This window comes from Lacerta agilis, chromosome 3, assembly GCF_009819535.1.
Source record: "Lacerta agilis isolate rLacAgi1 chromosome 3, rLacAgi1.pri, whole genome shotgun sequence".
NCBI classification, from domain to species: Eukaryota; Metazoa; Chordata; class Lepidosauria; order Squamata; family Lacertidae; genus Lacerta; species Lacerta agilis.
In genome coordinates, this window is record NC_046314.1 from 48,072,644 (window position 1) to 48,133,591 (window position 60,948).

The window sequence follows — 60,948 nt, forward strand, 5'->3', positions numbered from 1 at the left end:
GTGTGCATGCACACTTCTTCAGATACTCAGAATACTTGTTGAAGAGTAACAGATACTGCAGCCTCGTTCAGGCAGGCTTAAAATGATCATCAGGTTACAAAGACATACTTTGAGTAATGGAGCTTAGACATCCAGATGTTTTACACTGTGCAAAGAGGAAGTGCCCAGCCAGGTGAAGAGATTTTATGTATGTATGTATAGTCCCTCCCCCTAACAAGGCACTGTGGGAGTGTCTCTCTGAGTCCTCTCTAGGAAATTTACAGCCCTCTGAGCTTCAGTGCCTATCCAGCAAACATGCATTGTTGGTTTGACTGTATTGTAAATATCTCACAGCTACTGCTGATCCAAGCAAGGAATTGTGGACTCGAGGGAAATTCTACATATGCTGCTGAAAGGGAACATGGACCTGCAGTTACCATTTTCAATAGCACCATGGATTGTGGGGTAACATTCGGTTTGGTCTGAATTCCATGCAGCTCAAAGAGCACATAAGCTTACCAATAGGTCTGCGGATCCATTCTAATCATTCTGATGGATTCTAATCAACCAAAACTTTAACCACCAATTATAATCCTGAATTGTTTGTTTCTCATTCCCTCTGTTTTTGGTTCAAGTCTTTATTTGCTTGCACAGGGCACAGTCCGACAATGGCTGCACTCCTTTATCTCAGGTCGGGGACAGAGGGTGGCACTAGGGAAGCAGTTGTCGCTGCAGCACACCTTGGTGTGTGGACTGTAGAGTAGTCCTGCAGGGTGCAATCTTTCCCCGATGCTTTTCAGTATCTTTATGCGCCCCCTTGCCCAGATTGTCTGGAGTTTTGGGCTGGGTTTTCATCAATATGCTGATGACACTCAGCTTTATCTGTTGATGGACGGCCGCCCTGACGCTGACCAGATGCTTGGAAGCTGTGGCTGGATGGCTGCGTGGGACTGGTTGAAGTTAAATCCTTTGAAGACAGGTGTCCTCTGGCTGTGTCAGGATGACATGGGGTTGGAGGGCCAATTCCCATCTCTTGTGGGGGCTCAATTAGTGCCAGTGCCTTCTGTCAAGAGCTTGGGTGTAACCTTCGACGCCTCCCTTTCCATGGAGGCACAGGTTGCAGCCACAGCAAAGGTGGCATTTTTCCATCTCTGCCGTATCAAGCAGTTGGTCCCTTACCTTTCTCATCCTGATCTGGCCACAGTGATCCATGCGACAGTCACCTCCAGGCTTGATTATTGTAACTCGCTCTACGCAGGGCTGCCTTTGAAGCTAACCCAGAAACTCCAGCGGGTGCAGAATGCCGTGGCGAGGCTCCTTACGGGGTCCTTGCCACGGGACCACATTCAACCAGTGCTTTACCAGCTGCACTGGCTCCCAGTGGAGTACAGGGTCAGGTTTAAGGTGCTGGTTTTGATCTTTAAAGCCCTATGTGGCCCAGGACCCTTGTACCTACGGGACCGCCCCTCCTGGTATGCCCCGCGGAGGACCTTAAGGTCCACAAATAACAACATTTTGGAGGTCCTGAGCTGCAAGGTGGTTAGATTGGTCTCAACTAGGGCCAGGGCCTTTTCAGTACTGGCCCCGACTTGGTGGAACACTCTGTCACAAGAGACCAGGGCCCTGCAGGATTTGACATCTTTCCGGAGGGCCTGCAAGACGGAGCTGTTCCGCCTGGCCTTTGGTTTGGACTCAGTCTGACCCTTATGTTTCCCTCCCCTTATGGTTTTGATTTATGGGCTACTACTAAAATGAGGCTGCATTTTAAATTGTATTTTAACCCGTATTTTAATTAACTGTTTTTTCTTTTTCTTTTACATTTTATTGTAATTTTATTGGTGTTAGCTGCCCTAAGCCCGGTTCTGGCTTGGGAGGGCGGGGTATAAATAAAAAAATATTTTATTATTATTATTATTTCACAAATGTGGCCAATATGGAACCACACACACACACATGCAAAAGAGTAAACCCAAACTCCACATAAGTACCAAAAATCTGTAGGAAAGAACCATAATTGTGGAAAGGGGTAGGGGGAGTCAAAACAGTCCAATGGTGACTCAGTGTGCATGGAATCCACCCGTGGATGTTTGATAGATGAACGTTGCTGCATGTCAGCCAGGGTGGCCTCAACTCTGTAGACAGGGATTTGCCAGCTAGCTGGCAGAGGGCACATCTCTATCTGCATATTGCCGGGTCCAGCCCAATAAGTGGTGTTCCTCTACCTACGCATCAGACTGTTGGTTTGTGGACTCAGATGACACAGTGCGGTTCCATAAGGCTTCATACACCTGAATCAGGATCCCTCCCAATAACCTGGGGCTGCTGCTCCAGCTGCACCTTTTGCTTTGTTAGGGCGTTGATTCTGGTGGTCCCATATCAAAGGTGACCACAACAAGGCCATGCAGTCTGGAGAAGATTGCTCCAGCAACTGCCTGAAACAAAACATAACCTGCGGTCTCACCTATGCAGTTGATCCTCCTCTTTCTTTAAAAGAAAGAAAGAAATCATTTCCTCTTTTAAGCAAAGGGATTATTTACTGCAAATCCGAAAGCAATAAATACACCATGACCAATTCCGCAAAGAGGCTCACAGCCAAAGGATCTCCCCTCCTCGTTATGTCGTTAGAGAACTGTAGCCGATTTAATTAAACGTGCTGACTGCTGATCCGCAGCAAGATCTGCGGCGCCTGGGGTAAAAACATCCCCTTGACATGCACGCGAAACAATGCCGCCAACCCTTTACATCCCCCCATCGACTGATGGGATTGAACGGGAGGGTCTCTCTCCAGACTCCCCGCCTCCTTTCCGCGCGGACACCCCCCCTATCGAAGCGATGTAAAGCCCCCCAAAGCAGCCCCCTTCCCTGGGAGAGGTTAATAAGCTCTTGTTCTACTGACAGAGCCTCTGATTGGGTTTAAAGTTCGAGTTTAGTAATCTCTTAAAGATCAGGGGCTCGGATAATGGCTCTCTTTGACTAGGTCTTTTTTATCGTTTGGGGGCTGAGAGGATGGGGGGGCAACTTAGGACGAGCCGGTGTGTGTGTGTGTGTGTGTGTGTGTGTGTGTGTAAAAGAGGGGCTGCTCTGCAGATTTGGGTAAGAGCCCCCCATCCTCTGAGCAGAACGGTCCACTTAGGTCTCCTGTGGAATCAAGCGGCAGAATTGGGACCACAGCTTCCACTTAGTGTCTGAGGGCATCCTGCAGAATTGCTTGATCCCGGGGTCCCAAATAAGGAGCTTCCTTTAAGAGGCTGGTGTTAGTTCAATGAAGTTTTCTGAAATCGTGGTGGCGCTGGGGTTACCTGCTAGGAAAGGTTTGTGTTCTGGAATAAGAATTCATTGTGTATCTTACGATGGATTGTTAAATCTACTGTTTTAACCATTCGCTCTGGTTGCATTATAATAAGCCTATGGCGTTCAAAAGATAAAAATCGAGGGATAAATATCCAAGTTTGCATAAAGTAGCCTACATTAAAAAAAACTTTCTCATTCAAATGAAATAAATCTTAAGCACAGTGGTTTGCAGAAATGGGATAAGATCTGTTGCCCGTTGCTGTTCAGTTCTTCCGTGATAAGATGTCGAGTCTTGAATGAATAAACTCTTCCACCTGGAATCTCAGAGATGGCTACCATTAGAACTCAGCCATAGCAGGAGATGTGGGCTCGGGGAGGGACGCGCGATTAAGGCCACCTTTTTAGAGCGAAGACTTCGCGTTTCGGATTGGCTGCTTGCTTGTTCGAGGTTGGGATGAGATGGGGAACTTTCATCAGATCATACGGACTAGTCCAGGCATAGGCAAACTCCGACCCTCCAGATGTTTGGGACTACAATTCCCACCATCCCTGACCACTGGTCCTGTTAGCTAGGGATGATGAGAATTGTAGTCCCAAACATCTGGAGGGCCGGAATTTGCCTCTGCCTGGACTAGTCACTTGGGGAGATTTTGCCTGCTGCTGTGTCCTGATGGATCAGTTCACCATTTGCTGGGTCGGTCGCTTGAAGGAAAGAAGCATTTCTAGCGTGTGGGAGAATCCTTTGTTCGATTACTGCTGCGACTTGATAGCTTGCGACTTGATAGCTGTGGCAGACTAATTCGTAAAGTGGGGGGGGGGGGAGCGCATTGCTTGCGGTTCGGAATTTCTCCAAGAGGACATATGTAGACTGGAAGATCTTTGGACAGGCAGCATCCCTATCATTCTAAGCCAGCCTCCTTCAACCTGTTGCCCCTCAGCCCACATGATCCGGACTCCAACTCCCATCAGCCCCAGCCAGCACGGCCAATGGTCAGAGATCTTACGGGAGTTGTCGTCGAGCAACATCCGGAGAGCACCAGCTAGAAAGGGGATGCTGTGCTAGGCAAACCAGATCACAGTCGTGGGAGCGGGACGTGCTCACATAACCGTGCTTCAGTCTTGGGAGCCAGCTATGCACACATAGGTATATAGACAAATGCCCAGACACACCTGCATGCACTTCTGCTTTGGACGCCTGCCCCTGAAGAACAGCTGGGGAAGCGCATTGGCTGGGGGGGGGGGCGCACTTGCTTTTGGCATAGGAAAGGTCCCCTGCTCAACCCGTGGGATCTCCGGGGAGTCCTGGGAGAGACTCCCTGGCGTTGGCAAAATCGAGCTACACGTACAAATGGCCTGATTCAGTTTTCCATGTTCCTTAGGAATCCTGCGTAACCTGGTGGATCGCAGTTTGAAGTACTTCGAGGGCGGGCAGATGATCCAATCACAGCCCTGACTAAAGGGAGATCATTATTTTTCAAGTGTTCCCATCGCTCGCCAGTCCTTACAACAGCCTTAACCTGTAGGCCGACAGCATCAGCGGCACCCACGTGGATGCGCAGCAAACGCTGAAGACGAAGCAGGAGCTGCCTTGGCGTTGGGGCCCAGGGCGAACTGCAGGCCCAGCTTCTTATAAACTTGCTTCACCACCGGGAGGGGACTTTCCCGCCCAAAAACTCAGGACGAGGAGGAACCGCAGGACCACCGCCACCTGAGCCTAATCATCCAGGCTTCAGAAGCTGGTGTGGGGCCCGATCCACCATGCACGTTTCTGCAGCAAAAAAAGGGGGGGAAGAGCCACTTCTGTTTCCTACAATGGCTTTCTTCAAGGAAGTGCGCGTAGGATGGAAGCGTGGAAGAAGTCTTGGGATCGGGAGCAAAATGGCATGGGAGGGCGGGAGAGTTAGAAGCAATCTTTTCCCCCCATCGCCGCTTCCCTTGCTCCGCCCAACCTGGGCGAAGAGACTGGAGCCTCGCGCACAGGCCATCTCTCGCCCCCTGGACTCTGGAGAGCGCCCCCGCCTGGCCGGGAGGGACGCTTTCCTTGGAGAAAGTCGAGGGAGGCTGGTTGACCAGGCTCTCCATTAACAAGTCAACCACGCCGCTGAGGAGGGAAATCGGATTATAGGAGAAAAGATCCCCTTTTAAAATAAATAAATAAATATTTATTTATTTATTGTTTGTTTGTTTGTTTGTTTTTACGTTTTTGCATCCAAGGCTGGTAAGAAGCAAATGAGAGAGAGAGAGAGAAAGAGAGAGAGAGAGAGAGAGAGAGAGAGAGAGAGAGAGAGAGAGAGAGAGAGAGAGAGAGAGAGAGAGAGAGAGAGAGAGAAACGCTCCGGAATCGGCTTTTCCAAACTCCTGTGCAGAAGCCGCTGGGAGGTTCATTAATAGCATTAGAATTTAACACCCCCCTCGCTCCCTCCCACCCCCTCCCTAGACCCAGCTGACGTCACGCACATCGCCAAGAACTGGATTGCTGTGAAGGTGGTTGAGGGGGGGGGAGATGGAGGAAGAGGAGGGACGGAGGCGAGAGGAGCCCCCTCCCCCTCCCCGCGGGCTGCCTGTCAGCGCTCCCGGGGGATATGATAGGCGCCTCAGGCTGGAGGCTCAAAGCACAAAGTCAGCCCGTGTGGTGAACTTCTGGAAACCTTTCACTTTTTTCTCTCTCCGCTCGGTGCCATTCACTTTCTGAGAACCAGACCCTGCCTCTTCTGACGTTGCCCCCCCCCATCACCACCGCCACCCCCGGTTCCTTTTTATTATTTGCCCGCCTCTGATCTCTGCCTCGGCGCCCTGAGCCGCGCAGCACAGCTCCTACGTCCTCCTCTCGCCGTGTGGCTCTTAATGCCAGCCCCCCTTCTTCTCGACCGCGCCGCCGTCGCCCCCTTCCTCAAACCCTCCGGAGGGACGACGACAACTTCTCCTCCTCCTCCTGAAAAGCCACCGGCGTCTCCTTTCCCTTGGAAAAGAAGCGGCGAGCGATTGAGCAAAGCCAAACTCTCTCTACCCCCCCCTCCCGCGCCCCGCGCCCCGTCAACTCCTCCCGCCAAAAAAAGAAAAGTTTCCTCTCCCTCTACTAGGCAGGACCGTCCTCTGAGGAAGCGGAGAAAGTGATTTAGGAAGGCGGGAGGCGAGGAGGGAGGAGGAGATGCGTCGCTTTCGCCCGCGGGAGTAGCCCTGAGGCAGCTGCCCCCAGGAAGCCAAGCGCCGCGGCCGGAGGAAGACCCTCGGGCGGAGGAGAAGCCGCAGCGCCCGGTCGCCGCCGCCGGAAAAACCCGAGCCGGAGCCGCCGCCCCGAGGGACTCCGCCATGAGCAAGCCGGCGGGATCCACAAGTGGGTAACGCGCAGCGGGGGGCGCCCGCAGGGGGGGGCGGGGGGCGAGTGCCTTCGCAGCCCCTGGGTCAGGCTGGGTCCCTTTCAGGGGGCGGCGGAGGGTGTCCTCTCGCTCCGAGTCTGGATCTTTCGCAAAGCGCGCTTCCCGGGAGCAAACCCACGCGGAGGGGCTTTCCTCGCAAGGCAGTCTGCGGAGGATCGTGTTGCGTGGCTTTGGGATTTTGGAGGTTGTTTTTTTCTCCCGGATGGGGATTCGGGCCTGTAATGAACTTCAGGTCCCCCTTTCTGATCGCGGGGAGGGGGGCAAAGATGGGGCGCTCGTAGGTCGCGATCAAGTCAAACAGTTGCGCACGCGGGTCTCTTTCCCACGGCGGAGATCGCGATGCCGATCGACCTGCGCAACTTCCTTCTGCTGCTCTTAATCCGTTTTAAAAAGAGAAGGGAGAGCAGCCCGAAACTTCTGAGTTGAATGCCAAGGAGGAGGAGGGAGGGAGCCGTTCTCTGGAAAGAGGATTTGACGGGAATACTTTGCACACCATTTCCAGCCTTACCGAATAATCCTGCGAAAGGGAGAAGCAGAAACAACTTAAAAGTCACATTTCCCTTAATCCTAAATCCGGGTACACCTCATAACGGAGGGATTTCTTTCTTTAAGTCTGATTGACCGCTCGGGCTAGGAGTTGGCTTCAGACTCCAGAAATCCAAGAAGGGACTTTTGGGGGTGGGTGTCCCCCCCTCTTTTTGTCGTAATATGCATAATAGGGTCAGTAACGTACACGATCTAGTTTGATGTAAGGGCGACTGGTGGACCAGGTCGTTTTAGGACGAGAGCGTGGGGCCACGGTGACATTTTTTTTAGCAACATCAAAAATGCCTTTGGAGAAAGAGAAGCACGTGCATGTAGAAATGCCACCCCCCCCCCCGAATCGTCTCCCCTTATTTCCTTTTCAAACTTCTTCTTCCTCCTCTTCTAGCGCGCGTGTTGGTTGCTGTAACTGCAGCAGACTAACTTTATTCCGAATTATTTGGCATCGCTCGATATTGACTCGCCTTCGAAACTTTTTCCCACAGAGCAAAGTATATAAAAGAGGATGTTATTCTCTCTCTCTCTCTCTCTCTCTCTCTCTCTCTCTCTCTGTGTGTGTGTGTGTGTGTGCGTGTGTGTACACACCACCATTATCACGGCAAAAAGAGAAAGTAAAGTTTTTCTTTCTGTATTTGAGGATCACCAAAATATAGTTTGGGGCTGGGAGCGGGGAGGTTAGCGGGATGGATCTGGTAGCAAAATCCCTTTGGATCGATCTAGAGCAAACGTCTCCCGTCTGTTTTCCCGCAATCCTTGGAGGGGTCAGGGGACGGGACATCCGCGTTGCTTCTGCCAGGGGACGTGCAGACTGTTATCTAAAGAGAGGTAGAAATTATTCTCGGGCCAACTTTGTGAAATTATGGAGCCTATGAATAATTTACTCCGGAGTAGTTCTGCTTTCAATGGAGCTTCCTCCAGGTCACCGTGCATTTAGTCGCCAGGATCCAGTGGGAGTATGTTCAAAGTTGGTGCAGCTTTTTGCCGCAGCTCCCTGAGCTTGGCCTTGTTGTTCCGCTAGTCCCTGGGGTTGAACCAAACTGCCCCGGGGAGATGGGGCTCCCCAAGTGTCCCCGTTACCTCCCCTCCTTGGGGCTCTGTCGCCTCTTACACTGAGGGCCATCACAGGTTCTTTCGGATAAAGAAATAAAGAATGTGGTGTAAACCAGGAAGGTGTGTTTGTTTGTGTGTGTGTGTGTGTGTGAGAGAGAGAGAGAGAGAGAGAGAGAGAGAGAGAGAGAGAGAGAGAGAGAGAGAGAGAGAGAGAGAGAGAGAAATGTGTTGGGACACATTTTCTTTCTTTTCTTTTAAACTAAATGCGATTTCTGTGACCTGGGAATGAGATCCCTAGAGTGGGGTCGGGATGTTACTTGGAAGTAAGTTTCCTTAATTTCAAGGAGGCCAGACGTACTTCTCCTGCCCCGTCTCCCGCGGCTGCAGCCCGCCCGGGATAGCTTAAAAACAGAATTAACTTGGCATAACGGAATAAACGCCGCTGGAAGATTAGCTCAGGAGGAACTCCGTCCCGGCCAGTTTCCGTTTGCTTGCATCTTAACTTGCCATTGATCCACCTTACGGCTCCATAAATGATCCAAACGCAACGTTTTTGGAACTAGGAGAGTTTTATTACGTGTTCAGCGAGTTCTTTCCTCCAACGAAAAAACAAAAAAAGCACGGACTGTTCACATTCCTAACTGATATCAATAAACAAAAACCAAGGGCCGTTGGTTTGAATGACATTGGGTCTGGCACGACAGCCTTGATTTTAGGTGATTGGTCTCAATCTGCTGTTTGGGGGGATTCAAATGGATTAAAAAATAATAATCAACCCAGAGACTTTAGGCTGCTCGGCTCTATTTGGATCCTCCCCTGTTTATGAGTTAGAGAACATTTTCTAATTCGGGGTATGCGCAAACTTGGTTATTTATTCTGCAGGATAGAAGCTCTGGCTTCTCACGCCATTTCCCCCCTGGCGGACCCCTCCCCACTGATCCCTCTGGCCTTCACTCCCCCGCAGGATCTCGGCCCTGCCTTGAGGAGTACCGGGGCGAACTTCTGTGCCCCTTGGAGGGAGGGCGCCCCGCGCCAGGCCTTCGGGCAGCCCGTCTAGTCCCGAGCCGTGGGGCAGAAGCGGCCGCGTCTCCTCCGGCCTTTGGCGCTGGCTCCGCTTTCCCTTCCGCCAGGCTGGAGTGATGTCAGATGTGATCTCTCTGCTTGGGTGGTAACAAGACCCCGTCGAGGAGTCCTCGCAAAGCAGCCTAACTTCTTTCAACAGCCTCTGATGGTAATTACAGTAATCGAAGCTGCCATATATCTTTAAGCAATTACGAGGCGCGCACACACACAAAAAGTGCCCCCGCCCCGGACGCCCCGTCGAGGGATGTTCCAAACGGTTTCCCAGCGCCGCCCGAGCCGCGTTTGTCTTTCCCGTTAGACTTCTGGGGCCTTTAAACAGGGGTTAATCAGTTATCTGGTGACCTCGTGTCAAGTTAACGGGGTCCCTCGTTCGCCTGGCATCCTTCGGAATTTTATTCTCAGCACAGGAGCCATGGTTGCTGGAGGTGGGGGGGGGCAAATTAATGGGCTGAGAGACCGACACCCACCCTCTCTAAATGTCATTAAAATGGTGGAGGGGGTAAGCGGAGGGCAGTGAGCCAAAGTTTGGAGCAGAAGAGGACGGTGGCGAAGGCGAGAAAATAGGCACTGCCGAAGTTGAGACCCGCAGAGTTTCAATGGCAAGAGTTTTTAAGCTTCTCCTTTTGGAATTCGTAGGATTTAAACGCGCTGGATTGTGGCTGGATTGCTGCCCCCCCCCCCCGCAATTATAGTAGGCTATTCTGTTGCCTATTTCGGTGTGCAATGTTTAAGCTAGTAATGGAAGGAGAATAAGGAAATTATAGAGACAGCGAATCTAATATTCAGCTTATCCTATCTCCTGTCTGAAGTGTGTGCCTGGTTGCCAAATAAGCAGGCATATTCAACGGGCACCAATACAATATAAGCACTTAAAATAGAGCAGAAACAAGAGGTCAGGTATAGCTAGCTACGTTGGGCGTCGGAGAGAGGAGAAACTATAGAAGAACAGAGCAGAATCAATCCAGAATCTGGACTGGGCGAGCGGATCCGGAGGTGTTTAGAGGAATCCTCCCGGGCATTAATTAAGGCCATTAGTTTTTCCGCAGGCCGCGGGAAGAAATTCCGTGGGGGGGGGGGTGTTTAATATAAACAAACTTAATGCAAATAAGGAATATACAATGTGGTGGAATACGTGGGGGTCCCAGTGAAATTAAAAGTTAAACCGCGGCTGAATTGGCTTGTCAAAATTGCATGCCTGTTCGGGGACGCTAAAACAGTTGTGCGTGTTCCGTTATTCTGTATTCGCCGCTGGAATATTTTGCCACCCTCAATTTTCCTAGGCACTTTTACTCTGGATTACGATAACAGAGCGGCTTACTCCCAAGTAAACGAGCAAAGTTTTACCATCTTAACACTGTGTGTGCGCGTGTGTGTGTAAAAATACACGTAGAAATAAATCCCTTTGAACTTAGAATAACTTTCTGCTTCAGAGGAAATATTATTAGAAACCGGCTACAAGTATGTAATTGCACTTATCCTGCATTCAGCCCCTGAGGAGTAAATTGGGCTGCTTCGAAGTAAGAGCTATACATTTTAAAAATATTTAAATTTAGGAATTTAAATGTTTTTTATTTATTTATTCTAGATATACAACTAGGGGCTTTAATGGTTATACTTCAGGTACTCCTAAAAGAGCTATTTCAGATTTTCTAAAATAGTTATGACTCACAGGGTCATAACTATTTTCCTATCTTATTTCCCCCTTTCTTTTTCTTATTTTTTAAACAAACTCCTAGAACCAAGGTGCTACGATTTGGGGAATGGTATCTCCAGAAATACTGGGAAGTAAACTGGTTATTTACTTTACACTTAATATGATGTTTACCGCCCTCTAAATATATTTACGACTAGATCCTCTGTTGGCTCAGAAGGAAATCCAATGGATTTCAACGCGACCGGAAGCCTGGTTAGACTATTTCAAGCCAGCGGCTCGCAGTAACAGGGACGGCTTGGGGTCGGACGCGTTGGGGCAACAGAACCACCAAAAGGATGCCCCCGTTCTGAAGAAATGTCACGCCCTCAAACTCGATCCTTTGAGGCTTTTTACTCGAAAGTGGAAGTGAGAGCTGGACCATAAAGAAGGCTGATCTCCGAAGAATTGATGCTTTTGAATTATGGTGCTGGAGGGAGACTCTTGAGAGTCCCGTGGACTACAAGAAGATCAAACCTATCCATTCTGAAGGAAATCAGCCCTGATTGCTCACTGGAAGGACAGATCCCGAAGCTGAGGCTCCAATACTTTGGCCACCTCATGAGAAGAGAAGACTCCCTAGAAAAGACCCTGATGTTGGGAAAGATGGAGGGCACAAGGAGAAGGGAACGGCAGAGGACGAGATGGTTGGACAGTGTTCTCGAAGCTACCAACATGAGTCTGACCAAACTGCGGGAGGCAGTGAAAGATAGGCGTGCCTGGCGTGCTCTGGTCCACGGGGTCAGACAGGACTAAACGACTAAACAACAACAAGCTCAAGGATCCTCCCCCGTGCAGGGGGATCTCATCCTCGGTGGCACCTCCCGCCAGCACTTCGACGTGAAGTCCTTTTATCTACGTGGGCCTTTGAAATCGGTTTGTGGGGCAGAGACAGAAAGAGATGGGAAAGAGCGAGGCTGAGATCCGCTTCCTCTGTGCAAGCGCAAAAAAAGCGAGGAGCGGGGGCAGAAGCCCAGAAGGCGAGTTTTGGATTGGCATAAGGAGTTGCGCGTTTTGTCCGATTAAGGAGCGGTGACATCCAACGCCAGGAGATGGCAACGTGGCATGTCCGATTTCCTTGCTTTTCCCCCTCTTTGAGAGTGGAAAGTCCAGCAGTGGCTGCCTGAAGGACGTGCGGGAGGGGGGGGGGGCTGAGAGCGAGCGAGCGAGAGGGCCGGCCAAGAGCGGTGTGAGAGGCAGGGGAGGGGCTGGAGGAGGCGGTGGGGGGGAGTCGAGTGCTCTCCCCTGTGGCCATTGTCTGCAATGCGAATTCCCATGCTACTCTTTTTGACGGGTCACTGGTGACCCAATAGGCAGGTGGCAAGGAGGGCGTGTAATTACACAGCTCCAGAAGCCAAGCTTGGCTCACCCGGCTCTCCTGGAGATCGCTTACCTTCCCGCTCCCCCCCCCCAAACCACCACCCACACTCACACAGCAGCCAAACTTCACTTTTTATCTCGAGGGGGAGGGCTGAAGATTCCTGAGCGTTGTCCTTTCCCCGGACCTGTTGTGACTGATTTCCCCCCCCTTCTTTCCCTCCTCCTCCTTGGAAGGATCCCTCCTCTCTCCCTCGCGCCCCCCTCTCTCCGCTTCCCAGCGCGCCCCACCACCTAATCCCCCTTCCTCCCGCCGGCCCCGCATATAGCAGCTGTCGGGTTTCATTTGGAGGAGAAGCGGGCCGCGGCTGGCAGTTTGCGCTGATTGGAGGCAGTCAAACGAGTTCTCCATAGGGGGAAATCTTTAAGTTAACACGTTATCTAATGTCCCTATTGTCTGCCGGGGAGGCATTGTTTCAGGGCCCCGCCCCAAGCCCAGAAGCCAGGTCTCAGAGCAGCGCTCTTGCCGGCCTCGCTTCTCCAGAAAGCGGAAGAATCTGCTCGGAATTCCGCCCCCCCCCCCACGACGCCATTCGGGCAACCAGCCATCACACACACACACGGGGGGGGGGGGTAAAGGCTGGAAGCTCCGTCTCCTTTTCCGAATATTCCTCTTGATCTCTGCCTGCTCAGCTGCAAAAAGATGGTGTCTTGCACCTAAATCTTTCAAGTCCCTTCGACTTCATTGCACCCCCCATCTTAAGCGTTTACAGCTTTCAGGCTGCCCTCCCTGCAAACATACGCCTGCCCACTCACAAGGGTGCCCCAATGAGTTCAATGAGACTTACTGCCAGGTAAGTGGGGACTGGATTGCAGCCTAACTTGGAAGCAAGCCCTCTGCAGTGCTAAGGCCACACACCTCTGCTCTACACCTGGGAAGTAAGCCACCTTGAACAGAGGAAGTCTTTCCTTTGGGTTGCAAATGTATGGGACCCGGCACGAATCCGATCGCGTTGTAAGGCTCCAGTCCTCCTCACTTTTTACAATACCATTATTATTTTATTCTAACAAATACATTTCCTCCAGAGCATGGGCGTAGCCATAGGAGTGAAGGGGGGACAGCTGCCCCCACCAAATCAAGTAAGCAAGTAAGCAAGCAAGCAAGTAAGTAAGTAATACTTAACTAACTGACCAATTGCGTCGCAGATAATTCGGGCCTGCCCCCTCTAAAATAAGTCCAGGCTACGCCCATGCTCCAGAGCAACCTTCTTAGGCGCAACGCAATCCTTCGAATGCCTTCGCTGTTTGCAGAGTGTATTAGCTCCCAGTACAGTCTCCGTGGTCTCCGTGCAGTCTCCGTGGTTCCTCCAGTTGTGGCGGGGGTGGAAGGGGCTGCAGCTTCAGAGATGGAACTGCAGCTGGGACATTCCAAACTTTTCCTCCAGAACTACCCGTTGACCTTTGAAGTGCTGCTCTCACTTTTTAATAGCCCGATCCTAAGCGCCTCAAGTTCCAGCGGCTGTAACGTAGCTTCCGGAGATGCTGCTCGCCCACAATCGCAGGCCGACAGCTACACATGACCCCAAAGCATAGCTGTCAACTGTTCCCTTTTCTTGCAAGGAATCCTATTCAGAATAAGGGAATTTCCCTTTTAAAAAAGGGGAAAGTTGACAGCTATGTCCCAAAGGCATATGCAAGGAGGGCTTGGGGTCCTCGAAACGCCCCGGATGAAACGATGGTGGACTGAGATGATCTACCAGTAGATGCTGGTGCTTGCAGTTATCAGCTTTGAGCCTATTCCCTTTAGCCAGGTGAGGACGCGCTTACTTGAGAGTAAGGACCGTTGGCATTAATAGGACTTTCTGGCTGAGAAAGTTTAAGAGAGAAGAGAACTGGGGTGTATTATTAGGTGAGTGGTTCTTCTGCGACACAGAACATTAAGGCATAACCCACCTAATGCGAAGTTCCCGTTTCCTTAGTCTGGGTCTGTAAAGCACCCGCTGCGCACCAGAGGATGGCGCACCGCAATCCTAAAGGTATTTACTTAGCAGTTTCCCACAGAGTATGACTGGACTTTGCGCTAGTCATCGGACAAGCCTCTGCCTGCTTTCTCCTAAGCAAAACCCATTCGTTCCCGTAGGACTTAACACCTGACAGGTTTTGGTTTGAGCCTCATGTCTTTTGGAATGTACCCTTAATCGAAATAAAACCTGGTTGGTTTTAAGAGCTGTTCCACAGTGGCTGCCTCCGAGAAGGTGGTAGATTCTCCTTCTTTACCAGGTTTCAGTAAGAGCAGATTGGACACTCGATGCTCTTTCAGGTTCCCGCCACTCAGGATTATATATTATATCATTACTTCCAACCAGAGCTAAAAGAAGGCGGCTAGTGCTTGGAATTGCTCCAAGCAAGTTTACTTGGAAGAAAATCCCCTGCGCGTCAATCTTGCTTCTGAGTAAACTTGGATAGACTGAACTATAAATTTGTTTAGTGTAGCAGCGGCGTGTTTTGGTTAAGGGCTGGGGAGGCACCAGTTCAAATCCCCACTCAGCCATGAAGCTTCATGTGCGACCTTCTGCTAATCACTATCTTTCAGACTAACCCACCTCGCAGGGTTGTTGTTAGAAAAATGGAATGGGGAAAGAAACTATGCACACTGAGCTCCTGGAAGTTAAGGCAGCAGATAAATGTAAGACATAAATTAAATCCATGCTTGTTTGAACAAGGAATGAGCCAGTGGAACTCTTTCCTAGTCACTTGGGGATCCTGTACACATTTGCCCGGAAGTTCTGCTGAAATCACTATTGCTTCGTTCCCAGCGAACGTGCAGAGGCCGGGGGTGCAGGAGAGCTTAGGGTAGCAACACTAAGGAAACACAAGCTTCTGTTTCCAGAGGGGAAGTGAGGACTTAATGGTCTTGTAGGGGGTGGTTGTCTTGAGATAGGCAAAGGCTTCTTACTTCACTTCCTCCACAATGTGATATGCCAACCCTGCTGCGTTTGAGGGTCCTCCTGCTGAATGAGACTCTGGACGTCTATCCCAAAATCCTGCCTGAGTGTAGCCTACTGCCGTCTAATTCCCGCCCCCTCCAGCCAGAATTTCTGTTGCTACTCCTGTAACATGGCAGGAGAGGACTTGCAGATGCTGGCCTCCTGATCAAAGCAAATGTAGCCAGAAAGAAGTCCTTGAAAAGCTGGGTGCCGTCTGCAGACAGTGGTGCAACAATTTAACATTGTACCCTGGACTTACCGGTAATGTTGTTTTTTTAAGAGGAGCATGTGTATTACTTTAGTTGTGAAGCCCACAATTAACACTGATCTTCTCACCACTACCATCACCTCCTGGCCATTTCATGTTTTACAATTGCTTCTACAATCCTAATATGTAGGACGACTTTATTTTATTTACCGGTCACTTTCTTTTTTACCAAAGTAACTCTAAGTTACTTACAATATAAAACAAACAAATACATTAAAGTCAGGTTAAAATTAAACAAAAAAAATCTAAAAGACAATTCTATTTTTAAATAGGTGGATTGAAACATCCCACTCAACCATGGAAGCCATGATAACGAAAAGCCAAAGACCTAAATGTCCCGTCCTGTCCCCCGTGCCGAAAAGCATTTTAGTAATCTAACCTAGAAGTTACCAACGTGTAGTCAACAGAAATCAGAAGTTTGCTGGGCCACCAGCCAAAGCTGATAGAAGGCACTCTGTGACCCTGAAGCCACTTGAGCCTCAAGTGACAATGATGGAACCCGAAGTAACCCCATCAAGAGCAGGCCCCCTCCCATCCTTCCAGTCTGGGGAACCATTCACTACCAGTGCCTCAGTCTTATCTGGATCCAGTTTATTGGCTCTTATCCAGTCCATTGCGATTAAAAAAATGGAAAATAAAAAATAACTGCATGTGCATTTAAACTCACTTTAAATCACATCACCACCATGACCATTGGAATAAAATGGAATAAAATGTGTCTGCCACCCTGATGCTAAGTTCATTCACTTGGGAACAAGTAACGTTTTCTTGCAGAAAAGGGCAGTACTGTAGGCTATATTTCTAAATGAAATTGGAATCAGTAACCATGCCCATGCGTCCTGCAACTCCCTGACTATAAGTTTTAAAAAGAAGAAGGAATACGGATGCCAGTCCTGTTTGATGTGCCCCCTCTCCATTCATCTGTCAATCCTTGAGTAAGTAGAGAGAGCCAGTGTGGTGAAGTGGTTAGAGCAGGCTTCCTCAACCTCCATATGTTTTGAGACTACAATTCCCATCATCCCTGACCACTGGTCCTTCTAGCTAGGGATCATGGGAGTTGTAGGCCAAAACATCTGGAGGGTCGAGGTTGAGGAAGCCTGGGTTAGAGTGTCAGCCAAGGTCCAGGGAGACAGCTGGTAGAGCATGAGACACTTAATCTCAGGATCTTGGGTTCGAGCCCCACTTTAGGCAAAAGATTCCTGCAGGGTGGTTGTGAGGATGAAACGGGGAGGGGGGGAAACCACGTAAGCCGCCTTGAGCTCTTTGGATGTTAGTGGGGTATAAATGTCCTCGCCCTCCTTCTCATCATCCCTGTCATCATCAGAGGACTTGCCTGGACTTCGGCCTGAGGTCGAGCTGCGTCACTGGTCGCTGGGGAGGCCCCCGTTATCCTGGCTGTGATGCCCATCACGGACTTAACCATGCCAGAGGGCTGACCTTCTTTTCTCTCTCTTTCTCTCGCCTTTGCCCTCAGGCCGGATTTTAGACATCCCGTGCAAAGTGTGTGGGGACCGCAGCTCCGGCAAGCACTACGGCGTCTATGCCTGCGACGGCTGCTCCGGGTTTTTCAAGCGAAGCATCCGAAGGAACCGCACTTACGTCTGCAAATCTGGGAACCAGGTATTCACCCCCAGCCACCTTCCACTCCACCCACTTGCCCTCCGGGGCCAAAGCCATTCCTCGCTTTTCTGGGCGGGCGCAAACAGGGGAGGAGCTCACGTCGCGATCTCCACCCCACCCCCGTCCAGTGGGGCGGGAGGTCGAGAGGGCGGAGTGAAGCCGGCTACGGAGGCCGAGGAGTCTCGGGTGGCTGGAAGAGGAACAGCGAAGGCACCATCACGTGGAGTAGACTAAAGCGGAAGGGGGTCGGGAGGTCGGCTGCGGAAAGAAGGAGCTTCTCTATAAGCCGCCTGGAGTCCCTGTCAGGGGAAAAGGCGGCGTCCAAATAATAGACCACTTCAGAATCCAGGCACAGGTCGGAACGCTCCCCAATAGTAAAAGAAAAGAACTCCCTGCAAATAGAAATCTAGTATAGCAGGCTGGATTGGAACATTTCTCCCCATTTTCTACTTGCAGGAAATTTTGCTTTTTTTCAGAGGGGCTTTTCAAAGCAGGGCATCCAGCCTGTAGGATATTCGACCAACTTTAGGACCCCGTTTCCACCATCTAGTTCTGCTGCAACTGCAGACCAGGCCAGAGAGAGAGACTTTGCTCTCCCTGAACGTTGCGTTGGGTGTTTTCCATCGCTGCTGCCGAGTCCCTTGTTCCTGAGCGTGCTTGGAAGATTCCTGGTAAACCATGGGATTCCCAACCACCAAGTTTAGGGTGGGGCTGCCAAACACAGTTGGAACCAAACTTAATTAAAACTCCCTTTGCAAGAAACCAAACAGGATTTTTTGAGCATTTAAATGGCATAGTTGCAACTTTGGTGGGGTTTTTTTTTTGGGGGGGGGGTGTTTTTAAAAGAAAATCTCAGAAACATCCATATTTTGATCTCTCTTTCTCTCTCTACCCCCCGCCTTTCCCCCCTCCACAAAAGTTAAACAGCCCTCGAACAAAGGAGAAGGATTCTTACAAAATGAATGGAAGGATTAGCAGGGAGCTCGGGTGCTCGAGAACAATCCAAAACTCATTGTAAAACAAGCTACTTTAAATACTGAGCATTTCTTCATTGCCTACACTCACAGGCCAGTGATCATTTCAGCCTCTAACAGTCATACTCACATGCCCATTATTCCCTGAGAAATTCGAGCAGAACCAGTGATTGATTCCAAAGTAACCGATTACTGCTGTTGGACAGCAGCATGTGTACCAGGAAAGGAGTCCTGCTGGAAACCAAAGGGGACTTGCTTCTGAGTAGACATGCATGGGATCCGGGTGCAGATCTTTTACAAAACAACTCTTTTCCTCTGCATGCTTTGGCCGCGGGGTGCGGGGAGAAGCCCTCAAAAGAGAGTCAGATTTGCTTCTGAGTAGAAAGGTGCTGAAGATTGGGCTGCAAGCCACCACCCTCTCGGTGCAAAGCTAAAGCAATGCTGGCAGTTCACTCTCGCTCACACCCTGGCAGGCAGCTCTCCCCTGCCTTTAACCGAGGTGTGGCAAATGGAGGTTTAAATGGGTGCAGCTCGCTTCGGATTGTGGCGCAGCGGTTGCATGTATAGATGAATTCCGGCCAAAATCCACCGGACCTTGATTGGCCAGGAGATTGGAGGGAGCGTAGCTCAGCGGCAGAACATCTGCCTCGCCCATGGAAAATCCCAGGGGCAATCCCTGGTGTCTTCAGGTAGGGAAGGTCCTGCCTGAAACTAGAGAGCAGCTGCCAGGCACTCTGGACAAAACTAGACGAATCTGTGGTCTGGCACAGTAATGCAACTGCCTCTGTTCCTATGGCTGTTCTCTTGGGTTGCAATAGGAGTGAGCCTTGTTTTGAGCCAAGTAATGAAGGGATTCCAGTATAGCAGGGGTGGGGAAGCTCAGCTGGGGTGCTCCAGATGATGTTCAGTCTCAGCCAGTATAGCCATTACTCGGGGATGGTAGGCATTATGGTCCAGGATCATCTGGATGGCCACAGGTTACCCATTCCTGAAACAGAGTGCAGTAGAGGGAGTGATGCTTCGGAGGGCATTTAATAAAGGAAAACAGTTTCTTTTGGTGATCGTTAACGAGAACATCATCGTCTCCAACTGCCTTGCTCAAATAAGCTGAGGGATGCACGAAAGTGGGTTCAGCTTTGATTGTTGGATTAATGTTCTCAGGCTAATACATCTGATAATACAGCGGGCAGCTTCGCCTTTCTGGTCCATTGCTCGATTTTGAAAGGGAATGGGGGACTGAGAAATCCGAGGGCACAATCTAGCGAAAGTGAAGCGCCATCGATTTCAGTGGGGAAGTAAAGCGCATGTCTACTGAGGAGTAAGTCCCACTGAGTACCCTTGGCCTTTCTCCTAACTAAATAGGTATAATGATTGCAGCTCCCATCTCTCCTACTTAAAGGAGACTTAGCGGCACTTAGCTTTGTTTGGATCCTGCCCCAAATTCATACCAGCTCCCTTGAGCCTGAACCTTCATATTTCAAACACCCACCCACAGCTCAGCAGGTGATGTATTCTGCACACCAAATCCTAATCATAGTGTCCACGCAATCCTATAGGACTGCACCCTCAGTCTATAAAGTCTATTTAGGTTCAGTTGAGGTCTGGACGCCTAGGGCTCAACTAAAACTAAATATCTAGGGAAATTTCTGGAAAGAAAGATGTCCGGGATTAAAAAAAAAATCCTGGCAGCTACGTTGTTTGACACTGAAGTCCTGCTCTTTACCTTAGGTGGTTAGGTGGAAATCAGTGGGACCATTTATTTATGACTCTGCGGGGAAAGCAAGGGGCAAGAAACCGAGGAATACGCGAGAGGAAGAAGATACTTTCTAGGGCGGCAGGTGGGGTGGGAAGCTGGAGGATCGCGATCAGTCAAAGGCTCAAAGTGCCAGGGAGCTGTCCCGGGTGCTGAAGTCCATACAGCATAGAGATTTTAGAACGCCCCTTTAATACTTACTCTTCCCCAGGGAATTTTCATAGACCCCTGGGAGGGCATCATTCTTCTTTTTCTAGCAATAATCCAGCACAGGTTCTAAAAGAAGTGAGAGTGGCAGAAGGGAGAAAGGGTCTACACATCTTAGTAGGATCCCCAGACACCTTCCTGTTTCAGAATTTCCTTATTGAGACCCACGTTTTGTCCCCCTTTTCAGAAATATGTCTCTGTTTTTTAGGGAGGCTGCCCAGTGGACAAGACGCATAGGAATCAATGCAGGGCATGTCGGCTGAAGAAATGCTTGGAAGTCAACATGAATAAAGACGGTACTAGTGCATTCTTCTACCACCACCACCCCCGCAAAAAACAAAAACAAAACACCACCAGAGAGAAATGGACAGCAAACACATCAAGGGCTTGTGAAAACGATTGTCCAGAGAATGGATCTGTCCTTAGGGTTCCTATCAATATTGACAGCCTCCCAAAATTCTCTTCCTGTGACCCCTCCTCAGTAACTATCTTTTCACTTTACAAAGTTAAACCTCTTAATCTGCCTATATTTTTGGCTTGCAAGTAACTTTCCACAATCAGACCCTTTTGAAATACAACTACTGACTAGGAAAATTATTGCTATCCTAAATGACACTTTAAAGGCTGCAATCCTATGCAATCTTGCCTGGGAGAGAGAATCACTGAACTCAGTGAGACTTATTTCCAAGCAGACATGCATGGAAAGATTGCAAGCAAATAAAAAATGAAGAGCTCCCAGGTATGTCAGTAGGACCATATATCAGGAAATGGACCCAAGAACCTCAAACAAAAGCTGTTAAATATGTACACTGATAGGGTTCCAGAATTCTGAACAGTCATCCTCCCAGCAGGGCAGAATTTCAACTTATCCTGGCTGATAAAGCAAATCCAGCTGCCCCATCAAGCAAGTGATTGCCACTCACAGGGTATGTGTGTGCAACTGCAGGTTTGCATTCGATGCTCCTACCTGCAGTCCAAAGATCTACCTTTCCCATGTGCATATTGGTTATAGATGCTGCTGCACATAGGAGAGCCAACATCTTAATCAGTGATAGGGAGCCTTTGGATCTCCAGATGTTATTGGACTAGAAATCCTATCAGCCCTGACAGCTGGCCATTCTACTGGGAGCTGAAGCCCAAAGATATTTGGAAGGTCTCGGGTTTCCCATCCCTGATGAAAGTGAGTGGGTGTAGATTGGCAGGGACAATATGCACCTGTACATCTGGAGGAGCATCATCTGACTGATATTGCATTATTGCTGCATTAGTGTTGATCAGTTTTGGGGTACCTTTGGCCTTCTAGATGTTGCAGAATTACAGCTCCCATCATCCCTGGCCATTGGCCATGCTTCCTGGGGCTGATGCAAGTTGCAGTTCAGCAAGCTGTGGACAGCCGAATGTTCCCCACTGCTGGTAGATGAAAGTACATATCTTCATTTCCATGAAGTTGTCCTGGTAATCAAACACATCTTTTCTCCACTGTCTAAAATGGGGCTAGGATGCTTTACTTTTCCCTGTGTCAGACAATTAATTTGAATTACAGCTACAAAAATAAGAGATTCTCTGCTGCGCATATCAAAGTTACAATAATCAATATATATTTGAATAATAACTACCCGAAAAGGAAAGCTGTCCATTTTCTTTGGTGATATTACTATTGTGGTTGTGGCTGTCTATATAGGAATTATGTTCATTTTCCTTTGAAGACTAGTGAGGGTGCTTAATTTGTCACTTATTCAGTCTTGTAAGCAGCAAGTGTTTGTCTCTTTATGCTTTTTATGTTCCATGTGATCACTGAATATTTGAATCCTCCCTTAGTCATAATTTAAAATAGTTCCATATCACTGGGGATTTGATGCTGAATATTTGATCAGTTAGTTCAGATTACTAGATGAAATTCAGCTCCTACCCTAAAACAAACTCTTTATTCCTGCTGCCCCCTCATTCCTCATCTTTCATTCTCTAAAGACCCCTTGTCTAACAAATTATTTCTTTCCCTCAACATAGAATTGCTGTATGAGTTTCCTTCCTAGCCAAATTAATGTTTCTCTTTCCTCATAGAAGTTATGCCATGTATTCAATTGTTCTTTAATAATAATAATAATAATAATAATAATAATAATAATAATAATAATTTATTATTTGTACCCTGACCATCTGGCTGGGTTTCCCCAGCCACTCTGGGCAGCTTCCAACAAAGATTAAAATACATTAAAATGTCACACATTAAAAACTTCCCTAAACAGGGCTGCCTTCAGATGTCTTCTAAATGTCAGGTATTAGAACATATATGAGCATGTCATGACATCACAGCAAGTCAACAAATAGTGAAGTGGTGCTTGAATATAGCAAACAACCACCAGAGTTTAGCCTCTTTATATATGATTAGAGATGTATCGCACAGCAAGTTAATCCCATTAGAAGTTTTCAAAAATATCCCCCCCCCAAATTCCAAGTAGCACGCTAATGCAGGTTTTTATTCTCAGCTGTTCAACATGAAAGGGGACCAAGAACGTCCACAATAAGGAAACAAGTCGCTCTGTATTTCAGAGGACATAAGGAGGATAATGGAGCCACGCCACATTTCCCCTCTGCAGCTCTACCTGCCCCAGCTTTCTTCACTGCTGTTACTCAGCTGGAACCTCACAATCTAGAACTGGCTGCAGTTTCTACAACATCTGAAAGGCAGACCTTGGTGGGTCTGGCTCAACCAACTCCAAAGGTCAGCTCCTTCTTCTTCTTGATTCAGGGGAAATGCAGCATTATCCTGAGAGACTTTAGAAAAAGAAACCAGACTTTGTGATATTGGTATGGAATGAGGCCTCCTCAATCTGTTCTCACTTCATTTGGCTTGTGCAGCAATTAACTTCCTGATAAATTAATGATGCTGTGTTTGTGAAAGCAAGACTTTTGCACAATGCATTGGAGTAAAAATGAAGGAAGTTTCAGTGGTGTTTATTTCCTCGGAAGCCTCTTCAGGATGGCAGCCTAAATCAATAGTAAATTAATTAATGTATGTCTTAAAATATTATGTGTTCCAAATTGCCAGATAGTTCCAAAGTCATCAGAATGCCTTTAGGATGGAGCACAGATGGGTGGTATTCATTCTTACCACTTATTCATTGACTGTATTTAATAAAAAGTATTTATATGCCATCCTCTCACGAAAAATCAGGGTGGTGTACAGCAATGTAAAAACCTTCAAAAGCAATATGAACCCATCATTAAAATCGTTAAACCATACGATTGTCATGCTCAATTTCCACCCATTAATGTATGGAGGAATAGTTTCACATGCTGGCACTGCTGCAAACTTGTTGCTAGGGGCTCCAGTCCAAGCATAGGCCATGGAATTCAAGGTACCACTATTACAAACGTTCCAACTGTGCAAGCATATCAGCTTGCAAGATAGAATCCCACCACTGCCCCCCTGTGTGCTATTCTGGGGGTTTTCCTGACCCCGCGGGAACCAATTTCCTGGGGCACCTGGAGGAGGAGAGGGGGGAAGTCCCACCCTCTTGCCAAGTTAAATCAACATCCCTCACTAACTGAGTCAGGACTGAGAACCAAGATAGATGAGATGCCAATTAGGGTTTTTTTTTGGGGGGGGGGGACATAAAAGGGGAGGGCAATCTGTAATGGGACCAAGGGCAGGGTCTAGAGGGGCTTAAATCTTTTGCCTCTTGCTGTAGTCCCAATCTGAATCAGCCCCCAACACTATTAGCTGGGATTTTAGAAAATTATTTGCTGCCTGCCATGTGAGCATTTCAAGGTGCTACATATCACAAAACATTTCAAGATGTTGTATATCATAACATATACAATTACATTTAGAATCAAGTTCAATCAAGCTGTCAGTGGAATACTTAAAATTCATCAGATAGCAAAGGCCGTGGTGAACAAAAAGGCTTTACCTTGCAGTGAGTGCCTTATTTCTGAGAGAGACATTTATTCTCTTGCATTTTTATTCCACCTCTCTTCTTGTCATGGAATGCAAGTGGTTGTCAGGTGCTCACCAATCCAGGCACCCATGAGACCCAGATCTGCTTAGCTTCACCAAGGTGGTGTGCCTTCATGGGCAGCATTATAAGACATCTGGCAAACCTGAATTACCTTGCTTTGAGAAACGGAGTTTTACAAATATGTCAGGGATATCCCAGTTTTATTCTGACGAGTTTTAGACTGTTACAATATTGACAGTCGAATCCAAATATTGGAAGTACTCACATAATACTTATTGCTGAAGTATAAGCTTAGTGGTGGCTACAGATATTTCCCTCAAACACCGTAATGTTTTTTTTTCTGTAATCCATAACTGCCCATTTTTGCCCAAATTCATCTCTGAGGTCTGGACTACATATGCAGCAGAATAAGAGAAGGGGTGCATTTTTGAATGCTTCACCACATAAGAAAAAAAAATCCCCTTGCAAGAGGAAAATGAGCACATCAGGGACAAAAAATCCAGCATGGTCCATCCTCTGACTGTGCTAGTTTTTTACTTACAGGGAGAATGTTATGTCAGGAAGCATTTTAAAACACCCTTCACCTATAGTCTGGAATGGTAAAGTATATTCTACTAAAACTTCATTCTGTTGCACGTGTAGATTTAGTCTGAGCATCAACCTTCCTAAATACAGGATCCACTTACTGACTATGCATGAAGCGTGAAAGGCAGGATGTGGTGCCTTTTAAGCACATATTCAATTCTTCAGTTTGACTTTTAATTGTGTATTGCCTTGATACCTGTCCAAACCAAACAAAATATTTACCACTCACCCTACCAAAATTGAGTATCTATGTAAATCAGCTTGGGGGGGGGCATATCTTAAGGTAGTTGGTTAAGCCAGTGGTTCCTAAAATCTCCCCCTACCATTTTTCTTCTTTCTTTTGTTTTGCTGATACCCTCCTTTGTAAGACCCAGATTCAATAATCAAGTACTTAATTAAATAACCAGCTATTTGTCAAACATAAGCTCATGCCTATTACCTTCTGAAATATTTTTTATGCAACCTTTGACTTTTAGTACCCGCACGAAGTCAGTGGCACTCCCATGTATCTCTACGAAGTGGCTACTGAATCTGTTTGTGAGTCTGCGGCAAGGCTTCTCTTCATGAGCATCAAATGGGCTAAAAGTGTCCCTGCTTTTTCTACCCTATCATTACAAGATCAGGTAAGATTTACTGTATTTTTCGCTCCACAGGGCGCACCGGACCATAGGGCGCACCTTGTTTTTAGAGGAGGAAATCATTTTTCTGGTTTTCCTCCTCTAAAAGCCCTGTTTTTTTGAGGATCAGCTAAAAGTGTTGCAGCTTTTTTGCAAAGGGAAAAGCCCTGGTTTTTTTGAGGATCAGCTAAAAGTTTTGCAGCTTTTTTTGCAAAGGGAAAAGCAAAAATTTTGCTGATCAGCTGCTGAGCGGGGTCCTTTCAACACCCCCTTTTCTCTTTGTAAAATAAAAAGCATGATCCTCTTTTGGCCCCTGGGCAATTTAGCTCCAGGGACCACCATTCGCTCCATAAGACGCGCAGATATTTCCACTTACTTTTTAGGAGGAAAAAAGTGTGTCTTATGGAGCGAAAAATATGGTATATATAATGGGGGGGGCAGGAAATGACAACATTTCTCTTAAGCCGATTGCTCAGCATTGATTTAGACCATGTGATTATCAGTGCTGTTGTTAGCCAAGTGAAGGATTAAAACATATACTTCATCCAGTATATATCCAGTATAATTTAAAAGGTTCCTTTCCAGTTGCCTTCTATCATAGTATGAGTCTTGGCTTACTTAATTATATAAGATGAGCCTGCTGGATCAGGCCAGTGGCCCATCTAGTCCACCATCCTGTTCTCACAGTGGCCAACTGGATGTCTGTGAGACACCGGCAAGCAGAACCTAAGCAGAATAGCACCATCCACTGTTGCTGCTGCTGCTGCAGTCTCCAGCAAGCAGTATTCAGAAGCATAATGCCTCTGACAGTGGAGGCTGAGCAAAACCACTTGACAGCCTTCACCTTCATGAATTGCTTGAGTCACCTGCAGTTTATTGCAGAGCAAAACCCCTTCTGCAGAGCACCTGCTCTTTCTTTGTAGCACACCATGTGCTGCAGTGAGTTGCTTGGTTGGAGTTTGTGGTTAATATTCCTGGCTTTTAGTAGGGAATTAGACTGGATTTATTTGTAAAGGGTTAGGCGGGTACAACATTCAGAACAATGGGGGGTGGAATAGTCAAAGTCATAGCATAATTGAAAACAAAGGCAATCATTATCATGAAAGGTTACCAAACACAGTTGTAAGTCCCTGCCAATGTCACTTGTCTATTCTCTACAGGTTTTTTTTTGGGGGGGGGCAAGTCTTGGTAAGCCTCCATGGAAGGTGAAAGAGATCCACAATAGTGGGGGCCATCAAAGAGAAAGACTTGCTTAGAGTTGCCAGACGTCTGGAACTTCCTGGACATATACAGAATCAGCAGCAGTGTCTGGGTGAAAAATGGTAAAATGTCCAGGAAAATCTGGACGTACAGCAGCCCATGTTGGCAGCTCCAAAATGGCATTTTATTTTATTTTATTTTTTGCAGTTTTGCCAAAACTAAAAAAAAAAAGCTCAACAACTTTTCTGTCCAGATTTTCACTGAAATATGGCAACCCTCGTCTTGCTTCGTGTCTTAGTTCAGGGGTGTTCAGCCCAGGCAGATGTGTTGCTTTTAAAAATCTTCAACAAAGCCATAAGAGTTAATCAAACTGATGCTTGCAGTTTATTGATGTTAGCACATTCCATCGTCACCCCAAAACCAACTTGGTTGGCAGAAACTCCCACATGATCCCTTGCAGGAATGTGTGGTGCCTCCAGCAGACTGACAACTCAATGGGGATTGCATGAAGGTGTCATTTTTATTTATTTTTTTGAGATGATTCCTCCAGGTGGGGGTATGCAGGACTGCTGAAATTTGCATACTAAAGGTATCTGGAAATGCAGAAACCATGTTAGCAACATATATGCCTCCACATGGAGCTAACATTTAATACAACTGGCTTCCGCATGTGATCTGTTGGAGCAAGAGTTCAGTGGTGCCCTGTGCGCTCAAGGCAGACTATATGTGTTGGAGCCCCATAGCATCTGAACTGTGGTGGTGTTACACTCATGCACTGTTGAGATCAGTGGGACTCTAGTCAGTCATGTGCCTCCCTTCTCCCACTGATGTCAACAGAACTTAGGCAAAACTTTACTTGCATCAGGGCTTCAGGTACATTGATTCAGATTGGTATAGGAATGGACTATGTTTCTCAAAGCCAGTGGTTCCCAGTTGGTGGTCCAAGGACCCAAGGGGGACCATGTAACCCACCCAGGGGGGTCCGTGGCACCATTCACACAACAAAAACTACCACAGAGATATCAAAACTTCCATGGCTTGGCTTTTGAAAAACAGGGGGTCTGCAGTACTTAAGATAATTTATATTTTTTTTGATAGCCACATTCCCCCCCCCCCCAAAAAAAACTGACTTGTTTTAGACTATGTCAACTTAAATTGGGTGTGAGCAATAAGCACATTAGCAATCCTAACCATGCCTGGACGACAGAGGACAAGATAGTTGGACAGTGTTCTCGAAGCTACCAACATGAGTTTGACCAAACTGTGGGAGGCAGTGGAAGACAGGAGTGCCTGGCGTACTCTGGTCCATGGGGTCACGAAGAGTCGGACACGACTAAACAACTAAACAACAACCATGCCTACTCCCATTGAATTAAAATAGTGCTTACCTTAAAGCAAGCAATCATCTCTCTGCTTCTTCCTGCCTTATGGAAAAGACTACATATTCCCCTAATTAAATTAGCTGCAACACCCCATCCTTCACATTCTTCCTTCCAGTGCAAATGCCCTGCCACCAGCATGGGTGACTTCTAATTAAGGCAAGGCTTCGTTGGGGGAAACCCAGCCAGATGGGCAGCGTACAAATACATTATTATTATTATTATTATTATTATTATTATTATTATTCGTTTGGTTTACCACAAAAAATTCTCCAAAGAACTTACCAATTAAACTGAGACCTAGAAAAGTAATGGGGGAAGAAACTTTCCCAGAAATGGGAGTCCCATCAATATACTGTACAAGGAATGGCTTAGTGCAGATTAAAGTGATCACTGAACGGATCTCTGTAAAATAGGCCTATTATCCATGTCAGGAATCAGATTATCCTGTCATTTTAAATGAACTGGCTGCATATCTAACATTCAAAATTAAAGGCAAGTTGCATGAATAGTTACATGAAATTAATCCCTCTTTTAAAGCCCAAGGATTTCATTAACTGCACCATTATCCTCTCTGGGCTTTATAGACCAGACTGTGAGTTGCAGTTTCGGCTCACCCAAAATTCTGAACTGTGGATTTTTGTTTAGACATTTTTCTTTTGCTGTCCTCCCACTTACATCAAATGCAAGTCATAGTTCCAATAATCACAGTCAGTAATGAAGGAGACAGAAAACAAAGAATATGATCTTTATACTTAAATTATTCTGTTGTTTATAACTTAGTCATTTGCACCTTAACTTCGAGAACAGCAAAGACTTTACCTGCCTACTGTACGCCTCCTATTATTGTAGATGCTGCACTCAGTTATGGGGGAAGATGTTGTGGCATCTTCAGTGCCAAAGTAAGATTCAGTTGCCTGTCCAATTGGATTCTGTATGTGGAACAGGAATGCAGTGTCTGTCTTGTCCTTTGCCCAGAGAGCAAAATATTTTGGGCCAGCAGAGTGGCTAGTCCTCAAAATATTGGAGACTGACTTTGTCAATATGGGAAGGTTGTCAAACTTTGAGTCTCAAAGGGCTATCAGGAATCTCCAAGTTGGATAGCAAGGTCACCTCTGAATAATCTTGCCTCCCCAAGGCTGGGAAACTTGTGAGTTTTGGCCTTCTCCTGACCAGTGGAGAATGGGGTGGGGCTTCATACACAGCTGAGCAGCTTTGTAGCAGGTTAGCCAACATTACCACCACCTGCTGGCTGAATACCATCATTATCCATACCACCCATTATCCATGTGGTTGTCAGTGAAACCATAGTAGAGTTGCCATATTTCAAAAAGTGAAAATGTGGACACAAAAGTAAAGTTACCAGATTATTTTCAGTGAATCTGGGGACACTTTTCAACTTCCTACTAAATAGATGGATTTGGTCAGGGGACTGATTTGTAAATCCGGGGATTGTCCCCGGGAAACGGTGACATCTGTTAACCTTACACAAAAGTTGTTGTGTGTCGGCATGGGCTGCCATATGACTGGACTTTCCTGGACATTTCAGCAATTTCCCGACCGGATGCTGCTTAAGGGGGGCTGAATACCGGCTATGTCCAGGAAATTATACAACAGGGAGAACAGCGCCAAGGGATGCAGGAGGCCCAGTTAATTACAATGTCTTCTGGTCCCTTTTGTCCAATATTTGAAAAGCTTTGTGTGCATCTATACTGACAAATGACTTGCGTAACCCCAGCACTACCTGTGCAGTCCACGCAACTGATTTAGCCCAATGGTCCAGGCCTGTCCTGGAGAGAGGAGAAGGTACCTGGAACCACATGCGGCTACCTAAACAAACCCAAGGAGAAATGATTGTAATAAAACTTGTATGGCAGTCATTTGCTTCCCTAACCAGATCAATTTATTACATTACATTACATTACAACTTCTTTGGGACAAATGACAACAAGAAGGTTGCAAAAACAAAGAGGATGCTTGGTTGTGGATGTCAAATTCAATCTGGAAAATAGGTGTTGTCGTCGTCGTCGTCTTCCCCCCCCCCCCCAAAAAAAAATTTCAGTGGTAGGAAAAGGAAACTAGCCTGGGTGGGCAATGTTCATTTTATATAAAGAGTAGCGCTTTTGTGCAACTTTCACATGTGGAGCGCAAGAAGTGCTTCATGTATTGTTGGTTTTATGCAGTACCTTACAGCTGAAGCCATTCAGGCAGCACCCAAGCATTAAATATGTGGTACTTTATAATATCCATAGATGCTCTTAATCAAGATGAGAAAGCGAAAACTAAAATGTTCCCGGCAGGAGTGGGGATGGGAGAAAACAGCGCAGGCATTTTAAAGCCATTTCTAAAACAACAGAAATTTACATAGTGAAATTGTTTATCAATCTATAAATTATACACCATGTTATATCGTACCTCTATTGTATGACAGCTGATGCTTTTGGAAGACGCTTGGAGGGAACTGTTTGTTCTAGGAATAGCACAATGGGCCATTCCAGTTGATGCTAACACTCTACTGGCTGTATCTGGTAAGAATTGCACAATTTAATGACTTTGTTATAGAAATTACCATAAAAATACATTACTGAAAAAAAGGACAACATGTAAAGAATAACAAATCCCTTCTGAACAATAGAGTATACCTGTCATTTATAAATCTATATTTAAATGCAAATAATGTTGTTTTGTTGCATTCATGACTGCTTGCATTGTCATTTAAATGCAAATTACTGTGTTTGTTATCATCCAACAGAAGATTTCATACTAACTTTCCTACATTATAGTTAGTTTTGTGTTGAAGTGGATCTCAATGTAACAATGGAATAGCTATTGATACATGTGATTTTTAATTTTTTTTTTGCAGAAATCAATCCATAAAATACATTCAGATGACCTATTAGTGTATTTATTTCACATGTTTGTGTTCCAGGAATGAATGGAGACAACACAGATTCTCAAAAGCTGAATAAGATTATCTCAGAAATACAGGCTTTACAAGAGGTTGTGGCTAGATTTAGACAGCTTCGGTTAGATGCTACAGAATTTGCCTGTCTCAAATGCATCGTCACTTTTAAAGCTGGTAAGGGGAATATAAAAATAGCCTTTTTGGCATCTATCAGTAGGCTGTGCAGTGGCCCAGTATCCTACCTCCAATAGCACATTACAATGAACATCATAGATTAATGATGTGGGCTGAAGTGCAGAGCCACTTCTCAACTGGGACACCCAGAAAATTCCAATTTAAAATGAGTACCAATCCTTGTTCCTTGACATGGGCTCTTTTAAAATTCCATGGAACACAGGGGGCTTTTTCAGGAAAGCAATTGTGTCCTCAGTTAATGAAGAATTTAGCACGGGGGTAGGCAACCTAAGGCCCGGGGCTGGATGCGGCCCAATTGCCTTCTCAATCTGGCCTGCAGATGGTCCAGGAATCAATGTGTTTTTAGATGAGTATAATGTGTCCTTTTATTAAAAATGCATCTCTGGGTTATTTGTGGGGCCTGCCTGGTGTTTTTACATGAGTAGAATGTGTGCTTTTATTTAAAATTAATATCTGGGTTATTTGTGGTGCATAGGAATTCGTTCATTCCCCCCCCCCCAAAAAAAATATAGTCCGGCCCACCACATGGTCTGAGGGACGGTAGACTGGCCCACGGCTGAAAAAGGTTGCTGACCCCTGATTTAGCATATTGGTATCTTGATGAGTCTGAGCAATTTTGTATTGCAGAGACTACTGGGGGCAGACTTATAAACCCCTCAATAGCTTGGGTCCATCATATTTAAGAATCATGTCTCCCTTTTCATCCTATTGTGAACTTTATGATTGACCAAGACTGGCCATCTAAATGCTGCCTTCCACACACCATATTTGGTGAGCATAAGCATTCGAAGATATATTCCAGTATATTCTCAGGCCTTTAATGTCTACCAAGGCCCAAGCCTGAGTATCTTGTCAAAGGAAGTCCACAAGGTTTTTATTTGGTTGGCCATTGGAGGCTGAAATGAAAACAAGTAACAGTTTCTCTCATCTGTTTATTGCTGCTAATTGAAAATGTGACACTGCTTTACACTTATTAAAATTTGCGGGAGCTTTCCGGGTGGGACACATGTTGTCAAACTGAAATTGTAGAATGCCATAAGCAGTGAAATGGAATCACCAAGATGTGCCTTCATGCTTGTAGGTGGTGCTATGGAGTTAAGTGGTGAAGTGTAACATTAGTTGGCATCGAGTTAATATTGACTGTTCTGATTAATAAGTGAAGAGTGGTCAATCTGCTTTTCAGTACCTACGCATAGCGGTTCTGAACTCAGAAGTTTTAGAAATGCTGCCGCCATAGCAGCTCTTCAAGATGAAGCTCAGCTCACCCTGAACAGCTACATTCATACTAGGTGAGGACACTAGATTTGAATACATTTTCCCCCCAAGCTCTTAATTTGCTGTACCTGCAGTAAGTTTATTCAACCCAGGCAAATAATTCAGATGAAAGGGGGGGAAGAAATAAAGGGCATAATGTTTAATACCTGATGATAAACAAAATGAATTTAAAACAGCAGCACAGAAAGCTTCTCTCTCTTCACAATCAGATTACAGCCGTACCTTGGATCTCAAACGCCTTGTAAGTCAAACGTTTTGGCTCCTGAACGCCACAAACCTGGAAGTGACTGTTCCGGTTTGCGAACTATTTTTGAAAGCCAAATGTCCGACGGGGCTTCCGCAGCTTCTGATTCGCTGCAGGGGCTTCCTGCAGCCAATCCGAAGCAGCACTTTGGTTTCCGAACGTTTTAGAAGTCAGACAGACTTCTGGAACGGATTCTGTTCGACTTGCAATGTACAACTGTATTAGCATTTTTAAGACACGTTGCTTCTGTGAAGTGGCTTTTAATCTGTTGTGTAGATGAGAGATGGCTTTAGCCTGGAATTTCAATCTTGTTGAGTTTTGGAATGCTTTCATGGGTGAAAATTTATATTTTTAGAATTTTAACTGATTTTTTGTGGTGGGGGGGGGAGCATGTTACATCATCAAAGTGTAGAATCAAGCTACAGTTCTGCAAGTAACCAATCCCACTGATTTCAAATGGGAGGACCTCATGGCTGTGCAGAGATCTGAGCCAGTCCAGCATTCACTCCATCCACTATACCCAGCAGTGGGCAGCAGATAAATTGGAATCTACTGGAAGATCTCTAGGATTTGTAGTAGGTTGGCAAGGGTTTCCAATTCCCAATTGTCTGATGATATCAACAGCAAAAAACCTTCCTCTCATTAGGCTGCTGAATCAAAGAAAGGGGACAGAATACCGGAATGGCATTATGGGAAGAAAACTGGTGAGCAGTTCTAGTACTGCAAATTTCTGGGCTGATCGTGTGTTCAGAGGTGCCCATAACTGTAATTCTAATGTGCATCTATCCTATGAGTGACTATTGTGTACATTACTCTGACTGAGGTTCTAGTAAAAAAAAAAAAAAAAAAAAAGTTCTACAAGCCTGAAGTCTGTCCACCTTTGCACTTTACCACATTCAGATTACAAAGTATACTATTTTGTTGGCATTTTGATTGTTGGCTTTCCCGAAGGCAATCAACAGCATAAAAAATATGAGTATTATTTATATCCATAGCATTAACTCTCATGCTTGCCTTCCAGGTACCCCACACAGCCCTGTCGCTTTGGGAAACTCTTGTTGCTTTTGCCAGCTTTACGTTCGATTAGTCCCTCCACAATAGAAGAAGTATTTTTCAAAAAAACCATTGGGAATGTGCCAATCACAAGACTGCTTTCAGATATGTACAAATCCAGTGACATCTAGACTGACCTGGGGGGGCGGGGCAAATGAGAATGATCAGGGTCACCATTTCTGAAGAACTTCTCGATCAATGGAGAGCAAGCCTCAGCTAACAAACTCTACAAGAAGCTGGAGCCTGGAAACGTTTTAACCTAGTGACAAAATATACCCAATAGATATGGTTTTGCGGCCTTGAACAGAGCAACTTTAAGTCCTTGGGGGTGCGGGTGGAGAAATACTGTGCTCCATGGAAAAACCTGCTGTAGAATGAACTTGGCTGCTGCTTCTCCTAGTGGAGCCAATTCACTTGTCATTCATAGTTAAAAAAGGCTGTGCTAGTCTGCCATTTAGTTGGCAGATGTGACAAGGTAAAGAAGAAGGTCCTTTAGGGTTGTTGTTTCTTCATACTTTGAAAAATGGGGTAACCAAACATTGTTCTGTCGTCATGTGTCATGAGGTGGCCTTCAAAAATGGTTTGTTTTTTTAAGTAGCTTGTTTAAGTGAATGCTTTTTATGAGAGGTAACACTGAATACCAGGTTATAGAAACATTTGCTTCATCTGTAACGTAATAATAAAAGTGGCCTTCATCATGGATTTTTAAGACGTACGCTGGCAAATACCTTTTGAATTCAATAGGCTATGCCTCCTTGTTAAAAACAACGCAGGGGTGGACTTCACGTCTAAGTCTGGCCAACATTTCAGTTTGGATTACCATCTCAGACAGAAGAGCTTTAAATAAAAAGTTGTTTTTCTTTTCTTTTTTTAAAAAAAATGCATGTTAAGCGAAGACTAAACAGCAAAACCAAATAAAAGAAAAAGGAGAGGATTGATACAGCAAACTGATAGCTGTCCCACTGGCATAGTGCTGAAACCAAAGGCAACGGTGGTCAAACTCTTTGTCAATGAGATGCGCAAAAAAGGTACCTGACTTATAATATAAACAGTTTTGAACCGTCTCACAATGGAAGAAAAGGATGGTTGATCAATACAAACCTAATACTCTAGCAGCTTTTTAGAAAAGTCCAGGTTCTAATAAAAGCCTCTCTCTCACACCACTCCTCACAAAACACACATATTATGAGCTGCTTAATTTGATGAGAATACACTTATGGAAATGTAGGGGGAATTAAAAGATAACTGCTGTACTTTTCAAGTTTTTATTTGTTTTAGGAACTAGCACTGAGAAAGGAGAACCAGCACTTGAAGTATCATAGAATGAGTAAAACTTCTCTTGTACAAAAATGGATTAACTGATTTGTGAAGTTAAGGTTGTACTCATTGTATTTACAAAGAATAAAAAATATATTAAGTTTAAAATAGTGTGGCCTTTGATTAAACACTACTCCCCCACTGATGGTGCAATTTCCAAGAAACAGGTAAAAAAAAAATAATGGGGTGAGTATACCGCTATGTTTTATTTAAAAGTGAACAGGTGTGGAGTACTTTGGCTCCCTGATGTTGCTGAACCACAGATCCCATCAGTCCCAGTTAGCAACTGCCAGGGATGAAGGGAGTTGCAGTTCAGCAACATCTAGAGGGCCAAAGGTTACCTACAGTTGCAGTAGTCCTAATGAGCAATTGCTTGCACAAAGGGGCAACACAAGTCCCAAGGAGCTCTGCCTTTGGTCCTATCCCTCAGCCACACAGCTCCATCCCACATGCTCATGGCAACTGTGTGCAGCCTGCTACAGAAGGGTAGGCTCCCAGTACAATTTAGGACCTTATCAAACAAGGTTGTAGATGGTACAGGAGGCTTACAGCAGCACCTCTCTGCTTAATGTTGCCCCTCCATGCTAAATGTGCCTGAACACAAATATCCCCTTAGAAGGTGAATAAGCAGTTACTAAGTTTCTCAAGTACAGTATATTTCAAAAAGCTGCCTACAGCACCATTCTAACACCACTGGAATAGTTCCTTCAGAAGTTCTTACTCTGCTCCACTAAGGGTAATTTATATAGCTGCCCACCAATAAGCATTACTTGAGCATCTCACATAGAAAATAGTAAATATGTAACTGTGATGAAAGTTACTTGGGCCTCAGCTAGAGCTGCAGAGGAGTATGTACAAGAGAAGATTTAAAAGTATCTAGAAAAACCATCTTAGCGCATGCTGCTGAAGTAAACTGGCATGCAAGAGACAGTATTATATACATAGTGTAGACAGTAATGAACCTGGAAGGCAAAGCTATTCATGGTAGTCATGCTTTTTTTAAAAAAAGTGTGCTTATTCTGACAACTTTGGAGAAAAATCCCTTGTGGGGTCCTGCATTGACTTTATGCTCTTCTTGAGCTGTCCTATTGTCTACGGCAAACAGAACCTTTGGGAGCAAATGCCCTCAAGGAATATGGAAAGTTTTAGCAGTAAACCAGTGCTAGTCCCCATCTGGAATGGCACATGTTCTAGAGTGAAGCTCTGCTGCTGCTTTTTCATCAGAATTAAAGGAATGGTCGTGTATTAATCCTTTTAAAAATGTGAAGGGTTACTCTTCTGATTCCAACCTTACATGGGTTGCCTTCCTCCATGGCACACTTGACAGCTGTTAAAACGGACACATCTGAGAGCTTTTAAAATTTGGTTCACCACGTTGACAGAACCTACAGATTGGCTCCTTATGCGGTTAGATCAGGGGTCAGCAAACTTTTTCAGCAGGGGGCCGGTCCACTGTCCCTCAGACCTTGTGGAGGGCCAGACTATATTTTGAAAAAAATATATGAACAAATTCCTATGCCCCACAAATAACCCAGAGATGCATTTTAAATAAAAGGACACATTCTACTCGTGTAAAAACACACTGATTCCCGGACCGTCCGCAGGCCGGATTAAGAAGGCGATTGGGCCAAATCTGGCCCCCGGGCCTTAGTTTTGGGACCCCTGGGTTAGATCCTAGGACATGGGAGTGTTGCAAAGGGATAGCTATGATAAGATCAAGGACATCATTGACATACTAATGGATGCAATTAATCGTTCAGATGCAGAAAACTCACATAGACTTCAGAGCTATAGATTCTAGCTTACACTGAGTACTGTTACCCAGAGTAAGAGGAAGGAGTACTATAATTTTGATTCAGTACTCCATAAGCTGTAACTGCAGCGCCATATGGAGAAAACCAACAATCCTATCCCTGTTAACTCAGGAGTCCCAAAGATTTATGTAGGACTTGCCCCGCAGCAATAACACATAGGACTGTCACTTACAATGGGAGTTTTAGTATTTCAAGCTGAATGAAGTCAAGTAATTTCAGAACCATTTACTTAAGTGGAAGGTACAGGCAGCATAAAACACTGTGCAGTGGGACATTTATCCAGGGAGATAAGCCAGCCCAAGGTATAGAGAGAAGGACTATTTTTTCCCATCATAGCAGGAAGAACATGCTAAGTGCATTTTTACTTTTTATTTCAAAACAACTTTTAGACAAATGTTCTTAGTATACAAATCTGTTTTCTTTTTACACAATATAAAGAAATGCTCCCTCATTGCTTCTCAGTACAAAGGCTGCCCCCCACCCCGCCCCTCGCAAGCTTAAAGATACAACTACAGAAGTGCTTATTTTATACAAGGGGGTATTGAATACAATGCACCATGTTAGTCACCAAATTGCAGGTTGAATACTAGTTGTTGTACAGAAATATTCTAGTGTTTAAAATCAAAGAAAAGTGAACGTGCGACACCATAAACAGTGCAAGTTCGAGTAAGGCTGAGTCAGTAACCACCACAAGGGTCATTGCAAAAGGAAGAAGGGAAGAGTTTCAAAATACTGAGATTTTTAAAAGCCATTTAATCAACAGTCTGACAGCAGGTTTACCTAGAGTTCTTTAATGCCATAAAGATCAATGCAAAGAACACGCAGTGCTGTTAGTATATTGAAGGCTTCTGGTGCCAGTTTGTTTGCAGCATGCTAAAAACCTTAAACTACATATCTTAGACGAAGTATGTCACCACTAACATTTATGCCAGTTAAAGTGTTGTGCAGCATTCAAGCATGTCTTATTTTGGAGGGCGTGTAGGTTTTGTCTATTACTTCATCCTGCAAGAACATATGAAGACAGCGTTCATTCTGCGCCAAGGGGTGGCCAGCAACTCTAGAATTTGAGAATAAAAAAAGTTAAGACTTCCAGTTTTAAAAATCACTCTCCCACCCCAAACTTTCAGGAAGATTTGCAATTTAGACTTGCTTTTAAATACCCCACAACAACAAAAATCAAACTCTTCCCTATCTTAAGTGGCATTTAAACAACTCCACCAATGGCTAATGGGCTACCACCCACCCACCGGCACACTTAAGACTTGCAAACTGAGCTTTCCCCCTTGCTTTCAGAAATAGCAAAGACATGCCAACTGTTACCAGAATTAGCATCCCACCAGCATGATTGCTATCAGAGAGATCATACTGCAGCAAGTCATCATCCCTGACAAAAGTTAAGGGGGGTGGGATCTGTGGCAGGACTCTAACGTACCCTCCCCCACCATCAAGGAGAATAGAGCAAACAACATATTAGCCATTTGGAATTTTGAGCACATCCTATATGCAAAGACTCAGCAGCAAACCTACTTTCCCAAGGAACAGCTGCCAAGATAAAGACAGCCTTAGAAGGTATCCAAAAATCGGGGGCTGTAGTCAGTTGTGTAACTAATTTTTTTTCTTTCACATCTCCTCCACCTCCCACTCAGCCTGCAGTATTCAGTAGGACCTGACTTTGGAGAGGGAAAGATTGCTTACAAAAACTGCCACTGCCCTCCTGCAGCCACTGGATACCATCTGAGATGTTGAGAGCTCATGGATGATATAAGCCAGCTATGAAAAGATCACTGGCCCATCTTGCCTAGCACTGTTAATTGCTTTCAGACTCTGCGCTGTCAAGTCAGACAACCTTTCCCAAGTCCTGCTACCCAAATTCCCTTCGCTAGAGACAGGCCACATTCCCACAGCAGTTTATTCCATTTTCCCAACGTTGTCCTTCTAATTTCCATGTTATATTGGAGCTTTCCACAAGATAAATGCCACATCCAAAAAGGTATGTCAAAGTTTAGTGCCAATTCCTGTGTCATTTGCAAACAAGGTTTCCCCCTGAAAACTTCAACTATATTTCATTCTATTTCTGGAAGTGGCTTTGACATTCTGTGAAAGCTCAAATATAATGTGGAAATTAAGAGTTAGGGAAACGTCAGGAAAACAGAATCAACAGCCGTGTGACTGCAGCCACTGCCTAATCCGATGTCATAAAGACAAATTTCATGCCATTGAGCTGCAATTATGAAGCTATTAGGACAAATACTAAAATGACAATGAGAAGCATTGTCCTATTCCTATTTTATATGCAAATAAAGTCCATGCACAATTAAAGGTGACCATCATGTCCAAATAAGTTATTACCAAATGAACTGGACTTTCAGAACTGTTTTTGATTTGATAACGTTCATCTTCTCATTTGATTTTTTAGAGGGAGGATGACCAGTATTTGTTCCAAGAAGCAAAATGGGATGGGGATCTATGGGACCAATCCTGGTCACCCTCCCTCTAATAAGTCAAAGCAGAACTGGGCAGTTGTAGGCCAAGCCTTCTTCCAGCAAAATAAAATAGTTTACACTTCATATCCAGATGCCTTAAAATAAGCAAGTTTCAGAAAGCAGGATGGAGAAGCACATGAAAAATGCATCTGTTATATCCCCCTCCAATTTCAGGATTGGAAAGCCTATAGGCAACTGCCAAGGAGGCAAAACTACCATGCAACTCCAGTCACTGTCCCCTCTGACCCTAATATGAAAGCCAAGGCTTAACTGTTCCAATAAGCAAATCTGAAGAGATGGCCACCCTAGCCAAGGCTATGTGGAAAAACCATTTTGCCACATTACGAACATCAGCTTCTCAGGCTGCGTAGTCAGATTGTAACCTAACTGTTCCAGCTGATGAATCACAGCCCCTCCCCCACCTCCCCCCAGCCTTATTTGTATGATTCTATCTTTACATGCTGTAATTTTAGCAATTTGCATAAATTAAGCAAAACTGAAACAAAACCCAGGTCACGACAAATACTTCAATCATTGCAGCAAATGTTAAAGCATTTGTACACTGTTCAGCTTGGATGCTTATAGCGCTGAGATGCTAGTTCAACCCTGAAAGTACTTCAGGAGCATTTAAAAAGGTGAACTGAGCTTTGCGTGGTATGAGAGCAACTGCACTGCTAAACCCACCAGAGCCAATGACAGATGTAAGCATGTATAATGTGGTTGCCTTTACACAACTGACATTTCTACACAACTCAAAAAATAGAATAGTGCACTTACTTGTTTATGAATTGTTCAAGCCCTTGCTTCCTTTCCTCTATAAAAGAGTCATCAAATATCCCATCATCTCCTCTAAAAGGCAATTGGCGGAAAAAAGCTTTTCCAGGCAAGGGAGGCACTACAACCTGAAAGACAGTTGTGATCTGAATTACTAACAGACTGCTTATTTTATGTACAGAGCATCTAGTTTTTAATACAGTGCCTAAAAATGGTTTTAGAAGTACATGGGCTGTACTCTTTCCTTAGACATGGCACTCAAGATGGGTGGCTGATTTAATATGGGATGCACAGAAGTGCCAAGCTTAAACACAGCTGCAAGGATTCAGAACGGCCTGTGCTCGGGTCACAGTAAATTCCAGAACTGAGTTTGCAATCCTTACCACCACCGCTGTCACCACATTACTTAACTGCCCAGGGCAACCTTTTTCAGTGCCACAACACGTTTGTATCCAAGAAAATGTTTTGCCTTACCTTACTCTCTCTTTCTAGTTCACTTCGAAGCCATTCAAAGTCACTGTATCTTCGCCTGACACAAGACTCCTTCAATTTGAAAATAGGAAGGTTTGTCTAAAGAAAAGGAAAGAGGGGGGGAATGTCCCATCACCGTTCATCAACAATAGAGTACACAGGCTTGATTAAGTTGAGACTTCCTTCCTTCCTAACACTGCATTCAGGATGTATTGCTCATACGCTACAAGCCCAAGTGCCAAACTTAACATCACTGTGAGGGCTAAGTATAGAGATTTTACTATTTTAGCTCTAATTGTTGTCCACAAAAGGTAAGCATCTGTCCTACCCCTTCTGGATGATAAGTACTTATCTCCAGGCTAATGCTGCCATTGCAACACTGCCTATCCTAATCATAAGAAAGTTCATACTAACAACTAATCACAGCCTCACTCTAGAACATATTCTGAACACTTTTCTGCACAAAGTTTCATTTCATTTCAGGGAGCTTGTAGACTTCACTCCTTAAGCACCCATCATTCCCTCTGTCCACTTCTTGGTTAGGTCATCCAGCATGACAAAGGAAGCTTGCTCCAAACTGGGCCCAAATCCAGATTTTATAGCTTGTTGGATTCTACACTTATGTCCTCTTTGATGTACAGAGCAACACTGTCAATAATAATAATAAAGTGTAGGAAAAGGCATATTATTAAAAACTTACATCCTGTACTTGGTTGGAAAGCCCTAGAACAAGTTACAACAAATGCATACATAACACAAAAGCAAAAGCTTCTCACTACACAGGCATGTGTTACTGTTTTAAAAAGCCAGCATGAGAAAACAGGTCTTCAGGCAGCACCAAAACGATGTTGGCACCAGCCTAACCTCCAGCCAGGAACATATTGTTAAGAAAACCCTCAGATGGACAATTGATCCCTCATTTTCCCTTTAGGCTGGGCTCTCCGCCCCCAGCAGATCTCATTTCATGGGCTAGATGTTGGAAGAGAGGTGTTCCTGAAGTAAACTGGGCCCCAAGCCATTTGGGTATTATTTAACAAAAGTTGTACCCTAAAAATTAAAAAGAAATCTAAACAGAACTAGTCCAAACATCTCCACAATGCAACCATGTGTCAGAACAAAAACCTTGACTCTGGTTCAGTGGTAGATTAGCAACCACTGAAATTCATTAAGAGTCCCTGCTGTATGGGACATGGCATAGTTGCACACGTTTGCAAGGATGACGACTAGTGCAACAGGATTTCCCCTTCCTGCCCCCCCCCAATCTGCTGTGGAGGGGTGGGGTGGGGTGGGGGAACCCAGAACAGATTTGGGAGGATGCAGGGGGAAGAGGAGAGGAGACAACATCCCATTATGCAAGGAGAATGCTTGCCTTAGCACTATGTTGAATACAACCCATGAGCTCTTTGTATTAAACCTTCTCTCCCCCCCCCATCCCCAACCCAAAACTGGCTTAGGAGGTCAAGAGAACCCTTGGGAAAGTGTGGGGGAGGGGAGAAGGGAGATCGCTCTGTACGGCAATCCAAAATGCTTACCCTGACTAAACGATCACCTTAGTGTGACGCTGAAATCCTCCCACTGTGCTCCATCATGTACAGCAACATCTGTATGTACATGGTGTGAAACTCAACCCAAGCGGAATTAGGAAGGCACTTGCATTTTCCCAGGTAAGCACAACACTGTTCATTGTGTTAATGTCTTAAGGTATATTTTTTCTCTTAACGAGTTCCTTTATGCTAAAAAGTCATGCTTGCATTGAAAGATGCTGGCTTTTGTAAAGGCATTTTTGTCCCAGGCAGGGAACACCACTATACAGTTTCCCCAGAGCTCAGGAGTAAAGATTCCCAGAATAAAAACAGTGGATTATTGCTCTCTGATTTCACCTTTTGGCTTCTTAGCAGAGTTCCAAATTAAGTCATTGTAAGTGTGTAAGGCCTGTAGAGTTTTAGTGTTTTCTGCAGGTGAGATTTTCACCTTTAACATTCCATTTGCTCAAGTTACTTAATCCTTCTTGTTAACTGCTCTTTTATTCAGTGTTAAGATAAAGCAGTGAAAGGAGTGCCTCGGAAATTCTTATTTCTTGGTACAGGAGCCTATAAAAGTTAATCTCCAAGCAATATATAAGGCTTAGAAGTACAGTGTTAGGTAAAATGAGCTGACCCAATATAGGTACCCCTCCATTTTTCCTCCTTTGAACTTCTGACACAATCATGATTTAGACTCCCAACACATTTAGCTGTTTCACTCTTGCCAAGTCGTTTCCTGTTAAGATATAAGCTACCTCAAGACAGCTGCTTAGATAACTGCAAAGGAGTGTGAGACTTTCTGCCACACTGGTTAACACTTCAGTTGCATGCTTCTAGTAGTCTGCAGCTACTTTAAAACTGCGTATTGAATATGTGAGAGGGAGAAATGCCTTGAAATATAGAACTGAGCGGCTAAAAAAGCTATTCATGATTCTTGCAGGATATCTGCAAGACGGCAAATGAGATATTCTACATCACTGGTATTCAACTGGTGGGTTGGGACCTATATGGTTGCAATGGCAGTGCTAACTTCATACAAATATGGTGGCAGTGGTGAGAATTAAGAAATGGCTCCCCATATACATGTTTGGGTTAAAGGCGGATCCCAGGTCTGAAGACTACTTATCTATTCCAATGAGATATGCATGAGTGATAAGGGCTGCACTGTTCCAAGCTTGAAGTCGGTAAGTTGCTCTGAGATAGCAGCAATTCATTCCAGCAGACCACCTGCTAAAACTACATCAGAGCCTCAAGGACAGAGAAGGTGTAACTTTATATGTGTCTGCAAGGCTGGATTACACTTGGATCCATCCCAAATAATGAAAGGGAACACAAAGGTCCCAGTTTGAACCAAATGAATTGTATGCTTTTACAATGTAATATAGGGTCAATGGTGCAGTTTAGGTGCTGACCTCCCAAACCTATTTTGTTGTAACTCAGTTTTTTAAAATAAAACAAACACCTATTTATATTGACATTTAGTTACAAAAATATATCCAACCCTTCTTCCAGAGAACTCAAGATGATTTAACCTGTGGCCTTTCAGGTGCTGTTTAACCACAATTTCCATCCTCCTTTGCCACTGGTGATGCTGCTGGGGCTAGTGGGAACTGGGAATTGTAATCTCCCAAAAAGCCATAGGTTCCCCGTGATCCCCTGCTTTACCTTCATAACCAGCTCCATGGTTTCAGCAGGGGATTAATACTAAGGTGTGTGCCCAAAGATCTCACAGAAGATGCAGTTTTGACTAGAAGATGATACCATGTAGGGAATTCTAGGTATACGGAGCAACAACATGCAACAAGTTGTGTAAAGAAGTGGCAGGTCTTGGTGAGTTGACTCCAGCAGAACTTGAAGGGAGAAGTTTCCCCTCCTCATACTTTTCACACCTTAAAGATTCTAGTCATTTTTTCAAAAAAGGTCATACCGCCTCAGACACTTTGGTAGGATGGTGCTCTATTAAGTGTAATAACTAAATTTAAGGAAAGGCATGGCATGGGCCGAGTGACAGGTAAGTTCTGTGGACAACGTTTGTTCTTAAGGCACTCATTGCAGAGGACCTACTTTGAGACACCGTTGCAAGTATGAACATTGGCAAGTCAAATGTTTTTGCCAAGAGGCCTAAAATATCACTATGCGAGCAAAATGAGTATACCATCAATTAAAGACTATTGATTATGGAACCACAGTGTGGGGACTTATAGGGATGTTACAGCATTTTGGTTGCAATGCCAAAGAAAATAAATTTGAAAAGCCTGTTTCATTATGTCGAAAAGCTTCTAACCTTACTGTTTTTCTACAATAAAGATTTTAAAAGGGAAATGTTCTCATTCTGGCCAGCCATTTCTAATTAAATCTATAACACACCTGCAAGTAAAGACTCCCTGAAGAGTGTCTGGACAAAGCCATCCTGTAACTAACACCAATTTTGATGCCACCTTCATAGCAGCTAGCCTTCCTACAACTCAGTTGCCAACAGGAAGGTGTGTGTGCTTCTAAAAGCAAGCAGATGCTCCAATAAACTTTCTATAGTTAGCTATCAGGCAGAAGTGAATGATGTAAAACCAGCATACCTGAGACTCTCTTGCATGTGCCACCTACACGTTATGAAGGAGTTTAGAAGTTACAATGTTCTTCTACTGCCTCCTTCTGGCAGATTCTCTCTGGTTAACATTATTTGGGTACCTGGTGAACCTTTCTTAAGTCTTAAGTCTTTCTTAAGAGATGCAATAGTTGTTTAAAAGATTTAAATTTAGGAGAAAGCCCAAGCATTTTTGTAAGCCACTCATCCGTCCTGACTAACAGGTGGGGCAATATCTTTCAACAAATAAATAAAAAAATGTGCCTACATGTGGGCCATCACATAATCCCCCCCAAGTAGAATTTCCATCTGGAAAAGCCAGTCCGCCCCCCACACTGATCTTCATTTATACACTTTTACTTGTATCAGTTATGCATGTTGGAAAAATACCACCACCACTGACCAGCATCATCGCTTCCCAACATGTTTAAGTGGCAAGATTCCTTTTTCAAATACTATGCAAAGATGTTACAATATATAAAACCAGATTCAAAACTGACCTTCCTTTTAAGTGCATGGCGAGCACTGGAGGACGGAGTGAAATTATCTAGATGAGTTGAGAGTTCTCTTGTGCTACTCTCTTCATGAGTCAACAACCCTTAACACACCATCAATGGTAGTTCCATTTTAAAAATGGAAGGTATATTAATCAGTCCCTCCCAAACCTGAGTTTTTTTTCCATCTTGCATTACTTGCCATAAGATGCATGCAAGTGGGAAAGTCAAAAAGGTGTACAGCAACAAGAAGTCCTTTAATAGGTTTTGAGATATTAAACCGAAGGGAGGTTCTAAAAAAAGGCCCTTTTTCTAAAAGATAACTAGAGTAAGTGCTAACTGATCGTAGCCTATACAAACACTGCACTAGAAAGATCAAGTGCTCGTAGATTGGGCTTTGATACAAGATGCCATTCTGAATTATTAGAAGCAAAAGGGTATTCAGCACAAATGTGTGGTATTTCCACTGACTGATCAGCAATGCTACCAGATACTTATGATAGAAAAATAACCTTGAATCACAAATGTGTGCTGCCAAACCCATGATTACAGGGACAGAAGAGACGTTTGTAAGAGAATTGGTAGAATTCTTGGAATTAGTGCTGCCAGGTCCTAGCCTCTCTAGAGGCATTACAAAAAGGAAGTTCAAACTGCCCACAGCAGTACTTCAGGGCAAATCCTGTATAACATTCCTACTACAGGGCAGCTTGCAGAGTTTCCGTAAACTTTGACCACTGGGTACCAATTCTGTCAGCTATTCAACTAAATTGTACATGTTTTATTTATGTGGAGGCAGCCTCTGGAGGGTGTTCATGTCGCCTATCACGCCAATATGTTAGATTGGGCAGTTATTTGGACATTTGCCACAGTGATAATACAAGCCTTAGTCATTAAAAAAGAAATAAGGCTCACGCAGGGGGATTTTAAATTCTTGACATTAACCACAGTTTAGAACACGGTACATATCAGAATCCCAGAGGGCCACACATATTGTTAACAAGGACTACGGCGTATTTTTGGAGAGAGTAAAGTAGCCTTGCAGGCTGAAAGCCTGCTATAACCAAGGGTCTAATGTGACAGACATTCAGTATCACGTTGGTCAAGGTCACGATTGTTCAGAATGGTGCAAAATTACAAGAAACAAGTGTAAGCAGAGCTACAAAGGCTTCATCAAGTTCAGGAAGGTTGAATTTATGCCTTTGCAATTGCCTACAGAAAAGAGATTTCTCTCCTCCCTGGGCTACCCTCTCCCATGTTTCTTAATTTGAATTATTTCTTACCTGCCCTTAAGTGATCCCAGAGTGGAGTACATCAAAGCAATTTAAAATCCAACAATGGCAACCATCAGCACAATGTCACGATAAAGCAAAGAGCAGATAAACATTGGTAAATGGCAGCTAATACCGCATTTCAAAATTCAGGCTATTGGGAGAAATCTGCAGCAGGAACAATACCAGAAATCTTAAGCACTCACAATGTAAGTGGCCTGACTCTCAAATCCTAGTAGATACCGGTAACTAGGGACAGATTAACTCCATGAAGTGTGGGGCACCAACAGAATGTTCTGCCAACTGTCAAGGGCAATCCAGCCTCTTATGATGTAGGTTGCATCTGCAAGGAGATTCCTTACTGCAAGTCAGCAATCAGATGAAGATATCTGAAGGTGTATCTAACGTAGGTTCTTTAAAGCTTTTGAGAAGCTATCTGGCCTAACAGATAGCTAGTTGAATTCTTGCAAATATTATATTTTATATACTCCCGGAAACCAACAACCTACTGGGCTACTGCATTCTATATCAACTGAAATTTCCTTACTGCATCCAGGGGTTCCCAAACTGTGGTCTGTAGATCTTCAGTGGTCTGTGAGTTTCATTCAAGTTGCCTGTGCTGTATCCGTAAAAATACAATGAAAAACCATGCAGCATCCAGCACAGTACATTACAATTGCTACAATAGGCCGGAAAAGCATTAAGCGGTCCTCCAGGACCCTCTGCAATTTTTCAAGTGGTCCTTGGGGAAAAGTTTGGAAATTACTGCTCCAGTAAAAAGGTCACCATGGCAGTTGGCACAACAGAATCAGCAAATAAAATTCTTAAGCAATAGCCTCTGAGAATCCAGGAGGCACAAACTGCATCCCCTTTAAAACGCAGGTCAACAGTTTAGGAGTGAAATCTCTTCTCAAACAGACAGTTCAACCCCTTTTGTCCATCAAAAGAAACTCCTTCATACATGGATTGTTTTTGCTTATTTCCCCTCCATCCAACCATCATAGGCCTCAGGTGGTCGGTCATTCAAGGACTACATACTTGATTAAGATGGAAATGAGTAACAGCTGGGCATCATTAAGATACCAATGATAATCCACTCAGAATATATATTTCAGAAATCCTTCACCAGAAGTGTAATGTGAAAGTTATGGAATGAGAGGCTGAATGGAACTTTTACAGAATGTTGCATGAAGGCTCCCTGGGATCTGCAGGCGAAGTATGAGCAGAACCACTACAAAGCAATGTTCCCTACTCAGAACCCCAGGTGGATCAGGGGGCTACCAGGGCCAATGGTATCAAACATGGCTAAGCAGTCTGGGAAAACAAAAATTATTACATTCCTCCCCCTACATCTCTCCTGGGGTAAGCTGCATGAAAGTTGCAAGAGAATCAGAACGAGCATCTTGCCCACAACCTTGAGTGTCAGTAATTGACACTTACCCAATAAAAACCAATCAGAAGAGAATCTTAACACCTCTTCTGTATTGACTTCAGTGTCAGAACAGATGCAAACTTTTTTGTCTGCAAAACTGTCTGTGACCTGCTAGACACATGTAATGATACCTGCATATGGAGAAATTCTCAAAAGCTTTAGTGGCCCTGCAGATGTTGAAACGTCACCACTCAGCTCTAGGCACCGTAGCTCAACCAACACCTGGAGGGCCACAGATTCCCCCACCCCTGATGTAGAAGCACTTAAAACCTGCAAAGCTACTCCTAAGAAATCCCCTTCCCAATATAAGCCCTCCAGTTTGCATCAATAGTTAGCTATTGAGCATGCTAGCTCCAGCCATGGCCAAAGGGTAGCCACATATGATATTCTGGAGGAGAGAGGAGGAGGAAGAGAGAAAACCACCAGAAGCTTAAGATCACTCAAGCTATATTAACCAGTGGCAGAAAGAGAGCTTCCGAGACTCACAACAAGCACACACTTGCCAAAAACCTGAGTCATCAAGAAGGGGCTGCTCCCTTTGCACTTCTGTTTTGCTCTATCCCTCATTGCAGATGGCATCAGCTACAGTTGCTCAATTCTGAAGAGGACTCCAGCCTCCAGGGACAGTTCCACTTAACACTGTCAACACATGGGCTGAACTGCTTCTCTGTGCAGACTTCCTTCACCTCACGTCATATCACAACAACTCTGTAATAACACATCTGCTTCGTACTGTTTTTAACAGCAGGGGCTACATTCAGACCTGCTTGCAAGAAAGCTCACAATCCTTCTGAAAAATGGAAGGAGTGTAATGTGTGGCATCCTGCTGTTGGACTCTGGATCACTGATCTCCAACAGAAAATATTTAATCAGCTAAGTGGCTGTACCCATGTAGGAGCAGCTGTCAGCCCACCCAACAAACCACCAGTTATAGTATCCTCTAGCACAGGTCGAGGAGACTTCATAGCCTAATGGTCATTTAAGCATCTGTCTAGAACAGATCCACATGTTTTCAAACTTTTATTCACATTGAATTATTGACCCGTTAGAGAGAACAGATTCTGGAATTGAGGTCCCAAGCAAAAATCATCAACTGATTCTGTAGGAATTGGTGACTATTAGCTGATAGTCAGGGCTTCAAAGCACCTTGCAAAGGTCTTATTATTACTTATCAGTGGTGCCTGCAAACCCCCTTTTGGCTCAGCCACCTAACATGAGGTGTGGGGCAGGTAGGTGTGGCCCATAGACCAGAGGTTTCCCATTGCCAAATAGGAGAGTCATAGGGTTCCGTGTACTTAGCAGCTGTATAGAATCATACTTTCTTTATCTCAGAGAAAAACAAGGTCTTTTTACATTAACTGATTAGAAATAATTCCTGGCAACACCAAATGGTCAGGCCTCAACCATGAAAGTCACAATTTTTCTTGATATCTAGAAAATCAATACGAAGTTGCTTCAGTTAATTTACCAGCTGATTATACATTCTTCCAAGTGTATAATCAGTTTAAGAACAGGTCTATAGTGCTTTCAAGAAGTCTCTTCTTAAAAGGCCAGAGAATTTTAGTATAAACACTGAAAATACTTAGGGTGGGATTCAACTAATGAGTCATGTCAGCTGTGCAAGGAGTTCGACTTGCAAAATGGGGCCTTCCCCTCTCCTCTCCCTGTAAACTCCCCACCCCACCCCACCCCACAACTGGCTGTGGAGTTAAGCGAATCCCCAGAGCAGTGCGGAGAGGAGGGATTATTCTGTCTGACAAGCTCAACAAGCCCCAACAGAACAATAATCTTAGCAAAACATCAAATTCCTTCCTTAGTATTTACATATGTTGTTGTTGTTGTTGTTCAGCCGTTCAGTTGTGTCCGACTCTTCGTGACCCCATAGACCAGAGCACGCCAGGCATGCCTGTCTTTCACTGCCTCCCGCAGTTTGGTCAGACTCATGTTGGTAGCCTCGAGAACACCATCCAACCATCTCGTCTTCTGTTGTCCCCTTCTCCTTGTGCCCTCCATCTTTCCCAGCATCAGGGTCTTTTCCAGGGAGTCTTCTCTTCTCATGAGGTGGCCAAAGTATTGGAGACTCAGCTTCAGGATCAGTCCTTCCAGTGTGCACTCAGAGCTAATTTCCTTAAGAATGGATAGGTTTGATCTTCTTGCAGTCCATGGGACTCTCAAGAGTCTCCTCCAGCACCATAATTCAAAAGCATCAATTCTTCGGCGATCAGCCTTTTTTGTAAGTATAGCTTTACATTATTTTTCTGTCACCAAAGTGAATTATTCAATATATTACTTTTTGAAATTATCTAATATTTGAGTGTCATGATGTATTGATTGCATTTGTGTTGTGAGCCACACTGGGCATAGTTAAAATGGAAAAGCAGCATACAAATTGAAATAAAAATGATACATCAGGGACTTCTATCCCATGACTAAGTATACTTCAGACACAGCAAGCACATGCTCAAGTAAGTGTTGCTTAATATTGTTGCCACCCGCATCTCCTCAGAAAGACTTTCGCTTGGCTCTTCAAAGTTGCTGAACAGCAGAAAAGGAAGGAAAGAAAATGCAGAAGGAATACAGCTTGGACCCTCAAATCAGCAGAATTTGCAAGAGCATCATTCCAAGGACAATTTAATTAACCTTAAAGAGATCATTTGATTCAGGACAACTGAGAGAAAGAAACATGCACTGCTACCCATTATTACCCAGTTTGAAAGAACACAGTAATTGTAAGAGTAACCTGAAAGGAAAAGACCTGGTTCTAGGACGGCATATCTAATATCAGTGGAATCAGACACTTTTGTTCAATTCCGAGATGAACATTTTATCCCACCTTGCAACTCTAAGAAAGATTGTGTAGTTCTAGAACATGCCAAGGCATTAACTCATCAGTAGCACCAAGGTACATTTCTTCTAATCCCAATTCAGACATATACTTTTCTCCTTTGTAATTTTTGATCAGAATGCAACTTCTACAAAAGATGCTGACAAAAAAAACTATTTGATTTGATTGTTAGTGTTTAAGCTACAATATTTTAAAACCAACCTGAACTTTAAACACTCTTTAAAACTCTATGATCCTCTTATGAACAACTACTTTTCTTTAAAGGGAATGAATTGTGAAAAAAACTAACTTTGTCAGTCATCATACAAGTACATGACATTGATACTGGTGCATTGGCAAGTCACAAGCTTCACCCACCAAAGCAGATAAGTGACCTTAAAACTTGCTTGTTAATTGGCTTAATTCTTCTATATTCATGATGCAAGCAATTCTAATGCAGTGTGACAGGATTATGAGTTATTTGAAATAAAGAAATTATTCATCATTTTCTAAATAGTAGGAAAAACAGTGCAGCCTTCAAGGTTGATAAAGGCTCTGAAGTTTGAAATCAAAGTTTAAGATTATAGTAACTAGTTTGCAAGCACTTTTACACAGGAAATATCTAAGTAAGTGGAAAACTCTGATTTAAATCAATGGTGTATGTTGGGCTTTTTTCTTGCAATTTAAGTCTCCTTGATCTAAATCAATCCAGCCAGGCTTGTGATGACAGAATGAACCATCTGCTGCTACATTGTTAAAATATCTGACTCTTAGTGCTGTTTAATCTTTGTGGTATAAACCACTTGAAGCAATATTCTATTACAATGATATTTCTGTTGGATCAATCTAGCGTACCTTTGCTTGATGGAAGAAGTGAAGGTAGACTAGTGACTCAATTCCTACTCTAGTTTTTTAACTAATCAACTGTATGCTTTCATGATTTGAGAGCAACTTTGTTGTTTAGAGTGGCATTTCATATTTAGTGCTTGTCACTGTCAATAGGGAATACCTGACCTCTATGGTTTTCGCTGTAAACAAAATATTACTCACTCAAAAGGAGCATGTAGTAGAACCATTTTTATCTGACTACAGTGCAATCTTCCAAGTCCAAGTAGAACTGGAAATACAACAGTAGAGAAACATGGATATATGCTAGAGACCAAATAAATGTGAGTGGTGCAGATCAGATCCTTTTCAGGATTCGATCCTTTTTCGCAAATTTGAATGGAAGACTGCAATCCTGTGCACTTCTGAATAGACAAGAATATATTGGGAAAGCCTAAATGGCTTTAAGAGACAGAAAAGTTCTAGTCTCAGAGAGGAATGAGACAATTCAAGTTTCTCGTTGTGCCAAGAATGGTGCCCCCTCTAAATCTTCTCCTTCCCCACTTCACACAATGGAATGGGAGGAAGGTGCCATCTCAACCTTTGTCTCACAATGCTTTGGTCTAGACCCAATGAAATCAAGTTTTTTTTTTTAAATGTATTTTTATTGAAGATTTTCTTTATTTACAAAAGCATGTGCAATGTCTCTCTCTCGTATCCACCCCCCCCCATATAACATTTTTACAAATCAGTTTCATTTCTTGAGACATTAGGAAGAAAAGGGGGAAAGAGGTGTTTTGAGTCCACTATTTTAGGAGTGCAACTCCATAAGAAAGCATGCACTCGCCACAGTACCACAAAACAACACCACTGATGTGTGCAAAGAATCACTCTAACTGAAAGCTCACCCCACCCACTACTTATCTGCAGTAACAGTTCTTGTCCATTTCAGATAAGAAGAAATCCTAAAGTGCTGTTAAAGTGGACTTTTATGCCTTCCTCACCTTCAATTTCTTCAGCGCCTGGATTCGTTAATAATGGAAAGCCAAAAAGGGTACAAATAGGATGTGTGTTTAGTTAGAGCATTAAGCCAATTCAATGAAGCTTTTCTTAGGTGGAGTGTTTAAGGCAGCAATTTATTTTTTAAAAATTGTGAACATGAAAGATTAAATCTACGTGCTTTATATTAAAAGTTAATATAGGTTAAGTGGTAAATGCAATATATAATAGCTTTTAAGTATCTAATCTGAGGCTTGCCAAGAAAAAAGGAGCTTCCATTAGAAAGGCTCAATAGTAACTTTTAGTTTAGTCTTAGAAATGCATCTGTCCTTGTCTTTTGTGAAAGCAATGTACTCAAGTTACGTGCAAATTCACGTTGTTGATACCTTCCAAGCTCTCAAATCAAGTGTGGTCTATAAATTAGTTTTAGCCTTGGGATTCTGAGACACTTAAAGATCTTCCCATAGTAACAGCGGCAACAGCATAAAAGCAATAAAAAAAAAAAATCTCATTTCCCATTAGTTTGGTGGCTCAGGAGCTGCGGAGAGTAAATTTAGCAGGCAGGCACATCAACCAAAGCTTGTTAGGAATCATCAATCACTGGCTGCTTCAGATGTGATGCTAAGCCATAGTTACAGCAGTTTTCTTCAACATGGTGCCCTTCAGATGTTATTGAACTCTAATTCCCATCAGCTCTGGTCAGCATGGCCAGCACTGAGGGATGATGGGTGTTGTGCTCCACAACATTCATGCTGATAAAGGCCAAGATGAGCCTAGAAAACCTCACATATATGCACCCCACCCCACCCCACCCCCAGCATGATCACAGGTTCAGAAGCTTTCACTTCTGTTTTAGATGAAACACATATTGCCATATCACCTGGAACCAAACTGTGGTTACTCTTACCTATGGTCTGTTTGAGAAAACCACCTTAACTCATGGATTAAGAAGCTGACTTGTTTCAGCAAACTATAGTTAAGATTAACCAGTCTGGAGTAATCTAAAACTGAAGTGAAAACTTCGTCTCCTTGCAGCTGCATCTAAGAACATTTAACAAGTTTAGTGTTGTGTGTGAACCGGTGAGGTAAAGGTAAAGGGACCCCTGACCATTAGGTCCAGTCGCGGAGACTTTGGGGTTGCAGCGCTCATCTCACTTTACCGGCCAAGGGAGCCAGCGTTTGTCCGCAGACAGCTGCCGGGTCATGTGGCCAGCATGACTAAGCCACTTCTGGCTCATTCAATTAACTTGTCAGTTTAAGTGCAGAGGTACTTTCATTTCTTTTCCAAGTTTATTAATAGTAATAATTACAACAATAATAACATTAATCTTTTATCTCAGTTTCCAATTTCCTTCAACACTTCCTCTGGGCCCTTTCCCCTCAGAAGAAGAAGATCCTTCTCCCTCCCCCTTCTCCCGCATCCCAAACTTCTGTCTCCCGGCCACCTTTGCTCAGCATGCAGGGAGTTGCTGGTGTTGGCCCTGGTCTAAACATAAGGGAATGACCGGACTAGAAGACAGGATAGGCAGGTGAGGAGGCAATGGGCTGGCTGAGGTACTGAAGGCCCACCTGAACATGGCTCAAGGCCTACTGGTGGATCCCAACCCATGGTTGAGAAACACTGAAATAGTGTGTTTGCCTTGAGCGATACCCCAAATTAACAAACTCAACTTTGGGGTTTTCATCAGCTGTACGTCATAATCATCACAATTATAACAAATAAAGGCTTGACATACCTCGCTTTGCATGTCATGAGTCTATCTAATGAAAACAATTGCTTACATAAATGAACTTTTCCACGATATTCTAATTTTTCAAGTTTCACCTGTAGGACTGTTAAAATGAAATGGGACAACCCTCTTCACAACAGGCTCTTAACCTTGAAGAGAAAAGGCAAGATACAAAGGTAATGAAGGTCCTTAAGCAGGCTAAATGCAAGGAAGTCACTGAAACTAAGTCCAGGTGAAACCATTTGCAAGGCAAACTGTAGTCTCCCAAGTCAAAACAAAATAAAAAATAAAAAAATTCATTCCAGTAGCACCTTAGAGACCAACTAAGTTTGTTCTTGGTATGAGCTTCAGTATCTGAAGAAGTGTGCATGCACACGAAAGCTCATACCAAGAACAAACTTAGTTGGTCTCTAAGGTGCTACTGGAAGGAATATTTTTATTTTATATTTTGTTTTGACTATGGCAGACCAACACGGCTACCTACCTGTAACTGTAGTCTCCCAAGCATTTCATGGTCCCCATGAGTCACAACTTTGCTGTTTTAGGAACCACTATTGATCCAGGGTGTTCTTAGTAGTCATCATGGACGTAGCCAGGATTTTTGTTAGGAGGGGCAGGACAGGACTTTTGTTAGGGGGTGCAGAACCGACATGATTAGTCAGTTAAGTATTTCTATTGTTTTACTTGATGGGGGGGGGGCTGCTGCCCCCCTGGGCTACACCCATGGTAGTCATGGCATGGCAATGAAAATAAATTAATAAACAAACAGCAAGGAATTCTTTTTGCTATCACCATCTGCTGAAAGGGGTGCAATGTCTTCTATTTTGATCTGGCAATTTGGTCATTCAAAATCTTCATGATAATACTGCACTCTGCAGCTTTCAAGGCAGCTCTAGCAACTGGTACACAAAATCAACAAGTCTTGTGATGGGGTAGTACTAGAAGGGCATATTGTAGAGGTGCACGGAGGTCGGCACTGCCAGGCACAATTCATTAGTGTGAATGCCAGTTAGTACCCAAAGTAGGCAATATCCGCCAACTAGTTCCTCCACAGTTCATACATAAGCATTTTCTGAAGGCATGGGTTATACCTTGCTATCTAAGAGCCTACACTGCATCAGGAAGCAAAGTTCATCAACTGGATCATTTAAAAACATCGAGCCTTTCAGCTGGAACAGGATACAAGATCAAGTGACATGCAGGACTGCACAGACAACCAAGTGCCAAAGAAGCAATCTAACGGATTAAAAGGAAAACATGACTGTATTCAGTAAAACTTTGCCACACTGGCACATCCTCAAGCAAAAGTTCTTCCTCAACTCATTAAGCTACCTTATTCCTAATTACTGTACTGGTCTATGTGATCTAGTACCCTCTACACAAACTGGCAACAGCAGCTCTCCCAAGATCTTAGGAAGAGGTCTTCCCAGCCCTACTACAGCAAGATTTGTTCAACTGGCAATGGAAGGGATTGAATTCAGGACCTTTGGAATGTGTAGCAATGTGCTATGGGCTCCCTCGTTTTGAGTTATCTAACCTACGCAACCTAAGCACATACATTCTTTCTCCTGTCCCACTTATGTACACAACCTGTTAAAATAACATTAGGCCATCTACTACCCTAGACCTTACTTACTTTCAGCAATCCATAAACATATTGGCCAATGGCTCTAGTTTGCATTATCACACTCAGCTTTGCTAGAAATACACAACCTTGTCCAGAGTAAATAGAAGCAACAAGAAATTTGTTACTTGTTTCAGATCAAACCTACTTTTACAACGTTTATCATAAAGGGAAGAACAAATTCATAAACAAATGCCGGTGGAAAACACCTTTATAGACAAAGTGTCATTCTTAATAAATTCAAGAACTGTACATCCAAAGAGATGTAACAAAATTATTACTTCCTCAACCCTTGCATGACAGTTCTTCCATTACCTGAAAGTGGGAGAGGGAAAGAGAAAACAAAGATAAATTCTTATTCTCTCCTGCCAGGTTGTCTAAAACCCACAAGAGACAAGTGGCGGTCCCTGATCCACTACTGCAGTTATAGAAGACCTTAAAGTAGGGGTCGGCAAGGTTTTCCGGCCATGGGCTGGATCATTCCCACGGAAATCATCTGTGGACTGGACAAGCACAGCGTGATACTGGAAATCACGTCTGCACATGTCCGTGGTGCCGGAAATCGCTTCTGCGCATGCCCAGACACCAAAAACTGTGCCTGCACAGAAGCGATTTTCGGCGTCTGGGCATGCGCAGACGTGGTTTCTGATATCTGCGCATGCGCAGATGCCATTTCCGGCACCACTTGGCAAGTCCCCGTGTCACGCTGCGCCGGTTTAGCATAGCACGCAGGGGACTTGTCGAGCAGGCGGCTCACGGGCCGGTAAAACGGTCTTCGTGGGCCGCATCCGGCTCATGGGCCGAAGGTTGCCGACCCCTGCCTTAAAGCCTTCCCCAAACAATGAGATGGCACTATCTTAACTCTGCCAACTGCCCAGCCTTGAGATTATCTTTCTGTTATCATGTAGACACAGTTAACACTATGAATTCGAGGTATTCCACCAGAGAATAAATTCCCTGGTTAGCCTTTAAGTTATAGGAATGCAGAGAATGTTATTATCACGAGGGTGAGAGACAGAGAACAATGTATTTCCTTAATGTATAACGCTGCTGTGGGCTTCCCATTGGAGTTAAAGGCTGAGTACAAATACAATAATATGAAAAATGGACCAAAATAATTACCACAATTGTTCAGAGGCAGTGACTACTACCAGTTACTAGACATTATGTAGGGAAGCATCACCATTTAAAGCTTTTGAAGGATGTCACTGGAGGCCCTTCTCACAGCAGTTTTCTTTGCTCTCACATATAAGTAGGTACTCATGAGAGTACTGTGAATAACCAAAGTAAAGCCATATCATGGAGACCCCACAAACAGTGAGTATGGGAAGCCAGCTACAGAGACTACTTAGCATAACTCTGGTGTGTGATGAGACATGGGGCCAGTATGGAACAGCACCAAGGTGAAGCACACTGCATTTCTGGACTGCAGAGATAAGGAACATTGAAACACACACACACTTCCAATTACAAGCATCTGAAGGAAGCCAAATTGGGATCTATATGTGCATTCAAGAACCCTGGCATACGCAGGCTGTGATCAGACTTTTCATTCTGTATTAATATGGTGCTAACAGCATTCATATAGGAATCAACACTAGAAGATACTGAGAAAATGGACAGCTTGAAATATCTCTTCCCCCCCCACACACCTCCCCCACCCTCAACTGCACAGGATGTCACTGTCAACCTCAGCTAAGCTTGCCAGATCAGAGTGCTAAAGACATGTCGGTTATGTATATGGAACTGCAGCATCTTCTCTGAAGGTGTGCCAGGGAATCAGTGAGGTCTCCAGTGAGGAAATGCCCCTGACCTTACATGGCGGGGGGGGGGGGATGGGAAAGAAAGAGGGTGTGAGGGTGGGGGATAAAAAAATAAGCCCTTCATTTTGGCTCAGGCACTTCTAAGCTACGCCCAACCACCCAACCACCCAGGCAAGGCACGTATTTGAAGGAGTGAAGAGGCCTTACTGCTTGGAAGTTGCACAGGCAAGGCACCTCCACCCTCGCTCCCCATAGCAGATAAGCCCGAGACTCCAGCAGGGCCCGCCCCCCATAATTCCCCATCCACCACCACCCCGTCCACTCCTCGTTGGGATCCCTCACCTTGACCCTCACGTCGTAGGTGGTGAAGCGGCCTCTGCCCACCCCCACCGTCTGAGGGTTGGAGACGTCGATCTCGAGGAAATTGCTCGGCGGCCCGTAGGCGTCGTTGAGGTTCTGCGGCTTCGTAATCAGGCGCCTGGTGTCCGCGATGGTCTCAGCCATTTCCCCCGCCCGCGCGCGCCCGCTCGCTCGCTCTCAGCAAGAGGACCCGGGAGGCAAAGGACCACGGAGGAAGCACCGGGGGAGGGGAGAGGGGGGAGCGCCGACGAGGGCAGGCAGGCGGGCGGGAGGCCTGGGAGGTCGCTCGGGCGTCACGGCGCAGCAGCCCCACCCCAACCCCCACCTCTAGCCTTCTTATTCACGGGTGACCAGCCGACGTGACGCCCCCGCGACACGCTCCGGCCCAGCCGCCGACCGCACCCGGAGGGAGCGAGCCCTGCTACGCGCGCAAAGCACCACGGGGCTTGTAGTCTTCCTATCGGAGGGAGGCCGCTTCGACGCGACGCGCAGGGGCGGCCGCGGGGACTACAACTCCCGCAATGCCGCGGCGTTCGGTAGTAGAAGAGGCAAAGCGCAATTAGCGGAGCTTGGAGAATTTTCTTTGGGGGCCTTGCTGGATTCGAAAGGGGCGTGGCTAAAAAAGCTGGAGTGATCCTGGAAAATACCCACACCTCACAGCTGGGGAAATAAAGGGGCGCAGGCTCCGAATCATAACAGAGTATTTTCCCTAGTGCGCTTTGAAAAATGGCAGTAAAAGCCGTGTCTATTTGAGCGTCGTTCGTGGGGCGAGGGGAAGCGGAAAGGTTTGCGTGAGATTGCTGACTCTTCAACCAACCAGTGTAGCTGTGTTTTTAAGAGGAGCCTGCCTGGTTGTGTTTGAAAATGCGGCAGAGAGTAAAAGCGGCGATTATCTGCAGAGTGAGGCACGCCCATTGATTCGGGGGCGGGGGGTGTTAGATGTCTTTCACTCTGCAGGACAGGAAGCCTGCATTCACCTTCCAGCACCCGCGCTTCCAGACACGACAGAGATAAGGAAGCACATGCTTGGTGCTAGATCTCTCTGAAAAGAGCAGGTCAGTTTCACAGCACATGCTTTGTGATGGGGGTCAGCCCTGTCATGAGGCAAAGTGAGGCAGAGACCTCAGGCGGCCGATGCTGGCCACAAGGCAAAGGATTAGGTACAGAGTTGGATGTGTCATGCGGCCTATTCTGCACCCCCAAGGCTAGCCTGGTACCCTCAGTTTTGGAGTAGTGTGAGCTCCTGTTGTTACCAATATTAAACTACCAGTCTGGTTGCCTTCTGTATATGGGCTGGGAAGGTGCTAATTTGTCCTTGGCTTCAGGCAGAAAAATACCCATGACCAGCACTTTCCATTAAAAGCATTCCTGTAACAAAGAATGAACTGTCATAATGGTGACACCCATATCTTTTAACATTCAGCCTCATCTCTGATGCTGCTTACATTACCGAATTAACACCCATAAGTCACAATGATTATTAACAACTGTTCATTTATTAATTTAATCAATAAATGAGTACAATGTTTAATACCAGAAGATATGGGGGTTGCCAATATGAGATCTCATTCTGTATTACAAAACTAATATGTAGGTAAATGTCAACCATATGCAGCCACACAGCCCTCTGTCTGTCATCTCATCAGTACTGGTATCAGGAATCTTAGAGCAATGAGAAGAAATATCTGAAAGAGCAGCTATGTATGGGCTGGCTCTGCACAAGAAACCACATCAATACAGTTGTGTGAATAAGTTCTGGGACTGCTGGAGTACTGTGCACTCTTCCTTGGGAGTAAGTCCCATGGAACTCAATGGGACTACTTGAGTAAATCTACAGAGAATCAAGCCATTCATCTGTCACATCTTGTGAATGGTTCAGCCAGCATGTAACCATGCTGCACATCACCACACCTATGGTTAGAGTTTTTTATAGTAAGACATAGTATTTTGAGTTATAAACACGGGATGAAATCCATTGCCTATCTGCCAGTGGAATGGACCTCTGTTTGTGTGACATGACCCCCTTAACTCTACTCCCCCTCCTCCTGTTGCTCACCATGCCTCCCAAAGCTTCACGAGGGTTGGGGAACCATCCAGAGCAGATCTGGGGGCATGAGGAGCCTCAGGGAGAAAAGAGAAAGGGTATGTTTGCTTGAACAACATTGGATATCATCCATGGCACATTTGTAAGATCAATTCATTCTGCCAAAATGACTGGGAAAAGTTGTGTTGATTGTGCTGTATTAAAAATTGTTGGGCAAAACGGCCCTTGATCACGGCATTACGAGAAAACAGCTCAGTCACACTCCTCTCGAATAGTTTAAACACATATTGCAGATTTTGAGGAAGGAACATTTACTTGAAAATCTTTCATCAGAATTTTGAGAAACACTGATTCAGAAACACGTCACTCAGTTATGCAAGACTTACTTAGGAAACTAAAAATACACTTTCCTGAACCCTGAGTTCTCAAGTACACACTTTGAATACATAAATTATGCTTGAAATTGCTAAATAGAAGTCAGGAAAAACAAGATAGATTCATACAGAAGCAATGGCTTCAATGATACTCCATTAAAAATAATAATCTTGATACTAGGAATAAAGAACCTCAGATCATAGCTGGCAACTTTTTCCTTTTTTTGCGGGAAATTCCTTTATTCCAGCGCAGTTTCCCATTGCAAAAAAAAAAAAAAGTTGACAGCTATGGCCGTTTCCCAATGCAAAAAAAGGTAAGGTTGACAGTTCTGCCTCAGATCCAGGCCCAGATTCAGCTCTCCAGGCCTCTATGTCCCTGAGAAACTCCTCTTGGCCACCCCAAGTGTGCCAACTTGAATAAAATAGGGGGAGCAGGCGATCACATGACATGCATGCATGACCTTTGAATGACCGTGTGCCCATCAACTTTGGAGGGGCCTGGTCCCCTCAAATATTTTAGGAGGGGCTGAAGGGACTTTGGCCCTTAGGAGTTGGCTCCTATGGGAGAAGCAGGGCAACAACTGTATGGACTACTGTGTCTTTTACTTGTATGAGAATGTATGCCTTACTTGTATGGACTGGCACATCTTGTAAGGAGATGTATATTTTTACCTGTCTCTTTGATTGGAGGTAT

The 60,948-nt window shown here is 44.8% G+C and overlaps 2 protein-coding genes across 4 annotated transcripts; one reads left to right on the plus strand and one right to left on the minus strand.

Annotated features, from left to right (window-relative positions):
• Window positions 1–6,528: 6,528 nt before the first annotated feature.
• NR2E1 (nuclear receptor subfamily 2 group E member 1) lies at window positions 6,529–34,979 on the plus strand. Of its 3 annotated transcripts, none has more exons than XM_033143549.1 (9): window positions 6,529–6,604; window positions 17,060–17,205; window positions 20,348–20,435; window positions 22,626–22,861; window positions 25,163–25,309; window positions 30,314–30,410; window positions 30,812–30,961; window positions 32,166–32,271; window positions 33,523–34,979. In XM_033143549.1, exons 1-9 carry the CDS (start codon window positions 6,580–6,582, stop codon window positions 33,683–33,685), a joined length of 1,158 nt encoding a protein of 385 aa, XP_032999440.1. In that variant the 5' UTR covers window positions 6,529–6,579; the 3' UTR covers window positions 33,686–34,979. The 3 variants fall into 3 exon arrangements, with proteins under 3 accessions (XP_032999440.1, XP_032999439.1, XP_032999441.1); XM_033143548.1 differs by lacking the exon at window positions 6,529–6,604 and adding an exon at window positions 14,962–15,016; XM_033143550.1 differs by lacking the exons at window positions 6,529–6,604; window positions 32,166–32,271 and adding an exon at window positions 14,962–15,016.
• Window positions 34,980–37,039: 2,060 nt separating this feature from the next.
• SNX3 (sorting nexin 3) lies at window positions 37,040–58,226 on the minus strand. The gene is made up of 4 exons (XM_033143551.1): window positions 57,819–58,226; window positions 40,417–40,512; window positions 39,946–40,070; window positions 37,040–37,742 (listed from the first exon to the last, which is right to left on the minus strand). Exons 1-4 carry the CDS (start codon window positions 57,978–57,980, stop codon window positions 37,637–37,639), a joined length of 489 nt encoding a protein of 162 aa, XP_032999442.1. The 5' UTR covers window positions 57,981–58,226; the 3' UTR covers window positions 37,040–37,636.
• Between the last annotated feature and the right edge of the window lie 2,722 nt (window positions 58,227–60,948).

Coding starts and splice junctions, on each gene's coding strand:
- NR2E1 (XM_033143548.1), top strand. CDS start 14,962: ATGGGGAAAGAAACTATGCACACTGAGCTCCTGGAAGTTAAGGCAGCA. Junction 20,436..22,625: donor AGTCAACATGAATAAAGACG/GTACTAGTGCAT, acceptor TTTTATTCTCAG/CTGTTCAACATGAAAGGGGA. Junction 22,862..25,162: donor TGGCTCAACCAACTCCAAAG/GTCAGCTCCTTC, acceptor TTTGACTTTTAG/TACCCGCACGAAGTCAGTGG.
- SNX3 (XM_033143551.1), bottom strand. CDS start 57,980: ATGGCTGAGACCATCGCGGACACCAGGCGCCTGATTACGAAGCCGCAG. Junction 40,513..57,818: donor CCTACGACGTGAGGGTCAAG/GTGAGGGATCCC, acceptor CCTTTTCTTTAG/ACAAACCTTCCTATTTTCAA. Junction 37,743..39,945: donor CTTGAACAATTCATAAACAA/GTAAGTGCACTA, acceptor CTCAAATTCTAG/AGTTGCTGGCCACCCCTTGG.